Source organism: Pongo abelii, chromosome 18, assembly GCF_028885655.2.
Source record: "Pongo abelii isolate AG06213 chromosome 18, NHGRI_mPonAbe1-v2.0_pri, whole genome shotgun sequence".
NCBI classification, from domain to species: domain Eukaryota; kingdom Metazoa; phylum Chordata; class Mammalia; order Primates; family Hominidae; genus Pongo; species Pongo abelii.
Genome location: NC_072003.2, coordinates 60,816,967 through 60,889,055, shown reverse-complemented (window position 1 = coordinate 60,889,055; position 72,089 = coordinate 60,816,967). Strand labels below are relative to the sequence as shown.

Genomic DNA, 72,089 nt, shown 5'->3' with positions numbered 1-72,089 from the left:
TAAATATATCCTCCCCTGAGCTAAAACAGTAATTCAGCATGCGCTCACTGTGGAACTTAAGGTAACATTTTATTTCTGAGGTTAGAAATTATGTCTAATATATGCGATGTTTCTCTTTTGTAATGCTAATTAAAACAAAGACTGAAAGAGAAAACCAATTCAGGTTATTTATGCTGAACTACCTGCACTGCCCTTCATTTTCATCAAAACAAAATACCAAACTGACTTTTGTTTGCACAGAGGGCTACATATTTTTCTTCCGTTTTTAATGTAACATTTTAAAAGAGAAATATTTGAATGTGACATTAATTGAATGCTAATTGTAAGGTCTATTTTCTAGCTATTGTGTTGTTTGAGCTCCTTATATATTTTGGATATTAACTCCTTATTAGATACACAGTTTGCAAATGTCTTCTCCCATTTCATAGATTATATATTTGTTGTATTGATTGTTTCCTTTTCTCTATAGAAGCTTTTTAGTTTGATGTAATCACATCATCTACTTTTACTTTTGTTGCCTGAAATTTGGAGTCATATGCGAAAAATAAATCATTGTTCAGACCTATGCATGGCATATTCCTTCTATGTTTTCTTCTAGTAGTTTTAGAGTTTCAGGTTTATGTTTAAGTCCTTAATATATTTTGAGTTGATTTTTGCATATGGTGTGAGATAAAAGTCAAATTTAATCCTCCTGCTTGTGGGCATCCAGTTTTTCCAACACCATTTAATGAAGAGACTGTCCTTTCCACATTGTGTGTTGGTGGCATCTTTGTAATCTGATTAAAAAATGGGCAAAATACCTGAATAGATATTTCTCCAAAAAAGACATACAAATGGCCAACTATACAGCTTTAGGTATTTAATTAGATAACTGCAAGAAGCTGGTGGTTGTCACTTTCCCCAAACAATAAAAAGATAGGGAGTTGAAACAAACAAGTAAGCAAGCAAACAAAACCTGAAAATATTGTCAAGTTTAACACCTTATAGATATTTGTTCATCATAGTAATTTAGATATTCACTAACAAGTTAAATGATAAGCCTAAATGACTTCCTACTTTATGCTTATAATGAGAGCCTTACCTTCCTTAGCGTGTTGTAATAGAAACAGCCCTGGCTTGGGAGGACAAAGATGCTGGCCGTGGTACTTTCACTTGTTTTGTGACCTCAGGCAAATCAGTGAAACCTACTGAAACAAAACTGGCTAAGATTCTGTGTTTGAAATACCTCCTCTATATGCAAACTTAGTAATTATTAACATGTCATTGTCATCATCTTCTCATAAAGCATGGATGTGCAAATGATTTCCTCCTAGGTTGCTCCACAGAGTCTGACTTTAAACAGTGTCACAAAAGGAAGTACTAGGGCTTCTGACCACTCACATTAAAGAAGGCACCCATTTTCCTCCTGAGGAAGGGAGTAAAATAAAGCAGCTCTTCCTCCTGTCATTGTTGTGCAGGCAGAGGCAACAAGGAACAACTTCCACAGAGGGAAGCCTGAGTGCTCAGAAGAAGCAGCAAATAATGATTGCGCTCTACCTGCTGCAGAGTGAGGGGAAAATTGTTTCATAGCATTTTGATTAAAAAGATATTCTGCTTGAAGGCAACTTATACGTAGACATTTATTTTAGCTTTTGCTTATATTTGTTCAAACTAATCTCCCATGATACCTCAATGATTAGAATACAAAGTGGGGAAATCTATGGATTGGACCAGTGATATTCTGGGAACCTAAAGTATACCATGCACATTAAAACTCTGATAATTGATTTTCAGTTATCAGAGATATCCTAAATGGTTACCAGGTCAATAAGATCAATAGTGATAGAAGTATTAGAGGTCGTGGTGATAATGGTAGCTGTAAAATTAGTACTAGTAACTACTACTAGTAGTAGTAGCAGCTAACATCCATGGGGTAGCAGATACTTAAGTTGTACCAGGCACTAAATTGAGTATTTTACATGAATAATTTCATTTCTTTTTTATACTATATTGTATAAATACTGCCATGCCCATTTTATAGATATGGTAGATGAATCTTAAAGGTGTTACAAACTTTTCCAAGATTGCACAGCTAGTAAGACATGTAATCAATATCTGAACTTTCAAATGGGGTAGAGAAGATTTTCTCATTGCAAAGGGGGAAGGATAGTGGATCAGGAAGAGTGAGGCAAAAAGTGTAACCAATTCACCAAGTTCAACAGGTACTACAGAAATACCGCTTGAGTCAATTCTGAGAGAATAAAAATGAATTGGGTGACTTTCCCTCACCTAAGTTTAGGTATGCACTGTTCATGGTGTGGACAGGCTGGAGACAGCTAAAAAGAGTCAATATAAAGCACATTAAAAGCTAAGCAACCTAGCAGTCACTTGTACAGGAAAAATACCAATGTATTGGAGAAAGACAAGTGTTAGCACTTGGACTATTAAATGAGAGTACTGATTGGTCCAAAACAGAGATTATTCTCTTAGTAACAAATTACTTAATAGATATTTGTAGGTATCTTCCCACATTATAGCAATTCACCATTGTTTCTTAGCAGCTTCCTTCATCCTCTTGGGTGAGTACATTTTGCCATATTGTGTATTAAATCCCCACACCCAAGCTCCAGACACAATTTGTGGGTTCACCCCAGATGAAAATTAAATCTCTAACTAGAAATTTGGAGTTGTGGCTATGAGATATTTATCACAGTTTGGTTACTTGCCAACAGCAAAAACTCAGATGGTCTATTTGGGATTTTATTTCTTGTGGACTGAATAGCAGAGAGTCAGGCTGAAGACTGGGAAGCAAATGGGTTATTGCATGAAGAGAAGCATAGTAAGAGTTGGAGAAAATTCCATATGATTTCTAGTTTCTATTTTCTATCCTGTCTACATTCCTGACCCTAAATTTTGTACTTTAATAATAATAATGAATTTTTTTAAATAGCCAATTTTAGTTTCTGTAACTTGAAAAAAAACCTCGATTTAACACAATTGATTAAACCACAAGGTATCTTTTAATTTGTTATTATTATTATTTTGAGGAATAAGCTAAGGCTTTCCAAAAATACTTTCTCATTCTTCATAAGAGTGTAAGGTAGGGAACCCTGCCAAGTCTTATAATAGGCAGACACCTGGACTAGGTAAATTTTAAATAACTATGGCAGATTATATTCCGGAGCTTCACCAGATTAGTTTTATTCCGTTCAGTGTGCTACTTTACAAAAATATAGAATGTGCTATATTTCATATTATTAAATGTCTTACATCTTACTTTACTGAATATGAATACATTATGAATGTGCAATTTTAAAATTCAACTAAGAAGAAGAAAGAGCAGTTGACACAATCTATCACCTTACCCAAGTATAAAATTTTGTTTTAATTACACCAATTAGGAAATAGACTCTAAAAACTGTGCATAATTTTTAACAGGCTAGCAACATAACATTTTATGTTTCATAATAAGTTACAGACCTGTGAAATTCCCCACTGGTACTATTGCTAATTTATAAGCCTCATACTTATAAACTTATGTTAGCTTTTTTAAAAAAAGAAAACACGCACACACACACATACACACACACACACAATTGGCTTCCTTTGTATAATACATAGAGATTGGAGGATGAGTGTCCAATACAGACTCTGCCTGGTTGTAGTCACTCTGTAATGCAGTACAGTCCTGAAAACAGTCACTTGCTATTTGAGAATAATGTCATCTATGCTGTCGGTGTTTTTATTGATACATAATATTTTACATATTTATGGGGTACATGTGAGTGTTAAAGTCACAGAACGTGTAATGACCAAGTCAGGGCATTTGGAGTATCCGTCACTTTGAGTACCTATTATTTCTATATGTTAGAATCATTTTGAGTCCTGTCTTCTAGTTGTTTTGATATATACAAAATATTGTTGCTAAGCCTTAGTGTCCTATTCTTCTATCAAACATTAGAATTTATTACTTCTGTCTTACTGTATGCTTGTACCCATTAACCAGCTTCTCCTTATCACACCCCTCACAACTACCCATCCTTACCAGTCTCTGTTATCTATTGTTCTATTCTCTAAGTCCATGAGATTGCTTATTTTAGCTCCCAAATATGAGTGAGAGCATGTGGTATTTGTCTTTCAGTGTGATTGATATTTACTTAAATCCAGTAGTATTAGCAGTCTTGATTGTGCCACCATGTGTCTTTGATTCTGATCAACCATGCTTTTTGTTGAAACCATCATGTCACTACTGATGGAAATATGACCAATAAAGGTATCTAAATAATTAAAATTAAAACAGTAAAAATTAAACAAATATCTATTTATTTATCCATTATGTCAAAATGACAGCTAATATCCATAGCTATATCTCTACAGCATATTTATTTCAGCTGATTTTGATGGTATCTTTAAGATGGGCTGAAAATTATGTAGGTTATCAGAGACACACTGGAATTCACCTCAGGGCAGAGGTTCTCAATCCACTAGAGAGTCAATTTTGTCCCCCAAGGAATATGACAGTTTTTTTCAAGACACTTTTTGTTCTTGTAACCAGGGTGGAGGAATGCAACTGGCATATAGGGATGCTGCTGAGCATCCTGCATTGCACAGGATAGTCCCAAACAACAAAGACCTCTTCTGCCTTAAAACCTCAACAATTCTGAGGTTGCAGAAATTCTGCTATAGGGACACTTTATACACCCTAAATAGGTAGTTTCTGTTGTTTTGTCTGATGACTAAGATGCACGGTCCTTATCTTGCAACAGCTTACTGGAAAACACAAATAGGAAACTGCGTGGTGGTTTTAAATATCAGCAACTTGGAGACAAGGCCATTCCAAATTAAATATATTATTTTTTGACCAAGTTGCTTCTCTCACGGTCAGGTCTTTGTAATGCATCCCAGAATGAAAAGCAGCAGGATTATTTTTCTTAAAATTTAATGATAACTTGAAATAAAGTGAGAACAGTTAGTATTAATCTATAAATTATGTAATGGTTTTAATAGAATGTCATAGATTTGTCTCAAGGTACTTAACAGACTTTTGTTAATTAGATACTATGAGATCTCTTAGATGTAAGAAAAACAGAGAGTTGTACTCCAATTTCGCATATGGAAATTATGTGTCTCATGTGAGTAAATGGCCAGGACACTGAACTACTTCTGCAAATGGAGTAATTTAATTGTGTAACACTCGAAGTGTCATGGCCCCATGCAAGGAAGCACAATTTTCATTTGAGTCCTCGAGAAAAAACTGACTCTGCCCATTAAAGGGTGAAACTATAAAGCTTCCCAGGAGACAATGTGGCAGTAAATGCTGATTGAGATGGAAAAGGTGACATAGGGAGACAAATATTTCAGAACACAACATAGCTGCAGCACAGTGAGGCTCTTCCTGGCTTTTCAAGTAAAATGAGAAACTAGCATTTGACAAAGAATATTGGAAGGAAGCAAAGTTTCCATGGTAATCAATAGGTAATGACTATATCTAAAGGAAACTTTATGCTGATATTGGTCACTTCCTTGTTTATGCACACCACCTGGAAATAATTTTCAGCCTCTGCTAAAGCTCAGAAAATGCAAGAAAAGAATACCATAAAATACACAGGGAAAAGATATAAGCAAGTCTTTAAAAAAACAGATGAATGGGCCAATAAAAGACACAGTTATTCTCCTTATCCCCATGAGAATTGTTCTGATTCAAATTTTTGTCATCTCTTACCAAAATTCATGAACAATATGGCCCTAAATTGTCTATCACTTTTCAGGATCACCTCCTCCCCTCCACCTCTCTCTCTGTTACTCTCTCTCTCTCAAACACACATAGACACAAACACACACACACACACAGATACACACAAACACTCAAAATTTTATATTGAATGCATTTATGGAAAGATAGCAAAAAGAACCAAAAATTAATAACTGTTCCTATAAATTCACCATCCTAATAAAGTATGCATGTTCCTATTCTTCCAATTCTTTTTAAAGTCTCTATTTAACAATATGGATATCTTTTTTTTATTATTATTATACTTTAAGTTTTAGGGTACATGTGCACAATGTGCAGGTTAGTTACATATGTATACATGTGCCATGCTGGTGTGCTGCACCCATTAACTCGTCATTTAGCATTAGGTATATCTCCTAATGCTATCCCTCCCCCCTCCCCCCACCCCACAACAGTCCCCAGAGTGTGATGTTCCCTTTCCTGTGTCCATGTGTTCTCATTGTTCAATTCCCATCTATGAGTGAGAACATGCGGTGTTTGGTTTTTTGTCCTTGTGATAGTTTACTGAGAATGATGATTTCCAATTTCATCCATGTCCCTACAAAGGACATGAACTCATCATTTTTTATGGCTGCATAGTATTCCATGGTGTATATGTGCCACATTTTCTTAATCCAGTCTATCATTGTTGGACATTTGGTTGGTTTCAAGTCTTTGCTATTGTGAATAGTGCCGCAATAAACATACGTGTGCATGTGTCTTTATAGCAGCATGATTTATAGTCCTTTGGGTATATACCCAGTAATGGGATGGCTGAGTCAAATGGTATTTCTGGTTCTAGATCCCTGAGGAATTGCCACACTGACTTCCACAATGGTTGAACTAGTTTACAGTCCCACCAACAGTATAAAAGTGTTCCTATTTCTCCTCATCCTCTCCAGCACCTGTTGTTTCCTGACTTTTGAATGATTGCTATTCTAACTGGTGTGAGATGGTATTTCACTGTGGTTTCGATTTGCATTTCTCTGATGGCCAGTGATGATGAGCATTTCTTCATGTGTCTTTTGGCTGAATAAATGTCTTCTTTTGAGAAGTGTCTGTTCATATCCTTCGCCCAATTTTTGATGGGGTTGTTTGTTTTTTTCTTGCAAATTTGTTTGAGTTCGTTGTAGATTCTGGATAATAGCCCTTTGTCAGATGAGTAGGTTGCGAAATTTTCTCCCATTTTGTAGGTTGCCTGTTCACTCTGATGGTAGTTTCTTTTGCTGTGCAGAAGCTTTTTAGTTTAATTAGATCCCATTTGTCAATTTTGGCTTTTGTTGCCATTGCTTTTGGTGTTTTAGACATGAAGTCCTTGCCCATGCCTATGTCCTGAATGGTAATGCCTAGGTTTCTTCTAGGATTTTTATGGTTTTAGGTCTAACGCTTAAGTCTTTAATCCATCTTGAATTAATTTTTGTATAAGGTGTAAGGAAGGGATCCAGTTTCAGCTTTCTCCATATGGCTAGCCAGTTTTCCCAGCACCATTCATTATATAGGGAATCCTTTCGCCATTGCTTGTTTTTCTCAGGTTTGTCAAAGATCAGATAGTTGTAGATATGCGGCGTTATTTCTGAGGGCTCTGCTCTGTTCCATTGATCTATATCTCTGTTTTGGTACCAGTACCATGCTGTTTTGGTTACTGTAGCCTTGTAGTATAGTTTGAAGTCAGGTAGCGTGATGCCTCCAGCTTTGTTCTTTTGGCTTAGGATTGACTTGGCGATGTGGGCTCTTTTTTGGTTCCATATGAACTTTAAAGTAGTTTTTTCCAATTCTGTGAAGAAAGTCATTGGTAGCTTGATGGGGATGGCATTGAATCTGTAAATTACCTTGGGCAGTATGGCCATTTTCACGATATTGATTCTTCCTACCCATGAGCATGGAATGTTCTTCCATTTGTTTGTATCCTCTTTTATTTCATTGAGCAGTGGTTTATAGTTCTCCTTGAAGAGGTCCTTCACATCCCTTGTAAGTTGGATTCCTAAGTATTTTATTCTCTTTGAAGCAATTGTGAATTCATGATTTGGCTCTCTGTTTGTCTGTTATTGGTGTATAAGAATGCTTGTGATTTTTGTACATTGATTTTGTATCCTGAGACTTTGCTGAAGTTGCTTATCAGCTTAAGGAGATTTGGGGCTGAGACAATGCAGTTTTCTAGATATACAATCATGTCATCTGCAAACAGGGACAATTTGATTTCCTCTTTTCCTAATTGAATACCCTTTATTTCCTTCTCCTGCCTTATTGCCCTGGCCAGAACTTCCAACTGGCACAAGACAGGGCTGCCCTCTCTCACCACTCCTATTCAACATAGTGTTGGAAGTTTTTTTTTTTTTTTGAGATGGAGTCTCACTCTGTCGCCCAGGCTGGAGTGCAGTGGCACGATCTCTGCTTGCTGCAAGCTCCGCCTCCTGGGTTCACGCCATTCTCCTGCCTCAGCCTCTCCAGTAGCTGGGAATACAGGCGCCCACCACAGCGCATGGCTAATTGTTTGTATTTTTAGTAGAGATGGGGTTTCACCGTAGTTGGATATAATTTTTATTTCTAATTTATTTAATTCTAGTTTTATTAGAATTGCATTCTCTTATTATATAATAACATTTCTATTGGCTTTATGATCTCCATTATTATAGTTTTCATTGCTATATAATTTTCAATACAGTTAAATCTATCACAAATTAACTATGCTAAAGAATGTTCCAAGGAAATCTTGCTAATTGCATTTTCCCTTCATTTTTTTAGATGAAGATGTTCATTATAGTGTTACTTATTCTAGACCATTAGGATGTTTCTAAAGGTTCTCCAGTAGAACATCAGGATTGCTAGTCAACGTATGCAACTTATTATTCTCCTAGCTTCATAAACATAACCAAATTGCTCTCAAGAAGATGCTGTAGCGGTTAAGACAGTATACCGGTGATATATGAGGATATGTTTTAGAATATCTTCATGTGCCCTTAGAGTTTCCTTTACTGTTAATTTCATTAATAAAAATGATGCATTTTCACCTTGTGAAACTGGAGGGTTTTTGTAGTTGTTGTTCTTTTTTTTTAACTTTTAACTAAGTTCAGGGGTACATGTCAGTTTTGTTATATACATAAACTCTGTTTCACAATGGTTTGATGTACAGATTATTTTGTTCACCCAGGTAATAAGCATCGTACCTAACAGGTAGTTTTTTTATCCTCTCCCTCTTCTCACCTTTTACCCTCATGGAGGACACGGTGTCTGTTGTTTTCTTCTTTGTGTCCATTAGTTCCCACTTATAAATGAGAACATGTGGTATTTGATTTTCTGTTTCTGCACTACTTTGCTTAGGATAATGACCTCCAGCTCCATCCAGGTTGCTGCAAATGACATGATCTTGTTCTTTTGTAATGGCTACACAGTATTCCACAGTGTGTATGTACCACATTCTCTTTATCCAGTCTACCATTGATGGGCATCTAGGTTAATTCCATGTCTTTGCTATTGTGAATAGTGCTGCAATGAACATGTGAGTGCATGCATTATTATGGTAGAACAATTTATATTACTTTGGGTATATATATCCAATGATGAAATTGCTGATTTGAGTGGTAATTCTGCTTTGAGTTCTTTGAGAAATTGCCAGACTGCTTTCCACAATGGCAAAACTAATTTACATTCCCACCAGCAGTGTATAAGTGTTCCCTTTCCTCTGCAACCTCACCAGCATCTGTTATTTTCTGACTACTTAATAGTAGCCATTCTGACTGGTGTGAGATGGTATCTCATTGTGGTTTTGATTTCCGTTTCTCTAATGATTAGTGATGTTGAGCATTTTCTCATATGCTTGTTGGCCATGTGTATCTCTTCTTTTGAAAAGTGTCTGCTCTTGTCCTTTTCTTACTTTTTAGTGGGGTTGTTTGTTTGTTTCTGGTAAATTTGTTTAAGTTCCTTATAGATTCTGGATATTAGGCCTTTGTCATATACATAGTTTGCAAATATATTCTCCCATTTTGTAGGCTGTCTGTCTACTCTGTTGATAGTTTCTTTTGTTTTGCAGAAGCTCTTTAGTTTTAGTCCCATTTGTCAATTTTTATTTTTGTTGCACTCGATGTTTGCATCTTAATCATGAAATCTTTGCCAGGTCCTATGTCCAGAATGGTATTACCTAGGTTATATTCCTGGGTTTTTATAGTTTTAGGATTTACATTTACATCTTTAATTTGTCTTGAGTTGATGTTTGTATATGGTGTAAGGAAGTAAGGAACGGGTCCAGTTTCAATCTTCAGCATATGGCTAGCCAGTTATCCCAGCACTATTTACTGACTAACGACCCCTTTTCTCTTTGCTTGTATTTGTTGGCTTTGTCAAAGATCAGATGGGTGTGGGTATGCAGCTTTATTTCTAGACTCTCTATTCTTTTTTCATTGGTATATGCATCTGTTTCTGTACCAGTTCCATGCTGTTTTGGTTACTGTAGACTTGTGATATAGTTTGAGTTCAGGCGTTGTACATCCCCTGGCTTTGCCATTTTTGTTTAGAAATGTCTTGGCTATCTGGGCTTTTTTTGGTTCCATATGAATTTTTAAAAAGTTTTTTTGCTAATTCTGTAAAGAATGTTATTGGTAGTTTGGTAGAATAGCATTGAATCTGTAAATTGCATTGGGCGGTATGGCCATTTTAACAATAATGATGCTTCACATCCATGAGTACGTGATATTTTTCCATTTGTTCATGTTGTCTCTGATTTCTTTGAACAGTGTTTTGTAGTTCTCATTGTAGAGGTCGTTCACCTCCCTGGTTAGCTGTATTCCTAGGTATTTTATTCTTTTAACCTTTTTTAGTATTAATTTTTGTGGGTACATAACAGGTATAGTAGGTATATATGTTTATGAGGTACATGGAATGTTTGGATACAGGCATGCAATGCGTAATAGTCACAGCATGGAAAATGGGTACCCATCCCTTAGCATTTAGCCTTTGTTACAAACAATCCAGTTATACTCTTAGTTATTTTAAAATGTCCAATTAAATTAATATTGACTATAGTTAGCCTGTTGTGCTATCAAATACTAGATCTATTTTTTTGTACCCATTGACCTTTCCTACCTCTACCTCCCCAACCCCCGCCACTATCTTTTCCAGCCTCTGGTAACCATCATTCTACTCTCTATCTCCATAAGTTCAATTGTTTTGATTTTTAGATCCTACAACTAAGTGAAAACATGTGATTTTGTTTTTCTGTGCCTGGATTATTACATTGCAGTTTTGCATAGTGAGACTGATCCTTAAATTTATCTCAGAAAGGCACATCTTTGAGTATTTCAGTGTGTACTTTGCACAATGTTATTGTGCCTGATTATTCATCAATGCACAGCTGAGGATCAGTTTCGTTCAAGACTCAGTGCTAATCACAAACAGGGGGAAAAAAATGTGGTTTCTTTCACCTGATTGTAACTGTTAAGGAAAGCAAGTTTTGTGTTCAACTAACTATGATGAATGTGAAACATGATAAATGACAAAAGAGAGAGATTACACCAGTGAAAGTTCAATAATGGGGTAAAACAGGGAGGTCTCCAGGAAGTATGGCATTTTAGCTGGACTTTGAAGGACAATAATATGGGAAAAGAAGGGAGGACATGCAAGCAGAAAATTGAAGCAAATCTACAAAGACAGAAAACACAGAAAAATGACTTCTAATGGTAGAAGAAGCTGTGGGTATCCTAAAAAATTTGGTTTATTTATGTATTTATTTTTGAGTGGTTCAAAAACTTTCAGAAGATTTTCACACCCATCACCAACAACACCACCTTGTTTAAAAAAAAAATGTAGATTTAGAATGCTGAGTACAAGAAGGTGAAATTAGGAGTATGTGGTTCTGCTTTACCTTAGGAAAACTGGGAATTTACAAAGATAAGTATATATTTATCCAGTTTACAAATTAGCAGGAATAGGATTTTCTAACATACCCAGCATTTTGAGTTATAGTCTTAATTTACTGTAATATAAATTTTTGAAGGGATAGGTTGAAACTCACGTATTGGGAGAAATAATGTGTCTATGCATGATTATTGTATTTTTTATTTAAAAGTATTTTACTTTTTTTTCCCAACGTAGATCTTTGGAGATAGAACAGGAACCCATGTCCTGAGAAGCAAATATATGAAGACAAAATTAAAAACTAAGTTCAAATAATTAAATAACTTTTTAAATATTTTATAACTATTTAGTTGCAGAGCTGAAACATCTCTGGAAATTTGCCTCCTCATTCCATTTTTTCCTGTAACAAAGGGTAAAATTACTTGTAGTTTAGAAGTTGAGAATGTGGGGGATTAGTGCATTTAAAGTTCACTTTTATGCCACTTCCCCAACTTCCCTTTTTCTCAGATTTTTTTCTATTTTTAAGTTTTATTTTTAATTGACAAATAGTAATTATATATACTGATGAGGTATAATGTGATATTTCAATACACATATACATTGTGAAATGATCAACTCAGGCTAAATACTGTATCCATCACCCTAAATATTTCTCATTTCTTTGTGGTGAGAACATTTGAAATCTTCTCTTTAAGCTAATTTAACATATAGAGCACATATTTCTCCCAAGATGGCATCTTGGAGGCTTTCAGCATGCCTCAGCCACTTGGAAATAGCAAGGTAGTGCTTAAAAATCAACTCTGTGAGCCTTAATTCAAGAAAGAAAATGGGAATCCACTATAATCATGAAGGACATCCCAGATCCCAGGGAGCAGAATGCTGGCAAACAGCCACTGTGATGGCATCCATCTGATAAAAGTGAGTGAAGCTCCAGTGCTTAAAAGCACAGAGCCTCCCTCTGTGACTCACCTTTCCCCTGGGGATCAGAGCAATTCAGGCTGAGGAAGAACACTTTGTTTCTCCCAATCCCTGGAGCTAACTTGAGGAGAATCTTGGAGATGCATGGAAAGAAAGACACAGGAAAAAGCTGTGTCTCTTCCAGGCCCAGGACTGAGAGCAGGACACCATTTTCAATCCAGGTACATAAAAAGACAGCCATTCTTAGGTTACCCAGCAGAATGCCTGCACAGGCATTTTAGTCTCAGGCCGGAGATTGGAGTGCCTGCTCTAGAGTTTGGTAGAGGCCTCTACTGTCAGAGCTGTGGAAAGCACCTCAGCAGTTGGTGCTGGAATTGTGCTCTCCCCTATTGCAAGCCTGGGGCAGGAGGATAACTGCTACAGCTGCAGCTTTTCCTCAACAGCAAGACCTGCAACCACAACCAGCTTGGCAACCTGGAATTAATCTGCATGTGCCATTGCTGGGCGCCCCATTCTGCTTTGTTGAGACTGTGGGGCATCAGGGCCTGGTCCACTTCGTGCCTAGGCAGAAATCCAGGCAGTTGGAGCATCCACTTACCCAGACAAGCAGCCTGAGCTTCCCCACCCTTCCTGTGCAGAGATTCTGGTGCAGGGAGGCCCTCTCTGCTTCATGCGCAAGCAGATCATCAGGTATTCTCAGTACCTGCTTGTCTGATTCAGCAGCCTGAGTTGCCCCATGCCTCCTGTGCACAGATCTTATTGCACGAAGGACCCTCTCCACTCCACATTTAGGCACATCTCCTGGCATTTGGAGCATCCACTGCCCTCGATTAAGAATTTAGGCTGCTTCCAACTATATGCAGAGAGCTTGGGGCCGAGGAGATTTCTCAGCTCCACAATTAGGCACAGCTCTGAGTGCACTGTGGCCACTCACTGGATTCTCCCTCAGTTCTGATGTTTCTCCAGCCATCAAAGATCTGTAGGTAAATCTGCCTGGCTTGGCCCTGCACTTTGTAGTCTGAGGAGGGAGCTCAGACCACAGTGTATTCCATGTATCAGCCCATTGTCTGGGCCAACATAGAGCTTCTTCCAGTAAACAAGGATCAAGTATATATCCAGCCACACTGACTACAGGTGGCTCTCACCTATAAGTGCCATCTACTGGTTGTAGGTCAAACTGTATAGACCAATATAAAGCCTGCCAAAAGAAGTGCATAGGGCTATAGAAGAAAAGCCAAATGATGCTACTCAGCATTCTGTATACTCATACCACCTAGGGAGGGGAGATAAGGAAAAGGGAAAGGAAAAAAAATAATAATATTATAGAAAAAGAAAGAGGAAGAAAAATATCCTACCCACATGAAAATAATTAGAAAAATTAGAAGTATCAGCATCTTCACATGAGAAGAAATTAGTGCAAGAATTCTGACACCATGAAAAATGTGAATGTAGTGACACCCCCAAAGTATTGCACTAGCCCTCCAGCAATGGTGCCAGTTAACTAAAATGGAAACTCAAAAATGAGAGATAAAGCATTCAAACCATGGACTGCAATAAAGCTCAATGAGATCCAAGATGAGGTTGAAAATAAACATTTAAAAAAATGAAAATCAACATTACAAAAACTTCTAAATCAATCCAGAATATGACAGAAGAGATAAGCATCTTAAAATTAAATCAGAGCTTCTGGAGTTGAAAAACTCACTTAAAATTTTCAGAACACAATTGAAAGCTGTATCAATATATTGAACCAAGCAGAATAAAGAATTTCAGGTCTTGCAGACTGGTCTTTCTAACTAAACCAGTCAGAAAAAAATAAGGAAAAAAAAAAACAAAGTCTTCAAAAAATGTGGGATTACATAAAGTGATAAAACCTATAAATGATTAGCATTCCTGAGAGAGATAGGAAAAAGCAAACAACCTGGAAAACATATTTAGGGAAATAATTTAAGAAAACACTTCTAATATTGTTAGACATGTAGACATCCACATACAAGATATCTAGAAAGTATCTGCAAGATACTACATAAAATGAATATCACCAAGGCATATAGTCACCAGAATGTCCAAGGTCAATGCTGAATAAAAAGCCAGATGAGGTCCAAAGGGAACCCCATCAGGCTAACAGTGGACTTTTCATAAGAAATCTTATAAGCCAAGAGAGATTGGGGGCCTATTTTCAGCAATATTAAAGAAAAAATATTCTAACCAAGAATTTCAAACCACACCAAACTAAGCTTCAGAAGCAAAGGAGAAATAAATGCTTTTCAAAAGCAAACAAGTGCTAATGGAATTTGTTACCACCAGATGAGCCTTACAAGAGATACTTAAGGGATTTCTAAACATGGAAACTAAAGAACAATATATGCCACTACAAAAACACATATAGCCCACAGATCCTATAAAGCAACCATAGAATAGAAAATACAAAGCAACCAGCTAACAATTTCATAATTGGATCAAAATCTCACATATCAATATTAACCTTGAATATATATTATTTAAAAGCCCCACTTAAAAGGCACAGAGTGGCAAGTTGGATTAAAAAAGAAATCCATCAGTCTGCTGTTTCTGAGAGATCTACCTCTACACATAAAAACACACACAGGCTCCAAGCAAAGGGTTTGGAGAAGGGTCTATCATGCAAACAGAAAATTTAAAAAAGGACATGGGTCCACTATTCTCATATCAAGTCAAATAGACTTTAAACCAATAACAGTACAAAAGGACAAAGAAGGGCATTATACAATGAGAAAGGGTTTCAACAAGAATACTTAACTATCTTAAATATATACACATCCAACATTGGAGCACCCAGATTTATAAAACAAATACTTCTAGATCTACCAAAAGATTTAGACAACCACATAATAAGAATGAGGGACTTCAATACCCCATTGACAGCAGTAGACAATTTATCGAGGCAGCAAACTAACGAAGAAATTCTGGGCTTAAACTTGATACTTAAACCACTGGACCTAATAGACATCTACACAATACTCCACCAATCAGCCACAGAATATACAGTCTTCTCATCTGCACAGAGCATAAACCAAGACCAACCACATGCATGACCATAAAGCAAGTCTTAATAAATCCAAAATAAACACAAAATCATACGAATCATACTCTCACATCACAGTGGAATGAAAGTAGAAATCAATACCAAGAAGATCTCTCAAAGCCTAACAATTACAAGGAAGTTAAACTACATGCCCCTGAATGACTATTGCATAAAGAATAAAATTAAGGTGAAAATTTTAAAATTTTTCGAAACAAATGAAATTAGAGACACAATATACTAAAACCTCTGGCATCCAGTTAAAACAGTGTTAAGAAGTTTATAGTGCTAAATACCTACCTCAAAAAGCTAGGAAGATCTCCAATTAGCAATCTAACATTACATCTAAAAAGACTGGAAAAACAAGAACAAACTAACCCCAAAGCTAGCAGAGGAAAAAAAAATAACTAAAATCAGAATGAAACTGAATGAAATTGAGACCAAAACATTCATACAAAATATTAATGAAAATAAAAGTTGGTTCCTTGAAAGTATAAACAACATCACTAGAGTGCCACCTAGATTAACAAAGAAAAAAAGAGAGAAGTTTAAAATTAGCACAATCAGAAACAACAATGGTGACATTACAACCACTCTCACAAAAATATAGAAGACTCTCAGAGACAATTATGAAGACCTCTATGCACACATACTAGAAAATATAGAGGAAATGAATAAATTCCTGGTAACACAATCTCCTAAGATTGAGTCAGCAAGAAATTGAAACACTGAACATATTAATATTAAATTTTGAAATTAAATCAGTAATCAAAAACTTACCAACCAAAAAAGCCCCAGAACAGATGGACTCACAGTAAAATTCCGCCAGTTGTACAAAGAAGAGCTGGTACCAATTCTACTAAAACTCTTCCAAAGAATTGAGGAGTAGAGACTCCTTCCTAACTCATCCTACAAAACCAGCATCACTCTACTACTAAAACCTGGCAAAAACACAATGAAAAAAACAAACTACAGGCCAAAATTGCTGATGAATACGGGCACAAAAATCTTTAACGTAATACTAGCAAACCAAATTTAACGCCATATCAAAAAATTAATTCACCATGATCAAGTAGGCCTCATTCCTGGAATGCAAAGTTGATTGAACATATGTAAATCAATAAATGTGATTTACCACATAATCAGGATGTATACCAATAGATACAGAAAAAGCTTTCAATAAAATTCCACATCGCTTCATGATAAAACCATCAAGGAATTAGGCATCAAAGGAATATAACTCAAAATATTCAGAACCATCTATGATGATGTCATAGCCAGTGTCACACTGAATGAGCAAAAACTGGAAGCATTCCTCTTGATAACTGTAACAAGACAAGGATGCCCACTCTCACCACTCCTATTCAACGTAGCACTGGAAGCCTTAGCCAGAGCAATTAAACAAGATTTAAAAAGTAAAAGGCATCCAAATTTGAAGAAAGGAAATAAAACTATTTCTCTTTGAAGTTGCTATGAGTTTATACATCTGGAAAACCCCTTAGTCTCGCCCCAAAAGCTACTAGGTCTGATGAACAACATTTGCAAAGTTTCAGGATACAACTCAGTTTACAAAATAAGTAGCTTTTCTATACATAAAAAAAGTCCAAACAGAGAGCAAAATCAAGAACACAATATCATTTACAATAGCCACAAAAAATAAAATACCTAGGAATACACCAAATCTTCAAGGTGAAATAATATCTACAAAGAGAACTACAATCTCCTGAAGATATCATAGATGACAAAAACAAATGGAAAAACATTCTATGTTAATGGATTGTAAGAATCAATATCATTAAAATGGTTATACTGCTCAAGGCAATCTACAGATTCAATGTATTTCTTTAAAGCTACCGATGTCATTTTTCACTGAACTAGAAAAAACTATTCTAGAGTTCATATGGAATAAAAAAAGAGCCCAAATAACCAAAACAATCCTAAGCAAAAAGAACAAAGCTGGTAGCATCACATTAACTATAAGGCTTCAGTAACTAGAACTGCATGGTACTGGCACAAAAACAGACATATAGACCAATGAAACAGAATAGAAAACCCAGAAATAAAGGCATACTTCTATAGCGATCTGATCTTCAACAAAGTCAACACAACTAAGCAAAGGAGAAAGGACTCTCTATTTAATAAGTGTTGGAGATAGCTGGCTAGTCATATACAGAAGAATAAAACTGGACCCCTACTTTTTGCCATATATAAAAATTAACTGAAGATGTATTAAATATTTAAATATGAGACATTGAGATATAAGAATCTTGGACAAAAACCCAGGAAACACTATTCTGGACATTGGCCTTTGGAAAGAATTTATGACTAAGTCCTCAAAAGCAATTGCAACAAAAACAAAAATTGAAAAGTGGGACTTAATTATACTAAAAAGCTTCTGCACAGCAAAAGAAACTATCAGATTGGGTGCAGTGGCTCACGCCTGTAATCCCAACACTTTGGGAGGCTGAGGCAGGTGGATCACTTGACGCCAGGAGTTGGCGATCAGCCTGGCCAAAGTGGTGAAAAATACAAACATTAGCGAGGCATAGTGGTACACACCTGTAATCCCAGCTAGTTGAGAGGCTGAGGCATGAGAATCTCTTGAACCCGGGAGGTGGAGGTTACAGTAACCTAGATCACACCACTGCACTCCAGCCTGGGCAATAGAGTAAAACTATGTCTCAAAAAACAAAAAAAAGCAACAAAAAAGAGAAACTATCAGCAAAGTAAACAGACAACCTACAGAATGGGAGAAAATATTCACAAACTATGCATCGGACAAAGGTCTAATTTCCAGAATCTATAAGGAACTTAAACAATTGAACAAGAAAATACAAACAACCCATTAAAAAAATGGCCGAAAGACATGAACAGACACTTCTCGAAAGAAGACATACAAGTTTCAATAAACATGAAAAAATGTTCCACGCCAATAATCAGATAAATGCAAATGAAAACCACTATGAGATACCGTATCACAACAGTCAGAATGACTGTTACTCAAAAGTCAAAAAACAACAGTTGCTAGCAAGGCTGCAGAGAAAAGGGAATACCTATACACTGTCGGTAGGAATGTCAATTAGTTCAGCCAAGCAGTATGGAGATTTCTCAAATAACTTAAAACAGAACTACCGTCCATCTCAGTAATCTCATTATTGGGTATATGTCCAAATGAAAACACATTTTTCTACCAATAAGGCACATGTACTTGAATGTTCTTTGTAGTGCTATTCACAATAACAAAGACATTGAATAAATCTAGTTGCCCATCAATGGTGGATTGCATAGACAATGTGGTACATATACATCATACAATACTATGCAGTCATAAAAATGAAAATATCAGATTCTTTGCCCCAAAAGGATGGAGGTGAATACCCTTTTCCTAAGTTAATTAATGCCAGAAGATACTGCATAGTCTCACTTACAAGTGTGAGCTAAACATTGAGTACTTATGGACATAAAGGTGGGAACGATAGAAACTGAGGACTACTGAAGGTAGAAGGGAGAGAGCGAGGCAGGGACTAAAAACTATTGGATTCTATGCTCACTTCCTGGGTGGTGGGATCATTTGTATCCCAAACCTCAGCATCACGCAATATACCCAAGTAATAAACCTGTACAGGTACCCACTGAATCTAAAATAAAAGATGGAAAAAAGAAAATATACAACTCATCTTCCATGTCTTACATCTTCAATCCCTTTTCCTTGCCTCTCGTCCTATTCTTTTGTTGTTTGCCACTTCTCTGTTTTCTTCTCTTTCTTTTCTCCCTCTCCTCTCCTCCCCCTCCCTCCCCTCTCTTTCTCTTTCTCTGTTTCTCTCTCTTTCTTTCTTTCCTTCTTTCCTTCCTTCCTTTCTCTTTCTTCTTTCTTTCTCTTTCTTTTCTCTTTCTCTTTCTGTCTTTCTCTCCTTTCTTGCTTTCATTCTTCTTTTTTTCAGCAGTGTCAATAAATTTCCTTTCAAATTTTTATTCTTATTATTGCTGTACAAACACTTTACATGAAATCTACCCTCTTAAATTTTTAAGTGTACTAATACAGTATTCCGAACTATAGGCAAAATATTGTTTAGTAGATCTCTAGAACTTATTCATCATCCTTAGCTGAAACTTTATACTTATTGATTATGGATTCCACATTTGCTCCTCCCCTGTAATCCCTGACAATCACTATTCCATTCTCTAAGACTAAGGGTTTTACTCTTTTAGATATGTTGTATAAGTGAAATCACATGGTATTTTCCTTCTGTGACTGACTTATTTCACTTAGCATAATATCCACAAGATCTATCTACATTGTCACATAAATGAGAATTTCTTTCTTTTTAAAGGCTGAAAAAATATTCCATTGTATGTAAATATCACATTTTATTTATCCACTCCTCCATCGATGCACATGTAGGGAAAAAAAAATCTACAGTAGTTAAATCAGTATGGTACTAGCCTGTATATATACATCTGTTTTCTTAAATTGCATTTGACCTTTATTTCTCTTCTCTTTCCAGCCATCATGCTATGTGACAATTGATGATTAATGACCTTAAGAAAGATTTCCTATTGTATAATATCAGTCCCAAAACATACACTTCTTCAATTATAAGATTCCCTGAAACTGACATCTTTTTTATAGTTTAGATATGGAATATATTCTAGGTATTATTTTTTTAAACCAAATAACAGAATAAGGTAAAAGAGAAAAGAGAGCTAATATGTCACCAAAGAGAATAATGGATGCACAATTACTAATTCTAAGTGTTTCAAATATAATAAAGAAAAGTTGCTTCTTGACAATGTAATGATGCAGAGTAGAGTAAGTTTGGAAAATTATCATTTGAAAATGGAAAATTAGTGTTTTACAAAAAATATTGTATGATCCTGATTATTAATCAGCTCTAAGATGAATTCACAAGGTCTTTATCAGCCTGGGATATCCAAAAGTATATATTTTGTCGATCTTCAAAGAATTTTAGTTTTTACACTGATATCTGCCAGTACCTGGAACAGGACATAAAAGCTTCTTTGGTATTTAGTTTATGATTTTAGCTCTGATTCCCTCTCATTTCTTTTTAAAATTTTATCAAGGGAGAAGACAGCTATTCTGAATCCTTTAAAATATACATTGTTCAAAGAGTCTATAAGAATTCATTTGAAAATTTTGGTAGAAAGGCCATAATCTTTTTGCCACTTTTAAGAATGCTAGTGATAGGTGAGTAAGTGAATTGTACTTAGATTCACCCAAAGCAAAGACCAAGTAAGATGGTTTCATGTCAGACTGTGATAGGGAAGTGATTGATACTTCTGGACACACTCTAATAAGATAAGCACAGGGTCCTCTGGTGCCACATATGAGCTGGGTATACTAAGATTAAATGTTTAACACTGTAGGAACTGGAGTAGCTATACAGCTGTCATGTCCTTAAGGTCCAGATAGAGTGACCATCTTGCCCCCACTTTCTTGGGCCTTTTCTAGTTTAGCACTGAATGTTCCATATCCTACAAATACCCTCAGTTCTGGGTAAATCAAGACAGTTGGCTACATTATCTCCACACCAGATATAAAGTAAAGCATCATGTAGACTTGTAAAATGATGTGAAAATCAAAAGATTCCTTTATATGTACTCCAATTTGTATCTTTAATAAACAGCTTATATGAACATGTTTTGCAACTCTTATAATAACACAGTGTCACACAGGTTGTCATCTCCGTTTTATGAATGAGAGAATGTTGATGCTTATGGCCAAGGTGCCACAGTCGGTAAGGAGATCCAGATCTTAAACTTAAGAACCCTGGACCCCACGAAAAAAAATATATCTGCCTTCTTTGACAAGATATGTGGAAGTACAAGGGACACCAAGTCAACTGTATGAGCTCTTTTGTGAGAAAAAAGAAACAAACACACAAGCAAACAAAAAAACTGGCATTTTAGGTCTGGAACTTAAATGGAACATTCTGGGCATCTTGAAGTTTAAGGTTTCATTCCCTGATGATAAGGATGGGGAACAAGTGAGAGGTTTTAATCAGCAACACCACAAGCCCAATTACTCTTATTGTCCAAGCCTAAAATTTGAAGGAGAATAAAGACTCTCTAATACCAAAGATACCTGCCCATCCTGGGAAAGGCTATGAACATGACGGAGGAATAATGCATTGTGGAAAAGACAGAGAGAAACGAAAGTTTAGAAGGAAAAAAAAATATTGCATCATGGTTAAAAGCACAAAAATAACAAACAGAAATAGGTTCAAGTTCCTCTTAGGCCACTCAGTAAGTATGTGATATTGTGCATATTTTTGAATCATTTGAGTTTCAGTGTTTTTATTTTTGTATATATTCAAATTTGAAATTATGCATAATAATAATACCTGAGATGGCTTCTCTGAGGATTTATCAAAATGATTATAAAATATTTAGCTGAATGCCTGGCCTTTGGTAGTGCTCAATAATATTGAACAGTGGTTCTTCTTGTTGTGTTAAGATGGATGGAAAAGTTTTGCTTAAAATTCAATATAAACATTTATGTATAAATGTGTGTATAGAAGTACATATAAAAATTTTAAAGACTATAGAAATGTTATAAATATTTATAGGTGGACTATGCATTTTCTTTGTCTTTGAGAAAGAGCGAGAGTCATAGAAGCAAACGAACATTTCTTTTGAAGGAACAATATTTTTTAAACAGTTGAACACGCTAAACGATAGGAGATAGGAGGCCTGTGTTTGTGACAAAGCTTATGTGCTTCAGTGGTATTTTCTTTTGGAGGTAGTTCGTAAATACTTAGTGTGAGTTCAATTAATATTTATTTTAACTGAGAATTTATCTATTTATTCAGCTTTATGCAAAGTCAAGCAAAAAGGTGGTGTGATTTTTGATGGTTATCTGTTCATACGGCCCAAACGGACCTAATTTGCTTGGTCAGCCCTCAGATTTCAATGACTGCTGCTCCTGCTTCCCATTTGGCCATGCCCAAGTCAATTTCCCTTTGGAATCTCAATTTCCTGTCCCATAAACATGTAAGGATTAGACTAAATGGGTTTCACAGACTCAGCTATGCCACTTTGTTTTGTTTTTATATTTTTGTGTAGCAATGCATTTCAAATTTTCTCATTTATGCCATCCAAGAGAGGAGCAGGGAAGTGATTCTGGGGAGGAATGGAGGCAAAGAAAATAATAAAGGTCCCATAAATCATCAAAAACAGAATGCAATGCTAAAAGGCATTGTTATGCTCTGGACAACAGAATTGCATTTATGGAGGCAGGATTTGAACTTCTGCACTTTGCTGAAACATCAACTTCAAATCCCTAGTTCATAGAGATTCTTCCTATTCTACTTGAACATTGTAAAACCGTGTTAAGCCGCAAGGAAATGGGATTGACGCTGAGGGGCAGAGGTGCAGAGGTTCTACATATACAGAGAAATAAAGCTGATATGGCCAAGGTAGAAGATGGTGATGTGGGAAGGATTTAGTAAAATTTTGGACTTAAGTTATTTTCACAATGTCATGCAAGGTCAGCCTTTTGTTTCTTCAAGTCAAAGCACAACAGAGGCAGAAAATGGGGATGGAGAAGAAGGCAAAGAGTAAGAAGATTGAAGACCAAGGTTATCGGAGTAATGCCGATAGCACATTACGTTGGAGGTTTCTTGCTGTTCTATACATAATACTTTTATTTATTTGTTATTCCATTCATTTGACAAACACTTATTGAGCATGTTAAAGATACTGTGCTAAGCATTAAAGATACACATACCAGGAAATACCTTGAAAATCAATAGGAGAAGCAAAAAAAGCCAGCAAGTGTTACCATACTGACATGTTATGAAAAGCAAGAGTAATAAAGAATTTAGAATTTGGAAAAGAAAGGGGTATTGAAGTGAATAAAAGCTTTTGCCCTAAAGTTGTTTTGCGGTTTTAAGAGAGAAAATATCTGTGATATAGAAGTGGTGGAACCAGTAGTCAACCCAGGCCATTTGTTCCAGGATTTGTCTTCTCAGCCATTCTGCTGGGCTTCTTCATCTTCATCAGTGTCTGTCAGTTAGAGAATGGTGATAATAACAATAGCTAAAACGTATTGAAAACCAACAAGTATACTCACTCCGAATTATCAGATTTAGTCCTTATACCATTTATGATGTAGGCACCATTTTTAATTTACAAAAGAGAAAAATTGAGAAAGATTAAATAATTTGCCCAAGGGTCATGAACCTGGAAGTCACAAATCTAGGTTCTCAGAAAAGTTCTGATTAACTTTTGGAATTATGAGGTTTGTTTGTTTGTTTCTTTTTGAAACAGGGTCTCATTTGGTCACCCAGGCTGACATAGTGGCACAATCTGTCACAGCTCATTGCAGCCTCAACCTCCTGGGTTCAAGCGATCATCCCACCTCAGGCCCTAGCTGGGATTACAGGCACGTGACACCACGCCCAGCTAGGTTTTTTTTTTTTCTTTTCCTTTGGAGAGACAGGGTCTTGTCATGTTGCCTAAGTCTTGAAACTCCTGAGCTCAAGTGATCTGTCTGCTTCAACCTTCCAAAATGCTAGAATTACAGGCATAAGCCCCCCTGCACCTGACCAGTTAATTATGATTTTAATCATCAACTTATATTTTGCCACTGGCATGGCACATAAGCTATTCTTCCCTCCTAATCTGTGCCTTCTTCCCACATAGTAATTGTACGTTTAGTGAATATTTCAAATTTGAGAGCCAACATGTTTTATAGAAATTTTAATACAACTTGGCAGTATTTTATCCTATATATAGTCAATTAATCATGCTATTTTAATGAAAAGTACATTTTGTTCTGACTTTTTTTTCCAATAAAGCATTCCATGAATGGAAAATTCACAAATTATTGACATATGTAGTATGATTCCTTTAGCTTTGAATTAGGACCACAAGAAGGCTGACACAGTCGTTTGGAGAGGGGAGAGGAATAGGTAGGCTTTTATTGTGAATCCATAGTTAGAATATATGAATAAAGCAGTTTCACCTACCCTACTCCACCCATCACTCTATCCCCAACATCCACCCCAGATGCTCCTGAACATTTCTCAGTGAAGATTCTCCTTGTACTCATGGTGTAACGTTCCGTTTCTTCTTATCCACATACCTAAAAATGCTATAAGGGCAAGGGCTATATCTGATTTATTTGTAGCTGTATCTCCAACATTTACATAGAGTATGATACTCCTAAAATATGTTTTAAAACTAACCACATCTCACCTCCTTCACATCATCATTTCTCATCAGATATCTGTCTTTGTCCTTACCTTCCAATCATCTCTGTTCTGTAGAATCCAGAGTGAATTTTTAAAGCATAAAACAAATTGTGCCACCCTCTTAAAAGCCTCTAGTGACTTCCATTTGCACTTGGCATAAATCCACGCTCTGTAACTTGGCAGAGCATAGATCACCCCCCATTCTCTTCAACTTTATATCCTACATTGTTGCCTTTGTTTCACAATGGTCCAACCATGTTGAATCCTCAAATAGACCAAGCCCATCCTCATCACAGAACATTTGACCCCGATTATGGCCTTGCAATGTTTTCTTTTTCCTTGAATAATCCACAGGACCTGGTCCCACTTATCATCCAGAACTGGGAGTAAATTTCATCTCATGAGAGAGGTCTTCTCTGACAACCCTTTATAAAGTTATTCCTCTCTATCCCTTTGCTCATTTGCTCATTTGATCTTATTCATATCATACATATTATATTACCTAAGCAAATAAGATAATAATTTTTGATGAGTGGAATTTCATTTCACTAGAATATATGCTCTGAGAGCAGAAAATTTGACTATCTGCTAAGCACTGGGAATTCAAGGGTTAATAATGACTAGCAAATAGTAAATATTTCAGTCTTAGTAGAATTACTGAAGTATGAAGGTAAGTATATCCTAAAAGGTACGCCCATGTGTAGATTTATCAATGAAGAAAACCAGATGAATAATTTGTAATGAACACTGGGTAATGTTGGCTTCATTTGCCTAATATGTCTTATTGGGTGGATGGGCGTTACTACCTCTTTGTCCACTCAATGGGCAGGCTCTGTGTAGGCCTTTAATACCAATAAGGCTAATTATGTTTTTTTTTCTTAAAACTATAGATTTGGAGGGAGACACACAGTTGCAGAAAGCAATTAGAAATAAGTCTTTGATGGCTTTGAGAGCAGCAGAAACTCATAGACTAAGATTCCTTCAGCTAGCCAGTGTCTTCTTTCAGATGGCCTACCTGTTCAATGCATGTCTTCTACTTGTAAAAGTTCATCAGGGTTGGTTTCTATGATGAACAACTAAAGTATGTATGTGGGAGGGATAGGACACAAAGAGCTCAAAGTGAACAAGAGGCATTGAAGTACCAGGAAAGTTGAGTTGGAGGAGCAGGTGGATTGTTGAAATTTAATCAGTGGTGTTCCAATGATTCTAGTAGATGTTTAGACAGTTTGAGTGTGATCTGTGCTTTTGTGGGCAAATCAGTTATATTTAAGAAGGAGTAAGGGCTAGAGAGTGGGAGGCATGGCAGTGGCCTACAGTCAGTGTGCCAGATGTACTATACATTATTTTTAAAAGCAGCAAGAAAAAAAAAGATAATTAAAGAAAAAAGGAAATGTCTTTTTAAAGTTTTTTGTGACCTTATACCGTTTTGTGTCACTTTGACATTTAAAATTTTGCTTCTGAGCAAATTTCTCCCAAGGTATTCTATTTATATTTTAAACAGCCAAAGTATGCAAATATCTCTATTTTTGCATCTCTAATAATGTATGCTACACAATCCAACAAGATTTCTTGGGACCTTTTTGAAATTTCTTCTGTTTTCTTTCATATGTGTATGTTTTCCAAAAGTCTCTCCATAATTTGGGTCAATTGATTATTGACACTGAGTATCTCTCTTTCTCAGATGGGGAATTGTTATAAACACAGCCCTGTTAGAACAAATGCAATTTCATTACACTGGATAATTATACTTTTGGACATAATTGTGCCCATTGGGATCTCAGGAAAACCTAAAGTAAAGAAATATTAAAAGGCTATTAATCATCTTTTATTAATTGAAAAGATGATTTTTAATAGACAAAATTTCTATAATAAAAAAGTTTTCTTGTACTATATATCTATAAAACAATGATTTTCTTTCTCCCTTTGTTTTGCCCCCTTATATTCTTATTCAGTGTTTAATTACTGCCCGGTGTTTTAAGCCCATTAAAGCTTTAATATTGGCAGGCAGTTATAATTTATATGTATGCGTGTATGCATACACACACACAGAGACACACACACACACACACACACACACATGCCTTTCTCTGTAATTGTAACAGGAGAGATTATTGACCTTCAACATCAGTCATAACTAACAAGTCTGCAGCATCCCTACATCCACCACGGGAAAGCTATGGTCATGAGGCTAAATAGTATTTTGGGGGAAAAATAAAGAGTAGTCGATAAGCCAATTCTCTCTCCACTGAGTTTATCTCCAAATAAACTCGGAGTCTTAAATTTTTATCTTATCTTATTCTTATTACTTATTAACATTAGTAAGAGTAGGTATAATATATTTTTAAATAATAACCAATATTTATTGCAGTCAGATAATGCGAGGCACTGTCTGAGTGATTTACATGCAATAACTTTTTGAATCCTCACAATTATGTGCAACAGACATTACTATTTTCCTCATTTTATAGATACAAAAACTGAAGCGGAAAAAAGAAAAGCAATCTGCAAAGGTTATGAGAGTACTGATGCCCCAGGTGGTACTTAGAACTGAGGTAGTCTAACCTCAAAGCCTGCTTAATTACTATGTATCACTGCCTTTATTAAATAAATAGCTAATTTATTATTATTATTTCAATAGTTTTGGGGGAATGGGTGGTATCTGGTTACATAAATAAGTTCTTTAATGGTGATTTCTGATAATTGGCCACAATGATGAGTGTATTATACTTACGTGACTGACAAGCGGATGAAACCTGGGAAGCAAGTTAGTACACCCTACTTAATCATGCTGTTTCAAATCTCAAGCTGACTTTCTGCACACAGCAACTTCTAGTGGTTCTCACGAACAGAACAGTAATCCTGAATGTTATAAATAGGTTGTTTGGTCAAAATATTGACAACCTAATTGAAAAATATATATCCTACTGTTTCGCTGGTTGCTAGCCAGTGAAATGAGACAGAAACCCCAAGGAATCACAGAGGGCTTCATATGACCTGCCACTTTGACTTATGTAACTGCATTACCCCTGCGAATGAAAGACCTCGTTTATTTTTAGTTTCTTATTTTTTCCCATCAACTTGGTCTGTGAGGCAACTGTAAACAACAAATGTTGAGAGGACAAAAAAAAGTTGTTAAAAACTTTCTGGGTTTAAGTCTTCATCTGTGTTCTCTTAAAGACACAGGGAACAGAATCCCTAATGCATCTTTACTCCATACTAGATCCTCACAATAGAGCAGTGCAGATTTCTATAGATGGAAATAAAGTATATCAACTGCTGGGGAACAAAATTGAGATTGCTTAATGAGGTCAGAGTTTGGGAAGTGTCCTTTACACTATCCTGATTGATTAATGATTAATCATCTACATTTATGTACATTACAAAAGTAGAATCTGTTGACTATTTTGCTTTGTGATCATAAGACATGTATATTGAGCATTATTTTGAGCCAGGTACTTGGTGAAATTCAAACCTGAAAAAAGTGATAGAAATTAATATTCAGTGAATACCTATAAAACCTTGGTACTCAAAGTGGAGTTTATGGGTGAGCAGCATAGACCCATTACTTAATTTCACTAAGCGGTAGTTTTCTCTTATTAATTGAGGATAAATCATATTGACTTTATAGTCTTTCACTGAAACAAATATAAAAACACAATATCTCTAGTACATCACATAATTCAACTCTTGTCAATTTTTAACTCATGCCTAACTAACCCTAAGACTTTATTTACCACACCACACTGTATCTTAAATTAATAATTTCGAAGTCATTTGGGGAATGGCTTTCAATTTTGTCTCCAAACTGCTTGCACTTATTATCTTGTAGTAAAGACAACTAAAATATTTATTCTTCTGTTTTTAAATTAATGGTCCCTCAGTTTTTAGAGGAAAATAATGTGCTTAATTAAAATAAGCAAAATAAAATAAAGACAAATAAAGCACTACATTTTAAGGAGTTTCCCTGGAAGTCTCATCTGGCAACTCCTGTGTGCGTTATCCTGTCCAGAACATAGTTATATGCTCCTGCCTAATTGAATGAGGGAGTAGAGATGGAAAGCCTCAGATAGAATATTTGGTAAGTACCTTTGCCATACTAAAACATAAGTTCCCAATTTTTTTAGTAAATAAAAAAAAATTATTGTGTATATCTTACTGCAATGAAAAAAGAGCATAACTAAAATAAAAAATGCATGAAGTATTGAAACGTGAGATCTTCTGAGTAGAAATTGTGTTTCCTAAGAGAAATAGGTATTTTTTAAAAAGAGAAATTTTTCTGAAAAGAATATCATTCACCCTGTCCCTTCATCCTATATAAAATGTGGATGTAATACTTGGCAACACATCATCCTTCTGTTTTATCTTGAGCCAACTAGAGTGAGGAAAATTTCAAATATCTTGCAGAAATGCTGATCCTGACATCACTGGGTTGCAGAACTAACAATAGCTGCTAGCACTGCAGAATGCATGTTGTAAAAGCTATAGGCTCCTATTTAAGCTACCAGTTCCTTGAAGTTAAAAACCATTTCTAATGCCTAATGGATACTTAATCAATAGGGCTGCATTTTATCCCAAAGAATTTCTTTCAGAAACAAGTTCCAGTCTGTATGATACACATGTTGTTTGTTTAATCTTTTCTTTTCTTTGAGGCCTCACAGTGAAAGTGGCTATCACTCTCCCTGTTGATTATTTCAAAAAGCCCAGATAAGTAAAACAATTGATTAATTGTCCATTGCAACCTAAAGAGTTAAACAGAGGGCATCTTCAAAGTATCAGAGGAGACCATTAAATTGGTTGCCCAATCTTAGAGCCTGATGCAAGCAAGGTCTATGTGAGTGAGCGTCAAGTCCAGCAGTTCCCAAACCTAGTTACCCATTGGGTATCCTAAGGAGAGAGTGAGAGGGGTGTGTGGTGGAACACTGATTCTCTGGTTTTTCTCTAAAGCAACAGAATCTGTGATGAAAAGAGATGGGTGGAAGGAAGTCTGATAGAATAAGATATACATTTATTTTTATCTAAATCCTTTCAGCTGGGTCTATGGTTTCCAAGGTTAGTTCATGATGGAGGGACTAAGGCCCATGTAAGGGAACTGACCATCTTTGAGGTCATCAAGATTGAACCAACTAATGACAGAATCAACTGTATAATCCTGGCCGGGCGCGGTGGCTCACGCCTGTAATCCCAGCACTTTGGGAGGCCGAGGCGGGCGGATCACGAGGTCAGGAGATGAGACCATCCTGGCGAACACGGTGAAACCCCGTCTCTACTAAAAATACAAAAAATTAGCCGGGCGTGGTGGTGAGTGCCTGTAGTCCCAGCTACTCGGGAGGTTGAGGCAGGAGAATGGCGTGAATCCGGGAGGTGCAGCTTGCAGTGAGCCGAGACCGCACCACTGCACTCCAGCCTGGACTGCAGAGCGAGACTCCGTCTCAAAACAAACAAACAAAAAACATTATAATCCTGTCTCCAGGATACCCATCTCAAATTCATTCGAGGGATGACCTCCCTCGTGAGTCTTTTGGGGATTTTCTTTTTTTCTGGTTCCTTATCTTTGAGACAATTGAAAACTGAATATTTGAAAACCCTTGCATACCTCCTACCATCATTTTATATGCACCAACTGAGACCCATGCTTCTATCCACCCATAAATAGAAACAATGGGGAGGGGGAAAATGGTAAGAACCACTATGTGAAGTGCAAGCATCGTTAATTTGTTTTTAGGTGAGAAAACTAAGGCTCAGCTAGTTCCAAAAAATTCACAAAGCTCGAAAACAACACAGCTAGGATTAGACATATTCTGAATGCCTTCAACATCTGTGTGCTTCATCAATGTCGTGTAGCTACTAATGAAGTACAAGGCTTGCTGTACACACAGTGAAGAAATAAAGGATTATTAAAGCTGGTATATGAAATCCAAAACAGCCCTGATATACTTTATTGGAGATTTCTGAAAACTAACTGACTCCTAAGTGTCAAAGCTAGATTTTCAAACCAGTTTTGTCCAAATATAAATCCTGCACTGTTTTCCTTAAAATAATATTTGCACTGAGCTTGCTAAAAACTAGAAAAAGCAGGACCCCCCATGTTGCTGCTGTTTTCAGGGTCTCTAATTCAGTTTCTCTCCCCAGTTCTTCCCTCAGCTATATCCCACAAGCCTCCCAACTACATGGAATTCATGTCAAATGCAGAAAGATGAGAAAAAACAACATTCCTTAGAGTACTGATTTTATATTCTTTCCAAATAAAAATGGTCAAATGTAAATTTCTGTACAGAATAAGTGTGCCGGGGCAGAAACAAGACAGGACTATCAATTAAGTGAAATGCATTCCTAAGCCTCATTCTGCCTGTGTTATACAATAGTCGGTCCCCTCCAATCCTATATGGAATCACAGAATTATTAGATGGATAAATCTTGGTTTCCCAACACTCAAGGAGAAATACAGATTTGGGTTCTCTTAGAGGGGATGTGACTTATCCAAGTGACTCAAGAGCACCTCTTACTCTGGCTTTGAATAATAAAACAGCTCCTCACTGGAGTTTCTGTTTCTGTGCTTGCTCTCATAAAACTCTTTTCACATTAGCAAGAGATCAAAGAAGTCTATCAAATTAGACCATTTTCCTTAAAACTTCCGTTGCTTTTAAAAATTATTTTTAAAATGCAATCCAGCCTCCTTGCATATCCTACAATATAGGACAATTTTGACCTTGATGCCTTCATTGACCTCACCTCTACTACCTCCCTTGCTTCCTTACGCTCCAGCACTGACATCTCTTACTCAACACACCCACCTGGTCCTATCCCAGAGCCCTTCACTTTCTGTTCTTGCATCCAGGAAAGTTCTTCTGGATCTCTTCATGACTTTATCTTCAAACTCAGGTCTCTGTTCCCAAGTTCCTGCCTCAGAGAGGCTCTCCCTACCCACCCCTTATTCCTCTTCTTTTCGGAATTCTGGTAAATTATATATAACATAGCATTTGCCATCTCACCCATCTTTAAGCACACAGTTTAGCAGTTTAAGTATATTCACATTCTTGTGCAACAGATCTCCAGGACTGTTTCATCTTACAAAACTGAAACTCTAGACCCATTAAACAGCACTCCCCAATTCTCTCTCTTCCCATCTTCTGGCAACCACCATTTAATCACTTTCTGTTTCTGTGAGTTGACTGCTCTGGAAACCTCCAGAAATCTGTAGGTGAAGTCATACAGTATTTTTCTTCCAGTGACTGCCTTATTTCACTTAGCACAATGTCTTTAAGGTTCACTCATGTTGTAGAGGTGTCAAAACATCCTTCTTTTTTAAAGGCTGAATAATATTCTATGGTATGTGTATACCGCATCATTTTACCCATTCATTCATTTTGACAGACATGTGAGTTGCTTCCACCTTTTGCCTACTGTGAATGATGCTGCTGTGAACGTGGTTGTGCAAATGTCTATTTGAGATCCTGCTTTCACGTCTTTTGGATATGTAGCAGGAAGTGGAATTGCTAAATCATGTGGTAATATTATTTTTAATTTTTTGAGGAATTGCCATGATGTTTTCCATAGAAGCAGTGCCATTTTACATTCCCACCAACAGTGCACTAGGGTTCCAGTTTCTCCACATCTCCATAACACTTGTTATTTTCTGGGGTTTTTGTTGTTGTTGTTGTTTGTTACAGTAGCCATTCCAATGATAATGGAATCTATTCAGATGTGACATATCAAAGTGGTTTAGATCTGCATTTCCCTGATGGTTAGTGATGCTGAGCAACTTTTCATGTTTTTTGACGATTTGCATATCTTCCTTGGAGAAATGTCTATTCAAGTCCTTTGCCTATGTTTAAATTGAGTTATATGTTTTGTTTTGTTGTTGAGTTGTGGGAGTTCTTTATGTATTCTGGTTATCAACCTTTTGTCAAGTATTTGAATTGGAAATATTTTCTTTTATTCTGTAGGTTGCCTTTTTACTGCATTGACTGTATCTTTTGATGACCAGAAGATTTAAGTTTGATGTTGTTCATTTTTTTCTGTTTTAACTTTTGTTGCTCATGTTTTTGGTACCACCTTTAAGGAATCATTGCAAATTTAATGTCATCAAGTTTTCCCACATTATTTCTTCTAAGACTTTTATAGTTTTAGGTCCTGCATTTAAATCTTTGATCCATTTTTGGCTTAATTTATTTTGTGGTGTATGGTAAGGGTCCAACTTTACTCTTTGGCCTACGGATATACAGTTTTCCCGAGAGTTTGTTTAAAAGACTGTCCTTTCCCAACTTGATTGTCTTGACACACTTACTAAAAATTATTTGACCACATATGTGAGGATTTACTTCTGGGATCTGTATTCTATTTTGTTGGTTTATTAGTCTGTTTCTTCATTTTTTAAAAAATCCTATTATTTTGAGTAACTTCTTTACAGTAATTATGATTGTTATTTTTAGTCGGAAAACTATTTTTTCTGATTGCTTCAGAAAATATACCCATAGTTAAAAAATAAAAAAGAAATACAAGTCATCTCTAAATTCAACTACCAATAACTGTAACTAATATTATTTTCTGGTCATTTCTTTACTTTTGTTTACTTTTTTACATAGTTTTATCCAATTGAAGTTTATTATAACATTAGATTATTAATATTATAATCTTAATATGTGTTTAGATATATAATATATCCTATCTATATATCTATATATAGTATAATCTTTATATATATATGTGTGTGTGTATGTGCATATGTGTGTACATGAGTGTGTGTAAATATATATGTGTGTATATATGTGTGTGGGTAAATATATGGGGGGGAGGAAGAGAGAAAGAGGGAGAGTATTCCTAATCTGAAAATCCAAAATCAAAATCTGAAATATTTTGAGCTCTGACACAAAACTGAAAGGAAATGATTAAATGATCATTAGAGCATTTCAGATTTTGGATTTTGGGATTAGGGATCCTGAACTGACAAGTACCATGCAGCTATTTTGAAATTTATTAAAATTCAAAACTTGAAACACTTTCTGTCCAAAGTATTTCAGATAAGGGATACTCAACACACACACACATGCACACACACACACACAGCACAACACACACCCACAGCACAACACACACACAGAGAGCTTATAACTACACTACAGCATTTTAGTATGACATATCAAATATGTTATCTTAAGCTCTATTTTACATTTTCATTTCTCATGCCGTTCAGTATTTTCACATAACTGAGTTTTTAAATATAGTTTTCTTAAATTCTATGTCTAATTTTGTAAGGGTTATTTACGGTGTTATAACTATTATAATTATTGATGTAATAAACACCATTGTACATACATGTTGATTAAAATATCTGATGTTCACCTCAGGATAAATTTGCTGGTAACAGAATTAGAATTACTAGGTCAAGATATATAAACATTTGGTAGGCATTTGATTCATGTTTCCCACAGATTTGGAGAAGTGCTGTACCAATTTACACTCCCACTAACAGGACATAAAATAAATACTTCCACTTTAAAGACACAGTAGTAAGAGCGTTATGTGCAAAACTGAAAAAATAAAAATAAACAGTTGCTAATTTGAGAGCTGACTTAATGTCCTTCTATTTTATTCTGACTCACTGGAATATTTGCCTTTTGCTTTCTGTAAACTGGCTTTATTACCTGTGATAATGGGGCAAATGTGGTGCTAAGAGACTTCTCAAAAGCTGGAACATCAGTTCTGTCCTGTGCTTTGTTGTAATTAATAGACACAGCTTCTAAAGAAAACGCTGGGTTTCTGCTGCATCATGTCCTGGAGACAGTAATGACTGAAACTCTCTCAATGGAGGGTGTGATCCATCCTCTTGGAACAGACAAAGCTAAAGAGAGACTGATTCTGAGGCAATTTTGAGAACTTCAAGAACACCTGGGAATTACTGACGATTTTTCTTCAGCAATTTAGCATTTTGGCTTTTGTATTTGTAGCACACTTTCAAATGTTGTTCTAAAATTTCCTATGGCATTATAAAAGGAATTAAAAACCAACTGCAGACAAGTCAGTGATATTACAATATAACATATCTCACAATGTCTATAATAATAATTTCTGGCTCTTTGACTACTCTCGGTTGTCATAATGCCTTGTGCAGCAGCTGGTTGTCAGCCAAGACAATAAAACCTCTATTCATTCACTCATCTAGACTCCAAAACTACCAGTTGATTTCCCATAGACTTTATTCTTAGCCAACCTAAGCCTCAGTTTTTTTCATCTGTGCAATAGGGGAAACAATACATTCTGTACTGGAAAAAGTGTCCAGAGTGTGATGGATACTTTTACCTTTGTTATCTCCCAAATGTGTCAATTTTGTTCCTTTCATTTTCCAGTCATTGTGTGCTCTGACTAAACATAGATTATGTTAAGTTCAAATTATAAAGAGCTTTGGATTTTATAAACTGTGGTGTTCTCTAATATTTGGAGACCTCAGTATATACAGTAATATTAGTGAAATAAAACTTTAGATTTTCTTTCCCTCAGGCTTGGAGTAAAAAATTCATGAAGAAGCATTAGAGGATTAGCAGGACAGAGAGGTCACTCATGGTTCTCTTGTCCCAATCAACTCCTCTTGTCCCTCTTCTTTTTAAGAGCTGAAGTTATTCCCTAGTTGTATTGTTTTATTATCATTATAAGATCTGCCTTCTATAAAACCACAGACCAGACTGATTTAATCTATTGTTGGTCTAGAACTTCACTTTGACCAAGTCATATAATTCATAAGAAAAAGATAGATAAGGAAAATACAGGAAAATGACAATGCATCCCCCAATACTGGCCATGGTCATAGCCTTCAGTGTTTTTAATTTCCCTATTGAATCAAATGTTTTACTTTCTTTAGTAGCTGCCTTTTTGCCCTACTTTTGTCCAGATCTCTTCTTCAAGTTTCTCACCCATCCACCTCTTTTCTCTGACCACAATTAATTATTTAAAGCTTATTCTTCTTTGCAATAATTTTCATTCTCCTTCTGAGAATATTGTTTCATTTTTTCATGCAAAACATTCTAGTTCTTTCTTGATTTATTTTTGTATCATTATCCACCATTTGCTGCCAGTGAAACAAAAGATTTTTTTGGCAGTAAACATTCATGGGAAAGGGAATAGAAATAAAAGATGATTTGCAAAATGGAGAGAAGGACAATGGTTGGTGGTGGTAGTGGTGCTACAAGTTGTGGTGGTGGCCAGGAAATTAAAATGATTATCTAACTGTAAAATATGTCTAAAGAATTCAAATATAAAAAAAGTATTTAAAGTTGGTAGTTTTGGGAGCAGCAATAAACAAAAATGTAAAAGACCTTGAGCCAATTGCTTATAATCTATGTAGATCTTACATAAGATAGACATAGTACTGTAATAGAGGAAGTCTTGTATTAGGTCTGAGATAATTTGGTTTCTAAGCTCACTTCCACCCCTCACAGGTTGTATACACTTGAACAAACCATGTTTATCTATATGGACCTCTATTTCTCTATCTATAAATATGAATATGGAATTGTGTTGATAAATCTCAAATTGAGTTCCCTGAAGTCACAAGAAGTGCTTCAATAAAATGGGTCACCACTTTTTTCTGGGGTTGTGGGGAGGGGCATAGTTCTATGTAAAATCCTATAAACTGTACAACTCTTCAATAAAAGCAGCAATAATCTTTAAATTAACTACTACACTAGATATCTTTCTAACTCTGAGTCTATGGTCCTGCGTTTTCCATACTAAACCTCATCACAGCTAGCAGCTGATGTTCATAATAGCCCTAGGAAGTAGGGAAAATAATTTCTGCTTAGTTACGTTTTGTTTTGTTTTTTAACTACTAACATGTATTTCATGTTACTAATATCTGCATAACTCACGTCAGCTAGAGTCTTCTCACCCTTTTCAGAGGGTCAGATCATGAGAACGTCTACTAAATCCCCTCTTTTAATCCTTGCATAAAATCAAAGCCCTACAGTAGGTATGTTTTAGCAAACATATTTGGGGAAGACAATAAGGATGGTTAGCGAGCTCCTTTTCTGGATTATTCTGCTTCCACACTAGCCTCTGTGCGTGCTGTCTCTATTCTGAAAAGTATCAAATGAATTCCATTTCCCAGATCCCTTAAAATGTCCCTTTTGCAGAAAGCATTGTGTAGTGTAATAGCTATTATGGAATATGGCAGAATGGACTTCTACTATGATTTTTAGAAATAGAACATAATAGGAAATTGGATTATATCACAACAAAACAACTTCAACATGAACAAGGATTTGGCCTTAAAAATAAAATTTGATTACAACAACATGAAAGCATTTAAACTATCTTCAGTTGTAATCGCCTACCTTCAAATCACCTCAAGATGTTTACCCTCTTTTCTCGTTTCTCTTCTACCCTCACTCCTGCATGAATCGACAGGGAGTTACTGGAGTCCTCTTAATAAAAAACAATAATTCACTTCTGCACACTTTCTGCTATAATTGGCTCCAGGCCTACCTTCATACATTCCAAATCCAGTAGCATAAAATAGTTTTTCATTTCACAAGATCCACCTTCCTAGAAAACAAACTGACTGAAAATAATCACGTTGTCTTTATTTTATGTATTTTTATCCTAAGCTCTTTGGCGAAGGCCCATATATGATGATATCCATAATCACATGAATTATATGATTATTATTTCATATGGGTCATGCTTCCAGTATATAGAATTTTGTACTATTCATTATTTAAACATTTTGTTTCAAGTAGTTTTCCAAAGGTGTTTTGCCCTTCCATGCCCCAATGTTTCTTTTAATAACTCTCTTCCCTGGTCTCAAATGATTCACTATTTTAAGTGGGCATTCAAGCACTGTGTCAAATCCATTTGTAAAATCTTTATTAAGTTTAACAGCAAAATCTCATAAGTTTGCCTTGGTTGATCTATCAATTTAAGGCTCATTAAGATAAGGAATGACAAAGCTGGAAGCAAATGCCTCTCTTTTCTTTGAAAATACTTACAAAACCAAGTAATCAGCTGTTTTCTCATTGTATGCGGCTTTGGAAATGTCAGGCTAGTTTGAACTGTCAAACATCAAAAATACTGCTGAAACCGCAATGGAAACAACGACTATCTTGGGAAAATGCAGTAAACTATAGGACCCAAGAGGCTGATTTTCCCAAAGGAAGAGAGGTACATTTTAAAAGGGCAAAGTTAGAGAACCAACTCCCTCCGCGTGAGGTCTACAGAAGGTTTCTCAGTTGGGAAGCTGCATGATGAGGAACACGCCTCCCCTCCCCGACCCCCAAGGGGATCCCTATTTCCACTCTATTCTGCCACCTTCTGCCAATTGTTTTTTTCCCTGAAAAACCTCAGGAAGTCTCTCTTTGTTTTTCCCCTAAATCTTGTTTCCCTTGTGTGAAGAGTTGCCCTGACATAGTACAAAGAAGATGGACACCTCAGTGAAACAGGATCTTCTGAAGGTTGGATGCCGTTCTACTTAAGGAACCTCAGAATAATTACCCAGATGTTTTAAGAGTCTTAGAATCTTTCTGACAGCAAAGCCTGAGTAAAGGACTTAGTTCCCACTGTGGATGGAGCTCAGTCCTACAGATGGCTTCTGAAGTAGCATGTAGAAAGCATCACTTTGAAGGATAAGAGATAGGAGACATTTGTTTATCATTTCCATTCTCCATTGGTAGAAGCTGGCCACTAGGTATGTCAATTCCCTTACATGTTTGTGCTGTTCAATAAATCAGCTAAGCAAGCTCCTGAGCATTTACAAAAATATCTGAAGTAGAAAATCTGAGAGATATGGCAGAAATTTCAGATGCAGCACTCTTGGAATGCATGGGAACTGCCTGCCCTGGCTGCAGCTGAAACCAAATGTTGATCTGCGAGATTTGGTATAGGTCACTAAGTGTGGGTACTACAGAATATCTTAATATTATACTCGTTGTAAAGATGAAGAGAAAACCTATATCACTATAAGAATTATAAATGTTTGTTGTCAAATGTTTCACACAATGAAATGGAGGTTGCTCAGTAACAAAAACCTGTTAATGTGCTAAGGTAGAAATTTTGAGCATGACATCTAAATTCCTCTGCTGGCTAACATCAGTTGCTTTTCATCCCCTTATCTCTTGCTAGTCTCTTTAATATCATCTTTGTTCTAGCCAAATTAATCCATTAAAAGCCCAGGGTCTTTCTCCTTGACAATATTCATGGGTCAAGTCTCTTTCTAATCTAAAAGCTCTGGAAATCATGGAACCCGTGTGAGGGGAAGACAGAGTGGACAGTTACAAATAGCTTTATTTCATAAAGTGATACTCAGAATTTCTGTCTATTCTATAATCTCATTTTTGTTCCAAAGACTTAGAAATCTCATTCTGTTAACATCAAACTATTTGCATAGTACCCATCAAGGTTATCAATATGCTAATGGTTGAGAAGCTGAATGATTATTTTTCAATCTCTGCTTATAAGAATAGTTAGCTGAATTTGATGCAGTTCGTTACACCTATTTCTTTAAATGTTCCAGTCTTCACTTCATTTTCTATCAGTCTTTTTATTTCTATCTTACTACTCTGTTTTCTTTTAGATCTCTCTCCCTTGCCTTAAATATTAGTGTTACCTGGGTTTTTACCCTTGGCTTTCCGATCTTTGCTGGAAGTCATTTCGTAGATAAAAAGGGAAAGATAATCTGGCCAGCAGAATATTAGCAGATTTTATTTTAAACCGCCACATGCTCACAACAATGCATCGAGTGCTCAAACTTGTCATCTACAAGCTGAATTAACTGAGAAGTATGTTTTATTTCACTGATACACGTTTCTAGAGACAATGAAATATATCACTAAATAATCCAGATTTTCTGTTTCTCATGAAACATTAGACAACTTGGCAAAACTAGGACACCACCCCTGCATACAACTGGCTGTGTCTGAGTGACAGCCTTCTATGGTTAGACTAGCGAGCTCCTAAAATACCACACATATTCACTTTTCCACCCACTTATGCTTTCCTCCTGTTCCTTGCCACCCTCTCCAAACTTTAAATGGGATGGTAAAGAGTAGAAAGCAAGACAACCTTCTGTGAAATATATCTTCAGTCCATTATCCTATCTATCATTTTTTTCACTGTCAAAGTTGAGGCTGTTAATTAGTCCTTCTTCTTAAAGTTATGAATATCTTTAGATGCCTTGACTTCATATTTTCTTCCTCATTTTCCATGTAACAATGAAAATGCTTCTTCTTAATCATCTTCCCTTGCTTCTACCCTTCTTCAACATCCTTAAATGTCGACAGTTTTGTTTCCATTTTTCATGAAATCCTTTCTCTTACTCTGTGTCTCTCTTTCTCATTTGTAGCTAACATTTGAAGAGAAAGCATGGGTGAATGTAGCTGTGGATTTGGCTAATAAATGATGTGTCCTAATATTTTTTGTGCTAAGAAATAAAATCTTTGGAAATCACTTTACTCTTTTGAGCCTTTGCAAATGTGGAACTTATGCATTGTACTAGATTGTCAGGAAGGGCAATTTTGGATATATAGTTCTAATTATTCTGTCTTAATAACTGGCAGAGGCGAAGTTCTCAATGTAAGAAGGTCTTCCAAGTAAAGTCTAACCAAATTTATTGTTCACTTTATTGTGCTTCTGACAACCATCTGTAACTTTACAGTTAAGTTCCTAATAGACATCTTTTAGAGTAAATTGACAGTTCAGTTAATTTTGAAAAATACTTACACTCTAGGAAATATGACTGGGCTGATATGCTTTTTCAAAAATTTCTTTTCCCCCATGTATGCTTGAGGGAAATTATCTTAGAAGTGAAATACAGGTCTCCAAGGAATCAGAGCCAAATCCTAAATGTTGAACTGTAGCAAGCGTTTTTTAGCAGAGCTAACAACTGCCTGTTTCTTCTTGGCTGCCCCAAGGGGTCAATCTCAATATCTGTGCCTGGATCCAACAACACTGACCCTCCCTGCCTTTCAACTGTCATTTTAGAATACTCTAATGCTTCTGAGAGGACGGCAGTAGAAATGGCCCTCCGGAGGTTAACATAATGCTTACAACATACTTGATACAATATTGAACACCAATAAAAAACCAGGTACATGTACATTTACTGTTTATTCATCTGCACCCCCATCAATACCTATGAGGTTTGTATCTTTAGTCTTGTTGTAGCCAATGACTGTTTAGGTCTGCTGGCAAGTTGCATAACTTTGGTTTCCAGAGTTTAATGATATTTGCCCCGCAGTGTTTGTGAGGACCCAGTGCACGTATTGGCCCAGGTTTAAAGACATACATCAACTGTGGAAACTGGGTAACTTATCTAAGTTATTTGGGGCTTAGGTTCTTCAGGAGACAAAATTAAGCATTTGGAAAAGATGATTTTTCATTCTACTCTGGTCTTTCTTTTAGCATTCTATGATTTTAGCATATTATTTCAGGAGGTTCTCTCCCGGCATGTAAGGAAGATTCATGCCTGCATTCCCTATTAATCCTGAAGTTCTGTGATTTATTCCCTCAAGTTTTATGAAGTAATTACTTGCAAGAACTCTTTCTTGTATGAACTGTAATAAAAGTGACTTAAGAAAAACGGTTAGTCTTTGCATAAAATTAAGCAGAAATTAAATTAAAAGGCAGGACATCTGTTCATTTCACATCAAGCCTTTGAGCATGTTCCCAGGGAGCTGCAGATATTGTAATGATAAGAAAAATATGGAAAAATTTGATTTCAATAATCCACCTTTTCTGTCTTCATGCCACAGATCTACCCATTCTCTATTTTCTGCATGCTCTGAGCCAAAACTTTGCCAACTGGGACGCAGGATGTTCCATTGGCTGATGAATCAATTGGTTCAAGAGGCATTTTTTCTCTCCCTCAAAAGAGACTTATCCAAGAAAATAGAGAGACATGGGTGTCTATGTAATATAAATATAATAAAAACTATTTGATTATTAAGAATTATCCAGCCTGGCCAACATGGTGAAACCCTGTCTCTACTAAAAATACAAAAATTAGCTGGGCATGGTGGCTCGCGCCTGTAATCCCAGCAACTCAGGAGGCTGAGGCATAAGGATCACTTGAACCCAAGAGGCAGAGGTTGCAGTGAGCCAAGATCGCGCCACTGCACTCCCTGGGTGACAGAGTGAGACCCTGTCTAAAAAAAAAAAAAAAAAAAAGACAAGGAAAAAAAGAATTGTAAGGATTTGGTATTATCATTTATATTCATTATTTTAGTAAATCCTGAGAAGAAACCAGAACATACTGAAACAAAGTCAGAGGGTTGGCTTGAACAGTGGGGTAGATCTTTATAGAAGGGTATCAAAAGACTGTGTAAGAAATATGAGGCAAGAGAATCTAAGGCTTATTAATTACCCATTATACAGCAAGTGACGTACCAGGTGTCTTTGACTTAAGTTTTCTATCTAAGTCTTTGACATTCTTATATGAGGTGTAGTATTATGTATCCCTCTTTTATCTATTAGAAATATAAAATTTAGAGAAGTTAGTTAATTAGCTCAAGATCACATACTAACGTAGCTCAAATGGGGTTAAGAGGCTAGGCTTGGTGACTCACACCTATAATTCCAGCATTTTGTGAGGCTGAGGCAGGAGGATTGCTTGAGGCCAAGAGTTCAAGACCAGCCTGGGCAACATAGGAAGACCTCATTTTTACAAAAAAAGGAAAAAACAAAAACTTAGCTAGAAATGGTGGCACACTTGTGGTATCAGCTGCTCCAGAGGCTGGGGTGGGAGGATTGCTTGAGCCCAGGAGTTTGAGGTGCAGTGAGCTGCGATTGCACCACTGCATTCCAGCCTGGGTGACAGAAAGAGACCCTGTCTCTAAAATAGAAGAAAAATAAATAAAATAAAAGGGATTAAGAGGTGATAATTAACTATATCTCTTGCCTTTTCAGCTTCAAAAACAATAGATAATACACATAGAAAGCACACTGTTTTCCATGGGGTTGGGAATGAATGAATATTCCTTCATGGGGACATGAGGACATTAGGAGAGTTATCTTTAATAAGCTGGATACAGAAACACTTGCCCTCATGTCCACACTGTATAATTTCTAAGATAGACAAAAAAGGGATAGTGATTGGAGAATATTCTTGAAACTGATGTAATTTGGAAGGAAGTGAAGATAGATGAGAAACTGCCATTATATTTTAAATAAGTAACTTGATGTGACATAATTATAAAGCAGTTTAGTTTTCTTATAGCTTTCTTTGTCAGACTATTTTCCTCTGGGTCAGGAAACCAATCACAGAGAAGGAGGCAGTGTTTCTGAAGAGAACATAAGCCAATTTTACAGATTAACAAAGATTTAATAATTTCATTCCCTTCCACCAACGTACTCTGAAAAATAAAGATGAGTACACCAGGGAACTAAAATGGCAAAGAGAAAACAAGAAAGAAAAGAAAGAAAGAAAGAAAGAGAAAGAAAGAAAGAAAGAAAGAAAGAAAGAAAGAAAGGAAGGAAGGAAGAAAGAAAGAAAGAAAGAGAAAGAAAGAAAAAAGAAAGAAAGAGAAAGAAAGAAAGAGAAAGAAAGAAAGGAAGAGGGAGAGACAGAGAGATAGAGAGACAGACAGAGAGAGAGAGAGAAGAATGGCTTCAGGAAAGAGAAGTTTTCTTGCTAAGAACCCCGAGAATTCAGGTAATGAGTTGGCAATGGACACTGCTAAAGGATTAATAAAAAAGCATCTGCTGGGGACAGGTGGCAGCCCAGCAGAAAGGGAAATAAAGGCTTTTGGTGTCAGAAAAATAAAATGTAACTGAAAACATTCTTTATTTCTCTCTTTCGTTTTTTAAAAACAACTTGGTGTATGTGAATTATAATCCTCCCATTTTCTGCAAGAATTGGAAGTATGCAAGGCTTTAACATCCATGAGTTATCCTCATATAAAATTTTGTTAACAAAAGAGATGTAATCATAAGCATAGATACATAACCTGATTCTATAGATAGCAGGCATTCCTAAAAGTTTGGGGAGGAGAAATGTCACCTTAAATAGAGATTTGCAGAAAACATGACCAGAAGAAATTGAACAAAATGTGCTGGGAGAAGTTTCACCTCATCGGTGAACTATGAGATGAGGTGAACTATGAGAAATTTCCTTTAAAGAAACACACTGTCCATTGAGACTCTAATGTCAACAGTATTTCTGCCATTCACCAGCACGGAGGTGAGCTCTTTCTGTTCTCCTCATAGTTCCACTGGCTTCATCGTTGCCAAAGGGAAGTGCCCATTAGGATCTTCTCATTCCCTTTTCCTCATAATATCCTCTTCAAGTAAAATTTTTATTAGAAATTTAGCAATTATATTACTTTAATTATTAGTTTATTTATTTATTTTTAATTATTTTAATTATTTTATTATTTTAATGTTTTTTATGAGGTGTAAAGATGATAAATGGATATATAAGTGAATAAATGGAAACCATTAGAACTGTAAAGATAGGGGGTTCTCTGTATAGTGGCATTGACAATGTAAATTTTAAATTTTTACATTAGCATCTATGCACTGAGAGATAGGGGGTTCTATTGCCACAGGCCATGCTGTTATGAAAAATCCCACAGATGCTGAGCTCTGTGAGTAGCAGTCTTGGACTCCAGCTCCATTGAAGTTGCAGCAAAAGGAATTGATTTCATTCATTTTGTGGCTGCATAGTATTTTGCAGCATATATATGCCACATTTTCTCAATGTGCTCACGTCCCCCTGAAAGAATATTCACTCCCTCAACCCCATTGAAGACAATGTAATTTCTATGCCTACTCTCTATTGTTTCTGAAGCTGAAAGGCAAATGTAAAACCAAAACCAAATGGAAAACAATGGCAGTCCTGGGATTAAGTGAGAGCTACCTTGAGGTGGTTAAGTGATAGCTATCTTGAGGGTCTTGTAGCTTTGGTAAATTTTGGTTTGCTGATGTTTGCCCTACCTTTTAATGTTGGCCCAAGATAAATGTGTCCAAGCTCCTAAGTAACTCTGGGAGATCCCAGGAGCACTTTCCAATGTGCTTTCTGTTTACTTTTCTCTTCTATTTTTCATTACCCTCTTGTATCTGACTATAACAATGGACAGGAAAAGATAACCAAACAGACTTATGACAGCAAAAGATAACCAAACAGACTTATTTACAGTTCTATTGGGGCATCTGCACTTGTGGCATTGTTGCTGCTTCCACCCGAAGTTCTCTCACAGGCACTGGGGGTCTTGCATGTGGTCAAGACACCCTTAGATTCAAGAACAAATCTGTGGGAGTGGCAGACCTTCATAGATAAAATTGAAAGACCTTTGATTTAGTTAAGCTGTTAGGTCTAAGAAGTTATACTTTTGAGAGCCCATTAACAGATTGTAAAAGAAGAGGTTCCCCAAGTTTGTCACAGAGCATCTTAAGGCCTTGATATCCAGAGCAACATGATTACTCGTTCTGTGTGAGAGCAGTGTGGCATCTAAAAACCAAGGCTACCTATTTTAAGTTAACCTTGGCTTATTTGGTTTCTATTTATAATATTTATATTATTTTGGATTCAAGGGGTACATGTTTGTGACTTGGCTATATTGCATACTGGTGGGGATTGAGCTTCTAGTGTACTCTTTACTCAAACAGTGAACATTGTACCCAGTGGGTAATTTTTGAACCCTCTACCGTCCCCCCTTTGAATGTCCCTAGTGTCTATTGTTTCCATCTTTATGTCCATGTGTACCCATTTATTAGCTCGCACTTAGAAGTGAGAACATGTGGTATTTGGTTTCCTGTTTCTGAGTTAGTTACCTTAGGTTAAGAGACTCCAGCTCCATCGAAGTTGCAGAAAAGAAGATGATTTCATTCTTTTTCTGGGTGCACAGTATTTCACAATGTATATATACCACTTTTCTTTATCCATTCAACTGTTGATGGACACTCAGGTTGGGTCCACGTCTTTGCAATTCTAAATAACGCTGTGATAAACATGTAAGTACAGGTTTCTTTTTTATATAATGCTTTCTTTTCCTTTGGGATTGCTGGGTTGAATGTTTGTTTTTTTATTTACTTAAGAAATCTCTATACTGTTTTCCATAGAGGTTGAACTAATTTACATTCCCACTAACAATGAACAAGTTTTCCCTTTTTTCCACATCCATGCCAACATCTGTTGTTTTTTGACTTTTTAGTAATAGCCATTCTAAGTGGTGTGAGATGATATTTCATTACAGTTTTAATTTGCATTTCTGATGAATATTGATGAACATCTTTTCATGTGTTTGTTTGCTACTTGTATTTCGTCTTTTGAGAAATGTCTGTTCATGTTCTTTGCCCAGTTTTTAATGGGGTTGTTTGTTTCTTTGCTTAGAATAATGAGTTCAGTCTCTGGAAGCAACTTGATCCATTATGTAAATTAAAACGTGGGCAGGTCTATCATACCTCTGTCTCATTCAGGTTTATAAAATATTCAAAAATATCTAAGCACTGTGACAGCTCAAACAATCCATTTTTCCAGATTCTCTCTCAAGAGATATGGTATAAATAAATGGAGGAAGAGATACATGGTGGTTAGTAACGGAGATTCTATAGTAGATAGATATCAGTGTTTCCACCATTATCTATGGAGAGAACACCTGGATATGGGCTCAAATATACCTACCTGCTTGACCAACATGAAGATGAAAATGCTCACATATCTATAGCAACACCAAATGGTGACATCTCTGAGATAATGCCCTTTGTTCTGAGCTATTCTCTAGTGACTATTTACAACCCTACTCTATCTACAAACACACACACGCACACCAGATATAGATGATTATAATGACCAGGAAAATAGCAATTAGCATTTTAATTAGAAACATAAGTACCAAACAGATTATAAAATACATATTTGGTTTAATACATGTTTGCATATACATATATTCATATACTCTATAAAGAAATTTTAAAACATGTTATAACTATTGTTTATACACATATTCACCAAGAAAGGGAGACATAATGAGGGTAAGAGAGAGTGAGAGTGAGAGACAGAAACTTGAAAGTATAGAAAGTCACAGAAAAGCAAAAAATATATCGTCATGCTATCCAGAGATAAGCAATACAAATTGTTGGTTTATATTATTTGTGCTCACATAGACTTATAACTTCTTGCTTTTATTTCCAATTTGTAACATATTAGAAGCATTTCCTATCTTAAAAGTTTCTTCCAAAATATAATATAAAGAAACTATTGAAAATCTTGCTACAGAATAAGATATTTAACTAGTTTCATATTGACAAACTTGTACCAGAAAATAAATTTGTTTATTTGGGTTTGATAATTGCAAATTTTGAAGATTGGCTGTTAAACTATTTCTAGTCCTACTATGCTGAAGAACAGATTTTTGATGGTAGCACTGGAATGCACCCCCTACAGAAGATCCCAGGAGCAACCTGTCAACCACCCTCTGTTTTCCTTTTACTTTTGAAACCACTGTATTGATTAACTAATTCAAAACATAATTTTTGTCAGCCAGTTATGTGCTAAGTGATCTTCTAGGTATAAAGGATGCAACGACAAATAACACAGACTTTGGAGTCTCTACCTTCTTGGAACTTGTACATTAGTGAGAGGATTGGCTTTTATAAGAAGCAAAACAGTTTGAGTTAACCAGAGAGAATGCAGACCTACATGGAAATCCACGCATTGAAATGTGTAAACATGACAGTTTCTCCATGTGGAAGCCATTTTGTGTTTTCTTGATAAACTAGGAAGCAAATCATTAGCTGATAACAAAGATTAGAGAAATCAGACTCACTTTGAATCACTTGGCTTCTTTCTTCCAGTCCTCTTATTTTGTTCAAGCTCTTTCAAGCCAGTCTGAGTGGGATGCACACCAGGCCATACGTGTCCTATTCTTGCTGGAGTTATGAGAGATATGAGTTCCTCAACAGCTTGCAAGCCGCGCACAGATTTGCTCAGGAAAAGTTGATGGGACTTACACTGCAGTCAACTGTGACACTTTTAACATGAACTCATATCTTTTTTTCCAACCAGAATTACCTAATCCTTTTAAAATGTTCTTCACAGAAGCAATCAGATCTAGAATTCGTATCTTTAGAAAAGCAAGATCCTCTCTCTTTCTTTTCTTTTCTCAAAGCAAACCAGGCACCTAAGAAGCATTCTTGCAATAGCCAGCCCGCTAAGCCATATAAAACTGAACGATTATTACTCGTGTCTTTGTATGTATTTTAACCTTTAAATGGTGATACTATCATTTTAATTAAAGATGACATTTCTTCAGCATTCAATTCAAAAAGAGACTGCAAGGTCCCATTCTACAATAGAAACTAAATCCTTAGTCCAAAAGTAAAACAAAGTGTATGCATGAAGGTAGGCAGGGTTGGGGAGGTTTCAAAATTTGATGGTGGGAGATTGGTGGTATTGGCGGGCATAAAAATGAGATACCTCCAGAGCTATGAAAGTTATACTAGCAAAACTTCCTTTATGATGCAAAAAATAAGACATAGAAAAAGCTAAAATTTCAAAGCTATGTGAGGAGTAACACGTACCAGGCAGAGAATCTTGGTCTGCTTTTTCTTTTTCAAATGTCTGTGCAATATGAGTAACTTAATATGCCCACTTTACAGACACCATGTGTAGATGCTGAGATCCTCCATCCACACAATCACGCAATATTGGAAAATTAAATCATATCGTATCATATATTTATACATATTATATATGATGGGTTTCACAATGTTAGCACTATTACATTTAGAGCTGGATGATTATTTTTTGTGGGAGGCTATCCTGTGTATCATAGTAAGTTTAGCTGCATCCCTGGCCTCTACATACAGGATGTCAGTAGCACCATCCTCCAAACTGTATCTAACAAAAATGTCTTCAGACATTGGCAAATCTCCTATGTCCTGGTGCCTGGTGCCTGGTGCCTACTTCTGTAGTACCAAGAGTATTTCATAGAAATAGTAAGAGCCAGACCCTTCCCGACTTTGCAATAAAATGCATGTGTGACAACATACAAAGCCATACTAGCAAAATCCTTCCCCTTTTACCCTCGTTCATTTTACTTACTGTGTGGCCCATCTTCTATGGACACATTTTTGAGTTCATTGGCTCTACTGAGGAAAGCAACTGATGTATCTCAGTCCTCTTTAAAAAAAATCCTAAGATTAAAGTGGATCTATCATATATAGATGTCACACATTGCTTAATGAACCTAGGCTCTAAAATTGTACAGTACATTTCCTGTGGTATCTGAATGCTATTGTATTTGAGTAATTTAGTGTTTTTTCATAGATTGCCCTTAGCAAAAGGGTGGGTTGAAATTGAACATTCCAGTGTGTTTGGCAATTCTATTAACATAGATAAGTTTTGTTTGTTTGTTTGTTTTTGGTTTATGTTTTTTTGAGACAGGATCTTGCTCTGTTGCCCAGGCTCCAATGCAGTGAAACCATCAGTGCTCATTACAGCCTCAACCTCCTGTGCTCAAGCGATCCTCCAACCTCAGCCTCACTGTTCCTGAGAAGCTGCGACTGCAGGTGCACACCACCAAGCTCAAATAATTTTTTTGTATTTTTAGTAGAGACAGGGTTTTGCCATGTTGTCCACAATGGTCTGGAACTCCTGGGCTCAAATGATCCTCCTACCTTGGCCTCCCAAAATGTTGGAATTACAGGCATGAGCCAGCACGCCTGGCCGACAAGGGGAAGTTTTGGAATTGGTGTATTATATCATGTACCAATCTTCTGGCTGATTATTTAATGTAAATCTCTCCCTCAAAGATTCACTAGCTATTGGACACAGTGTTGCCTTAGGGCCCACAGGCAGGGCCTGTATGTGGAGCATTGTGTCTTCATGCTTTAAAGTAATTTCTTGAAAAAATTTTAAAATCCCCTCTGTTGCATGGGAGCCTCCAGGCTTAACAGTGAAACCACCATTAATCTGATTAATTAATTCAAAATATAATGGGTGGATTGCCTTGAGGCTGAACCAGAACCCATATTGAGTCCAGTGCTCAGGGTCTCATATACTTCAGAGAGGGCGCTATCTGAGTATGTAATGCAACTGAATACAGACATCTTCAAGTATTTGCCTCTATTTCTCCTATGACTCTTTTGTGGAATACAAATATTAGCTAGACAGGACAATTATTGACCTAAAAACGTGTTAACAGATGTATGCAATCATGAACATGTATTAGCTGATAAATAAACCAGTTGTTCTTTATCTAAGGGACATTGTAAGTTTCAAGGAGTTTTTGATGCTCCCTATACTAATTTGTGTATGTGTCCCTATGCCACTTATTCTTGGGAAAGTGTCAATAATTTTCCTCAGATTCTGAATGAATAACACAATTTCCATAATAGCCTTAGGAAAAAAAATTGGATTTGGGAAATGTGGGCCCACCTTGAGCATCTATATACACTTACATGCTGCCCTTATAAAGGTATTTATCTTCCATGAATTTTTGGTGGCTGCCAAATTTCTCTGCAAAAGTTTTTAAGTTTTGTGGATAATTTTGAATCACATGAAAGCTCTGCATGTTCAAAGAAAGTCAAGACAGTTTAGGGTTGCAATGATATATTTTTTTATCTTGTTTAAACCTAAAAAAATATTAGTCTGACCTCTCCTTCAGAAACATCTCTGGTCTCCTTGTCTGTTTCTGAAAATATCTCACTTTGCTATAGGTGGCCTTATAGAAAGCAAGAGATTCCCTGGCATATCTTTTTGTAATCTATTGCATTTTGTGCATCATTTTTGCTATACATATGAAAGATCTTACTAGGTCAGTTAATGTTTGCTTTCTTAGACATTGAATGTTAACACATCATTAAGGAAGGTTAAATTAAAGTTTTCTATTCCAGGCCCGGTTCAGTGGCTCACTCCTGTAATCCAGCACTTTGGGAGGCCGAGGCAGGTGGATCGCCTGAGGTCAGGAGTTGGGGAACAGCCTGGCCAACATGGTGAAATCCCATCTCTACTAAAAATACAAAAAATTAGCTGAGCGTGGTGGGGCACACCTGTAATCCTAGCTACTCGGGAGGCTGAGGCAGGAGAATCGCTTGAACCCAGGAGGTGGAAGTTGCAGTGAGCTGAGATTGCACCATTGCACTCCAGCATGGGGGACAAGAGTGAAACTCTGTCTAAAAAAAAAAAAAAGAAAGTTTTCTATTCCAGACATTTTGTGGCAATTGAGTATTTCTACTACTGAATCCATGATTTTTTTTCAGTATATTTGTAAAAGATATGGCTTATAGAGAATTTATAAGATACATTTCATATTCCATTAGTGTTACATTACTAAATCTAAGATTTTATTAACCCATTTTTAATAAAGCAGAATTCTCCTTCTAATCCTATAGACTACCTGTGGTCTTACATTATTTGTAATACATTATAGTTAAGGTAGAAACCTGATTTTAAAAATGTGAATCTGAATAGAAAACTAATGTTTATAAAACATTAACAACAGGACAAACAAAATTCTGATTTGTACTTAATAGTAATTCTGTGCTGGAGGTACATGCAATCCCATTTTAAAGGTGATAAAACTAAAGTTCAGAGAAACACCCAAATGGTTAATTCTAAGTATAGAAACAAAACCCCAATCAGTATGTCACCAAAGCGCATACTCTTTCCTAGGATATTTTAAAATATTTCAAAAGGGAGAAGAAAATAATAAAAAGGGTCTTGTTGGGGAAATAAAGGTCAGGAACCACAGGACTATCTGGCTGTGGTCTTCCAAACCCATGGAGTTTATTAAATAATAATTGACTACAAATTTATTATTAATCAAAGGCATATATAGCCCACAAGTCATAACCCTTTTGTTTCCATGAGTAAACCAAAGTTACCAGGCTGAGTTCAAATAAGACCATGCATATTAACAAAAATAGGAGGATGCTTTGGCTTGGTCAGAAATTTCCCCATTACATCTATGATTTTTAAGAGATATTTGAAATTTATGTTTTAAAATAGACCAAAATCTCACATTGTTATTTTTGTACACTTTTTAGACATTCAAGAATTTAATTTAAAACCAATACTTGGTTTGTTTTCCACTTATTTGACTAAATGCTTTTTATTTTCACTAAATACCACAAGACAAATTAAAGGCAGAGGTAGGATTAGAACCTGTGTCTCTTGTCCTTCAGACTAGTATTCTCATGATTACTTTCTCCTTTTCATAAACCAAGTACTAACCAACATTAAATTTATTTTATTCCTTTTGTCTCACTTTTATTATATATATATGAATGTACGTATTTTCACAATAAGTCACAATAAGTGTAAAATCTAAGGGAAGAAGACAGAGTGATAAAGAAAAGAGGAAACTAGCAAAACAACTCTTAGATATTTGTTTTGACCCATTTTGTTTAAGACACTTTAAGTTAGATATTCTTCTCTAATGAATTCAGAGAAGGTTCTTTACTAATCACAGAAAGTTATGGAGGAATAAAATAGAAAGGAAGAGAGGGTGAGAGACTTACTGGCTTATACAACACAACAGCTAAGAAACAGTTTACTGCTGACATAGCTGGATCCCAGTTCTCCTATACCACTTTCAGAGTTCTGCACCTCCATCTGTTTCCTGATGCTGCTTTCTTCTGTGCAGACTTTACTCTCAAACAGGACTTACTCATGCATTTTGAAAGATAACAAAAGTAGTATCAGGTTTAAGTGAGTCACAAAAATTGCCATGCACGATTTACTAGCTTGAGTACTTTGAAATGACTGTGATGAGTAGTAATGTTTAAACTAATAGTTGTGGAAAGAGAGGGTACTGTGTTGATTCAAGCCAAGTCACTGATTTATATCTGCAACCAGGAAACCAGGTGATACTGTGATTTGCAGTCTCTCTCTCTCTTTCTCTCTCTCTCTCTCTCTCTCTCTCTCTATATATATATATATATATATGCATGGAGAAGAGGTAATTCATTAAAGTTGGGGAAACAGGGCAAATACCTTTCCCTTACAATGTTCCATAGTAAAAACCATTGAGATTACATAGGCCCATTTGACAAAAATCTCCACCATAATAGTGGCTTTCTATAGTTACCCGTATTTTATGTAAGGTTAACACTGCCTGCTAAATGTGAAGGCTGCATATTTTATATTCTTAAGCATTTGGAACTTATCTTGCATGTCTTTCTCTCCTCTCCTCTCCTCTCCTCTCCTCTCCTCTCCTCTCCTCCCGTCTCCCCTCCCCTCCCTTCCACTGCCCTCCTCTTCTCTTTTCTTTTCTTTTCCTTTCTTTTCTTTTCTTTTCTTTTTCTTTTCTTTTCTTTCTGTGTTGCTCAGGCTGGAGTGCAGTGGTGTGATCTCAGCTCACTGCAACCTCCACCTCCCGGGTTCAAGCAATTATCCTGCTTCAGCCTCCCAGGTAGCTGGGAAATACAGGTGCACGCTATCACGCCCATCTAATTTTTGTATTTTTAGTAGAGACGGAGTTTCGCTATGTTGGCCAGGATGGTCTCCAACTCTTGACCTCAGTTGATCTGCCCACCTTGACCTCCCAAAGTGCTGGGATTATAGGCGTGAGCCACCTTGCCGAGCCCCTTTTTTTGATGCAGTAAATGGAAAATTGTTTGGACCTGTTCTTTCAGGTAGTAATGATCACACTGATGATACCCATAATATCATTCCACAAGAGCAGCCTCTATAAGTCCTGTGTTTACTTTCCAGATTTTCCTTTTCTTATTATAATGTGTAGCTTAAGGCATGGAAAATCCACTTGTCTAGGTCAAAATCAATCTTCTCCATATGGTTTCTGCAGTACTTGCTTCAAATTCTCTTCAATTAATAGGTAATAAGTAGAGTATAACTCCCTATCCCTAAATCCCTGTAAGAGAAGGGGGTAATAATTTGCATTTTAACAAGTACAGCTTTGTACTAAGCATCTGGAATGAAAGATAATAAAACCCAGATGATTAATGTACAGATTGCCTTTCCTCAACTTTTCACCATGTCATTACGTTTACTCACCTGCATCCATTCATCTCTGTGTCCCCAAGCATCCAGAGAACACCAGGCTCTTATAGCAGTTCAGTAAGATGTAGTTTCTTCCCTTAAGGAAAGAGAGACCAATAAGAAAATCAATTATTATAATGCAAAATATTAAGTGTTTGGATGGAAGAAGTAGAACAAGGGAGAAGGACCTAATCAAGCCACAGGAAGAGCCACACAGTTTTTACAGAAGATACTGGGAGGCCCCCCACCATGAACCTCTTGTACTCCCACACATCTTTCTGCAAACGTCAAAATTACAAGGTCTTGATGGTTCTTTCACTCAGGCCACTTCTCAGGATAGTTTACACAGTTGGAAATTCTGAAAATGATAAAATATATTGGAGAAATATACTATGAGATTCTACAAGGGACCTAGTCTTATTCTATACAGTTAACATGCTTTATATGTTTATTAAATGTGGAAAAAATTGACTTTAAAGGTAACATCCAACAATACAAAAATATATGAACTGTGGGAAAGTGAATGATACTTCTCTGAATATAACTTTTGGAAGCATATTAATGTTTTTCACACTCAACAATAGCGGTTTCTTGAAAAAAATAATTACACTGGGTAAACACCCTAAATCCATTATGAAAGAATCAAATCATGTTTCAACTGAATGACAAACAACCTTGTTGAAGAAAGACAAAAAGTAACTTTTGAACATAATATTTACAGAAATGTAAACAAAGATTGAACTCTACTTCATGGGTTTGCTTTTCAGAGTGGTATAGGTTACTGCCATGGTTTGAATGATTGTGTCCCTGCAAAAATTCATGTTGAAACCTAATCTCCATTGTGGCGATATTAAGAGGTGGGGCCCTTAGGGAAGTCTGTAAGTCATGAACACTCTGCTGTCACAAGCGGAATTAATGTCCTTGTAGAAGAGGGTTCAGAGAGCTGCCTGGCTCTTACACTCACATCTTCTGCTAAGTGAGGATGCAGCATTTATCCCTATTGCCTGCCTGCCCTTCCACCATGTGAGAATGCCGCAAGAGGCACCATCTGTACAGCAAAGACAGAGCTTTCACCAGACACAGAATCTGCCAGCACCTGGATCTTGGACTTCCCAGCCTCTGGAACTGTGATAAATAAATCCTGTTATTTATAAATTACCCAATCTATGGCATGTTGTTATAGCAGCTCAAAGGGAATAAGGTACCAATTCTGACACTACTTTATGTATATTCTAAAATTAAACAAATTAGTAAGTACATCATAGATGTCTGCAACTTTCAAATTATTCAGTATAAAAATCATAATTATGTGTATGCGTGTGTGTATTATATGTGCATGAGTGTGTGTATTCAGAATAAAAATTATAATTGTGTGTGTGCATGCATATGTGTATTAGAAGTGCAAATACAAATTTATTTAAAAAGAATAATTTTCTTGGTTAAAATGAAAGGAATACACTCCCTCCCTCTCTTTTCTTATGAGTATTTACTTAGGAAAATGTGTAAGTTTCTTCTTTGTCTCTTTGAAATGTACATAAATCTTTTTAAAGGTAAATACACCTCTTGCCAACTTTATGATCTAGGAATATTTTTCTCAAGGATCTGGAAAGCAGTTTTAAAAAATGTAATCATCAAGAAAGATAGTGTTTTTATCTCCTAATTTCTGTGGTAGAGTAGGAACCTAACTTTCGTGGTCCCTTCCCTCCCAGTTGTAAAATCATCTCTTATATGGGAAGTTTATTTTTTCTTTGGGTAAACCTAATTAGTTAACACAGATAGTCACCCTAATTACTAAGTGAATTTAGGATGAACTATATGCAACAATCAGTGCTGTCAAGCTCTTGTTTGAAGACTAGGTATTGTTTACCTTGAGAACAAGTAAGCAATGAATTGTGTCTGCTTGGGTACATAAAAGGGTGGGATTTCTTTCAGTCTAGGCAGTCTTTTAGTAGTTTGCTGGGATGCACAGCATATTCTAGTTAAACACTTATTCAACAATACAGTTGTTTTCTTTCTTTTAAGGAAAAATGTGGAGGATTATCTATGTTACGGGTCCCTCTCTGTGGCACACCTTACTGTGTGTGCAGATTCCATCTGACCATTCACATCCACCTATGGGAATTGGAGCTTGAGTAATCAGTATGAACAGACCACCGTTAGGAAGATTGTTTTATTGGACGAAACCAGATTGCATCAATTGGTGTTATTAATACATATGTTAAAAAAGGGTTGTGAGAAAGCAGGTGCAATGAGTGAGATAAAACCTCTCTTAGTAAAGCAGAAACAATGAGAGAGAGAGAGAGAGAATGAGAAAGTTAGATTTTCTTGACCTACATCATGTTCCAGTGTAAACTTGGAATGGTACTGTGTCAGTTACTAGACACTACACCTGCAATCAGCACTTGGTTCTAGTAGAGACTGTTATCTGTGATGCGTTCTGTATGATGAATCAAGCACACTTGGTTAGGCAGAACAATAAGATCAAGTTGTTATAACACTGCGAATCACATCAGATAACCTTATTTTATCTTTCTTATTTTATTTTATTGTACTTTAAGTTCTGTGATACATGTGCTGAACGTGCAGGTTTGTTACACAGGTATACATGTGCCATGGTGGTTTGCTGCACCTATCAACCCATCATCTAGGGTTTTTGCTGTTGTTGTTGTTTTTCGTTTTTGTTTTTTTTGTTTGTTTGTTTTTTGAGATGGAGTCTCACTCTGTCGCCAGGCGACAGAGTGCAGTGGCACGATCTCAGCTCATTGCAACCTCTGATTCCCTGGTTCAAGCAATTCTCCTGCCTCAGCCTCCCGAGTAGCTGGGATTACAGGCATCTGCCACCACTCCCAGCTAATTTTTGTATTTTTAGTAGAGACGGGGTATCACCATGTTGGCTAGGATGGTCTCGATCTCCTGACCTCAGCCTCCCAAAGTGCCCGGATTACCGGCGTGAGCCACTGCACCCGGCCCCGTCATCTAGGTTTTAAGCCCCACATGCATTAGATATTTGTCATAATGCTCTCCCTCCCCTTTCTCCCCACCCCACAACAAACCGCAGTGTGTGATGTTCCCCTCCCTGTGTCCATGTGTTCTCATTGTTCAACTCCCACTTATGAGTGAGAACGTGCAGTGTTTATTTTTCTGTTCCTGTGTTAGTTTGCTGAGGATGATGGTTTCCAGCTTCATCCATGTCTCTGCAAAAGGACATAAACACATTCTTTTTTTAAAGGCTGGATAGTATTCCATGGTGTATATGTACCACATTTTCTTTTTCTTTATCCAGTCTATCACTGATGGGTATTTTTGGTTGGTTCCAAGTCTTTGCTATTGTAAATAGTGCTGCAATAAACATAACCTTATTTTAAATTTTGGCTTCAGCTGTATGCAGTTACCTCATGCAGTCCTGACATGTAAGCACATTACAGAAGAGAAAACAATATGAAAAGTAAGTAACTGAATGAAGTCCAGCATATCTTGTACTGCGCTTGCTCCATAAATAATATTAATATTTTATTATGTAGCTAATTAGTACAATAAAGCAGAAAATGATACTGATGATTATATAATTATGTATCTAAGAAACAGTACAGACACTAGCAAAATATTGCTAAACCGTTTAAGGTTTCCACAAGATGGTGATACAAAAAATACGCATGTTTTAGATTAGGAAGCAAACTCAGAAATGCTAAGTGACTTGTCTAAGATTATATACAAATGATGGATGAAGTTGGATTTAAATTCGAATCTGTTTCAGTAAAAGACAATGTCTTAATGGCATTTCATATATCCATATTGGACTCTGTCACCATTTATGTGGCACGGGGGTTTATGTGTTCTATGCATCCTGGATGGAGTCCCTCCTCCTTTTCAAGAGGTTAACCAGAATAGTCATGATGTATTTGATTGTCATACATAATTGTCCTTTTATTAAAGTAGAATTTTGCTCTTTAAATAAGATGAATGTACTTTCTAATCTCACAAATATATCTATGAAAGACACTCACAGATAGCCGTGACATCTGTTATTAATTTGTAATGTTAGGTCTTAGAAGGTTTTAGAATGCATGAAGCTTGATGAGAGGTGTTTATATGAGGAAGCTGAGAATAAGTAGAATTGACCCTGGGTATCCACGAGAAATTGGATCCAGGACTCCTGCAGATATCAAAACCTATGGATCCTCAAGTCCCTTATATAAAATGGCGTATTATTTGCATATCATATATACATATCTTCCTGAGTACTTTAAATCATCTCTAAATTATTTATAAATACCTAATGGAATGTAAATGCTTTGTAAGTAGTTCTTATACTTTATTTTTCTTTGTATTATTTTTATTGTTATAGCTATTTTTATTTTTTTTTAATGTTTTTGGTCTGCATTTGGTTGATCCAATGGATGTGGAACTCACAGATAGCACAAGCTAGCTGTAGTTCATTTTTAAAAAATTACATTTAGAATCTAATATTTAATAAATAATTGATATATACCAGTCCCCAATAAAGTGTTGTACCCATTTTATCTCACAATATTTTTAAAATACCTTCTGACTGGGTTATTTTAACATTATAACAACTATTTTACATGTAATGCCAGCATTATACTATTACTAGTAGAAGCCAAATGTTATGTTCAGTAATCACATGTGTGTACACACTTATGTACACACACATACATGCTGATAAACATGAGAGTGCAGAAGAATATAGCATTCTGCTTTTTAACATAGATTTGAGATATATCATGAGAAGTAAAGAGGATGGGAATTGTCTATCTAATATTCAACTGATCCTTATGTTCTCCGAAGACATGGGAAATTTGACATATACTTTGGGCCACTCTCCATGGCCTCCATCAATGATTGATTGTGAACAGAACTACATCTCTTTGAAACAAGATTTTGGTCCTCCACTTTCCACATCAGAATAATTTTTCTTCTATTTTTTCGATTCATCTTAGTTCCACTAAGTGCAACACTGGTCGAATGGGCAGAATGTGTTAATAAAGAATTGATTCTTCTTATAATGCCTATCAGTGATAGACTTGATAAAGAAAATGTGGTACATATGCACCAAGGAATACTAAGCAGCCATAAAAAAGAATGAGATCGTGTCCTTCTTAGGGACATGGGTGGAGTTACAGGCCATTATCCTTAACAAACTAACCCTGGAACAGAAAAGCAAATACTGCAGGTTCTCACTAATAAGTGGGAACTCAAAGCTGGGGACACATGGACACTTAGAGGGAAACAACACATGCTGGGGCCTATCAGAGCATGAAGGTTTGGAGAAGGGAGTGAATCAGGAAAAATAATAAATCAGTACTAGGCTTAATACCTGGGTGATTAAATAATCTGTACAACAAACCCCCATGACACGTTTACTTATGTAACAAACTTGCACATGTACCCCTGAACTTAAAATAGAAGTTTTTTAACTATTTGATCAAAAAAAGAAAGAATTGATAAGATACTTGTTGAAACTTCAACAAAACAAATCTGGATCTTTCTAATCGGGGTCATAATCACAGTTGTGCTGAGAAAGGTCACTAACAATACAACTCAAAGATAAGAACAACACTTTTTTTTCATTTGTATTACTCTAGCTTGTTATGTGTAACCCTGAAAATCGAGTGTGGATGATCTGGGTGGGGGTGGAAATTGTTGTCTTCCTGAATGCATGTAAGGAATATTAAATTTTATGTATTTACATGTCTTGCTCCATGTGTTGGATCTCATCCATTCAGCTCTCCAGTTCCAGAAACACTCTTCACTCCTCTTTTCCTTGTTGTATGCCCCTGAAGGCTAACTTCAGTGCAGTGCATCACTGGGTCCTCCCATGCTCTAGATTGTGGTTGAGTTAGATCAATGGGAGCTGTGGGAACAAATTCCGTACGAAAATGGAGGGTAATAGGAGAGTGGAGTTTTGTATTTATTTCCCAGATGGCTTTTCTGCTATAATACCTTAATTTGGCTATTTCCTTCTGCTGATGGCCATAACTTGAATGACCGTCTCCAATCTGCTTCTCTCAGCATTCTGATAATTATTGCCTCTGCCCGCTCCATCAAGCCTAGAGGAGATAGTATCTTTCCAATGTTACATGCTCTAAAGTGTGGTACCATCCCTTTTTTTTTTTTTAAATGCTACTTGGAGCCTTTAAAAATAGCCTCTTCTTATGTTCTTCTTAAGTTATCTAATTTGAGTGTGCCATCTTTTTATATCAACACCATGCCTGATAGACTCAAACTCATTGACACAAATACAAAATCCAAAAGTCCTTCTTGGGGAGATTGCAGTCTAATGATGGTGTAACTGCGAATGAATTTAATTTCCTGCTCTTTCTGCAGCAATTAGCCCAGTGCCAACCAGGCACCAATTACATGTTAAATACATACGGAATAAGTAAATGAATCATGAATGAGTAAATGGATTAATAAATTAATAAATAAATAAATTAATAAATAAATCATCATCTATATATTCCACTTCTATTAACGAAGGCACTGTTCTGCTGATATTTCTTGTAATTTATAAACCCAACTGCCTGTAAAATATAGGTCCTAGAAAATGTGCCTCCTAATCTATGGTGTTTTTACTATTTTTCCTTCCTAGTGGTTAAGGAACACATCCTTTTCATTGAGGCTTCTGAATAATTTGCTTTATTGTCTTCAGATACTTGTTGCAGATGAAAATCTTTCAATGTAATTAAAATTAGGTCGCTCAATTACTGCTATAAACTTCCAACTGGATAATAAAAGTTTTTTCTTTTTTTGATATTTGCATATTCTAGCAAGTAAAATTTGTTGTTGATGCTAGACTAATTATTTGTTATTATTAATATTCTTATAGTTGGTTACATGAATATGATTTTAGTATTGGTTTATAGGTCAAATTGAGATACAAAGTTATGTTATGATACTTCCTTAGGAATAAAATGTTCTAACATATGGGTCTATGTACAAATATAACTCTGAAATAATACATACAGTCATTTAAATACAATAAGCTATTAGGGTAAGAAAACTGCTGTGAGGCTCTACAATATAGCAGTTAAAGTGGGGAAGATCTGAATTTAGTATCTCCGCATGTGGCTACTTATATTTGTGTGACTTAATATCTCCTCACCCCAGATTTCATATGCATAAAATGGGAATAGCAACAGCTGCTCCTAAGTTATTGTTGTAAAGGCTAAATGAGTGAAGTCACTCAGCTAACATTTATTGAAAAGTTTCCTAGTCATAAACACTGTATCATCATTAGTATTGTTGGCATTTTTGTCATTGTTTAAAATAACAATGTCTAATGCCCTTCTTTAAATTTTTACTTTTCTTGACATTTGAAATCTGTAATTTTAATGTATTGTTCTAAATCTGTGAAAAAAGTCTGTACTAGTCTTATCTTATCCATTGAATGGGGTGGGAACCCAGTATATTCAACAAAAATGCAATAAGTTCTTTTTTCTTTTATTTATTTATTTATTTATTTATTTTTAGAAAAAATCTTGCTCTGTCACCCAGGCTGGGATTATAGGTGCCTGCAACCACACCTGGCTAATTTTTGTATTTTTAGTAGAGATGGAGTTTTACCATGTTGGCCAGACTGCCCTTGAACTCCTGACCTCAAGCGATCTGGCTGCCTTGGCTTCCCAAGGCTCTAGGATGACAGACATGAGCCACTGTGCCCAGCAAACAAGAAGTTCTTAATTGAAAAAAAAAGGATCTGGTGAGAGCATTATAGTTAGTATCCTCAGCATTAAACACAGTGCTTGGAATGTGGAGTGTGTATAGTGTTTCAAACTATCAGAAATATGGTTTATATATTAATTAATTAATTAATTAATTAAATATCACTGTATAATAATTGTTTGTTGTGTAATGTACCTTTTGTAAATTTTGTTTTGAATATTATAAACATAATCTTGCAATTCAGAAATATTTAATTTTAACATTTTAATTATTATATAAGAAGAAAGACAATTACCCTTCATATTCTCATCCTATTTTTCACTATTAAATCTTCTAAGTTACGGTCAGGTGCGGTGGCTCACACGTGTAATCCCAGCACTTTGGGAGGCCGAGGTGGGCAGATCACGAGGTCAGGAGATCGAGACCATCCTGGCTAACACGGTGAAACCCCGTCTCCACTAAAAATACAAAAAATTCTCCGGGCGTGGTGTTGGGCACCTGTAGTCTCAGCTACTCGGGAGCCTGAGGCAGAAGAATGGCATGAGCCCAGGAGGTGGAGCTTGCAGTGAGCTGAGATAGCGCCACTGCACTCCAGCCTGGGCGACAGAGAGAGACTGCCTCAAAAAACAAAAAACAAAACAAAAAAAAACTTCTAAGTTATATAAAACCTACCTACTGTGATTATTCTGAGAGTTATACAAACAGAGGAAGAATCTGAGGTTCAAAGACATTGGATGACTTGTACATGATAAGATACCTAGTAAATGGAACCAGACATTTAGTCCAAATAATTTAATTTATCAGGGTGCTTTTTTAGACATCATTCTATACAAGTTTTTTTTTTTTAGGTTTTATATGTATGAAATCATCTTTATTTGTCAGTGCATCTAGATATATATTATTTTTATAGGCCATTTAGTGCACTATTGTTTAATGTACCATATTTTGTTTAAATAGTAGAAAACTTAAAAACAAACTAAATGTTCATCAATAGATAAAATTACAACAATGTTGCAAAAAGTATTCATATATATTTAGTGTCACAGATGAACAAATATGTCTATAAAATAGACATGTTTCTGCAGTATTGCTAATATAAATGTTGTGTGCATTTAAAACTTGGCAAATACTCCTCAACTGCTCTCTGAAAAGGTTGTGTAAAGATGTATTATCAGCAATGATATATTAGTACTTATATTTCAGCTTGTCTGCTTTAATAGTAGGTATTAAATTATCATTTTCTAACGTGTTAGTTGGTCTTATTTGTATTCATAAATTTATTTAAAAATCCCATTGAAATACTGATTTAGTAATTTCATCAATATGGTATGGTTCGCAACAGAAAAAAAGTCTTGTTATTTATCAAGAAAAATAAAATTTGAGGACTATTTTCAAATAAAAAAATTTGGAACTATTTCTTAGGAAGAAAATCTTTGAGAGCTTCCACTGACCTGTTTACAGTCTGTAATTTTTCTCACTAGTAGAGCAAGAAGCAAGCAAATATCACTTAAACACCTCTTTTCAAATAAAATAGCATAAAGCGGAAACAAATAAAGTTCCCTTTCAGGCAGGTGCAAGCTGTCCGCCCAGAATATGACCTTTCTTCTGAACTTTCTTCTCATGCTATCTCAGAGGGTAACATATGAAAGAATAAGGATTCTGAACAAGAGTGGCGGGGAGCAGGGGTCAGATGCACACATCTAAGCCAGAAAGATACCAGACAGCCTCTTTACAACTAGAAAATGCCAGCTTCTAGCCATACATTTAAATTGCAATTATGAAAAAAAAAACCTGGAAGCCACATTGATATCTAACTATGTCACAAAACCCCCTTACGCTTTATGCCAAAGATGTACCTTATGAAGTGTGGGGACAATTTATAAGTGAAGAGAGCAGTTGCCACACATTGATTTGCTGAGGAGTTGATCTGACTATATTGACACTTTGAATTATCTAAGATTGCCTGCTTAATTACATTATCTACCTAGCTTTGAAAAAGAGGAAAAAATGCATCTAATAAAATAGAATATCACCATCTGCTACAACCAGTTATGTTTCCTTTATAATTTATTTTAAACTTCTCCAAATTTGGAAAGAAAAACATACAGATGTGCTTTAGGGTTATTTTGTTTGTTTGTTTGTTTTCCTTTGGCAGGGATGTAGAAAAATAAACAATTTCTGGTTGAGTGTAATGCTGCAAGACACTCGTCGTCAAACCAAGTAACATGTAAAAATGAAGACGGAAATCTGAGTTTTGTGCACCGGCTCTGGAGTAGGAAATCGAAAAATCAAAATTGGACACCTGTTGTGGGCTAATACTAGAGGAGTAGAAGCCAAAATGCCCTTTTATGTTGGACTGACTTTGACAGGTCTTGAATCTCACTTTGCCCTTCAACTCTCTTCGTGTCAGATTGAAACAATTTCAAGAACTGAAGTGTGGTAAGTAGCTGGGTCAAAGTCAAGAACAAGGGCCAAAATCAAGCACAGAGGGAAAGTCCTACATTTTTCCACTTTATGAAACCAAACCACCAATGAGGCAAATGATCATAAGACAAGTTTAGAGCAACAGACCCGCCTCACTGATCTGACATCCAGCACAGCTTCTTCAGCTTTAACATCTCTGATAAAACTGAAATCAGAGATTAAACTATTGTCAGATCCCAGCCACTTGGTATAAATACCTTGTCTGCTGGGTTTCCATCTCCTTTGTACTCTTCTTTTGCCTTCCCACGTGGTCTGACACACTGTTATAAAAGGCAGGAGTCCAAAGAGAGAAAAAGACACACATTGAAGCAATAAAAATATTGATGCTATTTTACTGTTTTTGAAGTTACTATAAAGACATACATTGAAGCAATAAAAATATTGATGCTATTTTACTGTTTTTGTCAGGCACTGTGCTAAGTAGCTAACTATGACGATATGTTAAATCCCAGATAATCGCTCTTTTTAAAATCCAGCCCCAAATACCTATTGACTGTGTATCCATGGGCCAAATTCAGTTCTCTTTTTCTACAAAATGGAATTGTAAGTCTATTCCATTGGAAATCATTGTGTGAACCTTAAAAGGTAATAATGCTACAAAAAGTTGATATAGAAGGAGCGTCCAATGTTCTAGGCAATGAGCTAAACTCTAAATTGGTGTTTTTAATTGTAATAATTACTCAGTGAGACAGATGTTATCATCTGTCTTATTTTATAAGAAATAGAAGTTCAAGGAGTTTCAAGTTACAATGAAAATAAATGATTAGGCCGGGCGTGGTGGCTCACGCCTGTAATCCCAGCCCTTTGGGAGGCCGAGGCAGGTGGATCACGAGCTCAGGAGATCAAGACCATCTTGGCTAACACGGTGAAGCCCCGTCTCTACTAAAAATACAAAATATTGGCCAGGCGTGGTGGTGGGAACCTGTAGTGCCAGCTACTCGGGAGGCTGAGGCAGGAGAATGGCATGTACCCGGGAGGTGGAGCTTGCAGTGAGCCAAGATTGCGCCACTGCACTCCAGCCTGGGCGACGGAATGAGACTCCATCTCATAAAAAAAAAAAAAAAAAAAGATTAAGATGGCAAGGAAACCCAACCCAAACATTAATCTGAAAACTGCAACCCTAATCCTGGACAATATGTTTATCAGCTCAACTTTCAGGATATTTCATTGACTGTGCAAACAATAATTATATGCATCTTTGGGATGGTAGTCCCTGGCCAATGTCTTGTTATTGCCATTGGACACGAAGAGATGGAGAAAATATCATGCTCATTCTCAAAAACACTTTTCTTAAATTTTCTTTTTGCAAGTTTCAAAATATTGAATGTTTTCCATATTATCACTGATTATATTAATAGATATGTGGAAACAGAGTATTAATAGATATATGGAAACAATGTAATGGCTTCATGTAGTATTAATGTACTAATGGATGTGCCAAGCTATTATTGTCATTCAAGTTGATAGAGTATTTTGTCTTTAATGGCTTTGAGTGTTCATCTCCTTGAGAAGATTTAAAATCTATGCTGGTATTTTAATATAAGCCCTTCCTGTTGACTTGATATTTCACAATTAAAGGGAAACAGCTCTGTGACTAATGTGTTTAAAAGATGGTGATCACTGTTTTGTTGAATATAATAAGTCACAAGTTTAAGGCATCTGTGTTTGCTGACTTGAGTTGTCAAAGTCAATTAGTATTTAATTAGACAGCATGTCTTGATCTGTGATTTGGAAATGCCTTAACTATGTTGGAGGAGTTGAGGAACTATAATTGTTGAAATTAATAGTCTATTTTTACTTTTTAGGTGAAACAAGTATTGCAGAAGTTTTGGAAGAATAGAGAGGGACAAACACAGAAGCAGAGAAAGACAAAGACAAAAAGAGAGAAATCATTACTAAATTGGTTCAATGTGGTGTCATTTCGCAGTATCTATCAGCTACTCCTACAAGTATAAGAATGTTTCCCTAAGGCTATCCTCTATCAAAATATGCACATGGATTTATTTTGTTTGTGTTGACTCTATCATCCATATTGCATATTAATAATTATAAATATATATTGGATAAATTTAATGTAATATTAACCATAATAAATTGATGAATATATTATCTCCCTTTCTCTCCACCTCTGTCTCTCTCTGCCTCTTTTTCTCTCTCTCTCTCTCAATTGAGTCCTGTCTTCAGGAAGAAATTATCTCTATTTCAGAAGGAAAAATCTGCGCTTGAGCTTGTTTTATGAACAAAAATTTCTTTAAAAAATTTATACAAGCACCGTCTATGTTGTTTTAGAATATTGATATAAAATATTTATACACAGCTTGAAACAATGTTTGGATAAACTAGATCCAAGTTTGATACAAATAAACTATACAAAGTATCCAAAAAATGAAAGCCAGAACATGTTGGAAATAAGTCTCTCTAAACCATCTATAACTTGCTGTAAAACAATTTTCTATTATAGTTAACTTTCAATAATTATCTCATGAAACTAGCAAGTTTATAAAGTATTGTGGGCTGAATATCTAATAGACACATAACTATTAACATTATCTTTAGCATGTAACATGTTTTTTAAGGGTAGTAGTTATAAAATATTTTTCCTAACTGGTAGCAGATGTTAAAAATAGTGTTATTATCATCACAGATGCTTAAAACACTCTCCATGAACCGTAGAAGCACCTACCTCTTTTAGCATTGCCAGTTCAGATCTATCTGCACTGTTGATCATTGTGATATTCGTTCCAACAATTTAAGCTTAACCAAAATATTTTAAGGTATAGCACTGTGTCCAAATCAAATTTTAGGGAATCTCAGTTTGGGGATGCTATAACAAAAATACCATACATTGGGTCACTTAAACGACAGACATTTATTTCTCACAGTTCTGGATGTTGGATCATTCAAAACTAAGATATTGGTAGATTCAGTTCTTTGTTAGAGTCAGCTTCTTGGCTTATAGATGGCCAAGTTCTCGCTGGATCCTCACATGGGAGAAAGGAAGCTCTGGTATTTCTCCATCTTCTTTTAAGAGTACTAATCTCATCATGGGGGCTTCACCTTCATCGTCTCATCTGAGCCTAATTATCTCCCAAAGGCTCCATCTCCTAATACCATCGCACTGGCATTTAGGACTTCAACATATGGATTTCGAAGGGACACATTTAATTCATCAACAGAAGTATTAATATTTGGTACTTCCTTGTATTCTTGTATTCAATAGGTGTGTGATTTGCAACAATGGGGAATGGAGGAGTTTAATATATTAAATGACACACAACAGTTGAGTCTCTGGACTCAGGACTTTGTTCAAAGTAGCAAGTAATCAGACTTCCCATTGGGGTTGAGGAAGAGAACTTCTGTGTCTTTGTCTGATAGAGACAGACATTTGGCAAGGGCTTCATATTATCAGGAACAGTTTCAAAAGTAGATGGCCATACTAGACATCTGGTCTAATAATTGGAAATTCTTGGGTGTCATGATATGGCAAGTCATTCAATTATCAATATCTGATTGTTGAATGACACTTAGTTAGGTTCTAGGGACACAGAGATAGATACTTAAAAGTATGCTTATGGAGACCTAAAACTCTGGTTGAGGAAATAAATGAGAAAACCAACAATTTGTAAACACTGCTGTCACCAAGTTAATACTAAATTAAGAGCAAACACTCTAAAAGTATGCTGTAGATTCTAAAGAAAATAAGTTTTTACTATCTTCATGCTTACTTGCCTTGACCATGAGCAATGAAAGAGTAAGGAAAGATAATCTATACTAGATCAACAGAGAGTATTTAATATTCAATCATCTCTACAAAGGAATTAGAAAGGTGGAAAGGATAAAATGAATCAATGAGACAACCAAGAGATTAATACCAACAGGAAGCCACTATTATCTTTACAGCTTGTGGGGACAAAAAGAAAAGGTGAAGTGACCAGAGTTGAGTAGCAGAAGACATTTGGCATCAATGGGACAATGGATAAAGGGGCTGGTCTGTAGGCAACTGAAGGATTGCAGCCACCTCTGAAGGATATTCTACTCAGTATAGAGGAAGAGAGGAGCTATGCAGGCTTTTCGCCTTGCCTGACACTCCAAACTCCTGCCAGTGCCTTCCACTGTGCAGAACTCATTGGAAATCAATTGACAAGGGAATCTAGAAAATGTAGTTCTCAAGGAACCCTCTCCCAACACCACAGACACAAAGTGCAAGACAAGTATCAGAGAGCAAATATAAAAAATGACTATGACTTGTGCAAGTAAATTATTTTAGATTCTGAATTATGCTAAAAGTCATCCAATGGCTTTTCATGATATTTACACTAAAATATAAACCCCTTACCTTGACTAAAAACAATTCTATGCATTTCAAGTTGCATATATTTCCCCAGTATATTCTCGGTACTCTTCCCTACACTTACTGGGCTTCAGACTTTATTCTCTTGTTAACTGATTTTGCTCAAGACCTATTAGCTCTTCCTTCCTCCTGGAATGGAATTTTCCCTAACACTGCTTGGTTGATGTCTTCTTGTCATTAAGATCTTGGTTTAAATTATATCCCCTATAGAATTCTTCTTGGGCCACCTGGTCTAGAATAGGCCCCTATTCACTCAGTCACTCTTTGTCACTTCAACATATTTCAATTATATGAATAGCTCTTTTACCATTTGACAGCAAATACCTAATTATAAAGTGATATTTAAAAAATGTAAAAACAAGAAAGTCTGTCTGTTCCTAATAAAATATAAATTCCAAGCAGGCAGGGACCTCGATTTTCTTAGTATGAAAAGAATGTCTCTCCCATAGTTGCTCCTTAAAATCTATTTTTAAATAACTGAAAGAATCAGTGCAGCTATGAGAAATATCAACCTTGCTTTGTAGATGAAGAAATTGATGTACAGAGAATTTAAATACAATGAAATATGCAGACTTGTATAGTAGGTACTTTTTAAATGCAGATCCAAAAATAAAGAATTATGCAGTCAGAGGAAATTTTATTCTCTCTTCATGCCAAGGAAAAAGAGAAAAATAGATACATATGTATAAATCTGTCATGCTTTCCAGAGGGATTGTGGAGAAACACATCTTTAAGGGTTTGAAAAAATCCCTCAATAAAAATATATTATATAAGAGTACTTCAGAGGAGGATTCTATTATTGAATTATAGATTTATTAATCAGAGACACTTATTTGATTCATCTTATTGTTAAGATTTACTAGAATCATGCTGATCATTATGATTTATTCATGATAGGGATTTATTTATTTATGTTGGGTATTTACATTGTAAGTGGATGTGCAGCATGATGCATGGGTACTTCTGAATATTTACCAACTGCCAGGTTGAAAAAGTTCTCGTAGTTCTTTGGATATGGAATCCCATTATTTTACATTGCCACTTTTTTATCTTTGGCTTTCCTTCTTTCACAAGTCTCCTCAGTGTTTTACACAGAAAAGATCTGTATTCTTTTGATTTTTGAGTGAAAGTGCATATTCTTTTCATTTGACAAGAAATATTTATACTTTCCTATTAGAGATTACAGGTAGCATGACAGAACACTGCTGTTAAAAATTAGGACTCTGCAAGATTGCACCACTGCACTGCAGCCTGGGTGACAGAGCGAGACCCTGTGTCAAAGAAAAAAAAAAAAGAGGTAGGCTGTGGCGTCAGATGAACTGAGTTAGAAATCTAGCTTTTAGCCTTCTTAGAATTACAGCTTTGGGAACTGTACATAGTCTTTCTAAGTTTAATTCTCTCATCTCTGCTTTTGTCTTAGTGCTGATGTGAGGATTAACCAAGAAAAAGGTATTTAAAACTCTTCAGAGAACCTGTCACTTAACAACAAAAACCATAACAGCAACAACAAAAATAACTATACTATCTTGCTTTTTAATTTTGCTAAAAAACACATATCTACCCGCCTAACAAATTTTTAAGTGTACATTAGAGTATGCATTAGAGTATTGTTTTATTAAGTGCAAGGCTATACAGAATACCCCCAGAACATTTTCATCCTTCATGACTGAATCTTTCTGTATTTTGAACAGCAACCCCCCATTTTTTCCTCCCCTCAACCGCTGGCAACCAACACTATGCTTTCTGTTTCTATGAGTCTGACTACTTTAGATACTTTATGTAAATGAAATTACACAGTATTTGTCCTTCTGTGACTACTTGTCTCACTTAGCCTAATGTCCTCAAGATACATCCATGCTGTGACATCTAACAGGATTTCCTTCATTATACAGGCTGAATGATATCTTATTTCTTCTTAATCTATCTAAAAGTTTGTCAATTTTGTTGATTTTGAAAACAACTTAGCTTCTTTGATATGTTCTATTGTTTTTCTGTTCTCTATTTTGTTTATGTCTACTCTAATTTTATTTCCTTCTTTCTGCTAACTTTGGGCTTAAGTTGTTCTTTGCTTATTTTTTTTGGAATGCAACGTAATTTCTTTTTCAAAAAAATTATACTTTAAGTTCTGGGGTACATATGCAGAATATGGAGGTTTGTTATATAGGTATACACGTGCCATGGTGGTTTGCTGCACCCATCAACCGGTCACCTACATTAGGTTTTTCTCCTAATGCTGTCCTTCTCATAGCCCCCCATCCCCCGACAGGCCCCGTTGTGTGATTTCCCCTCCCTGTGTCCGTGTGTTCTCATTGTTCAGCTCCCACTTATGAGTGAGAACATGCGATGTTCAGTTTTCTGTTCTTGTGTTAATTTGCTGAGAATGATGGTTTCCAGATTCGTCCATGTCCCTGCAAATGACACGAAATCATCTTTTTTTATGGCTGCAGAGTATTCCATGATATATAGGTGCCACATTTTCTTTATCCAGTCTATCACTGATGGGCATTTGAGTGGGGTTCCAAGTCTTTGCCATTGTTAATAATGCTGCAATAAACATACATGTGGATGTGTCTTTATAGTAGAATGATTTATAATCCTTTGGGTATATTCCCAGTAATGGGATTGCTGGGTCAAATGGCATTTCTGGTTATAGATCCTTGAGGAATCACCACACTGTCTTCCACAATAGTTGAACTAATTTATACACCCACCAAGAGTGTAAAAGCATTCCTATTTCTCCACATCCTCTCCAGCATCTGTTATTTCCTGACTTTTTAATGATCATAGTTCTAACCGGCGTGAGATGGTATTGTGGTTTTCATTTGCATTTCTCTAATGACAAGTGATGATGAGGTTTTTATCATACATTTGTGTTCTAGTTCCTTGAGATGTAAAGTTTGGTTATTTCAGTTTTTCAAAAATATAAGTAAAAATTTTCTCACTGTAAACTTCCCCCTCAGTTATAATTTTGCCTTATGCCTGAAGTTTTAATATGTTGTGTGTTTATTTTCATTGGTCTCAAGATAGTTTCTAATTTCTAAACTCTCTTTTCATTTCTATTACTGATTGGCTGTTCAAGAGTGCATTGTTTAATTTCAGATTTCCTTCTGTCATTAATTTCTATTTTCATGCCATTGCATTGGAAAAATATAAAGGTTGTGATTTCAACCTTCTTAAATTTCTTAAGATTTGTTGTGTGACCTAACATGCAAAGACTATTCAATGTGCACTTGAGAAGAAAGTGTATTCTGCTGCTGTTGGGTAGAATGTTCTATATTTGTCTGTTAGGTCTATTTGGTCTAGAATGTTGTCCAAAGATTCTATTTCCTTATTATTTATCTTCTTTTTTGATGCTCTATCTTGCATTTTATTTAGTCTTCATTTGAATTTTTTTTTACACTGAGCCATGAAAATTTTTGTGGAGATAAGCAATACTGTCTGATGACTAACCCAAGGAGCTTTCTACAGATTGGGAATGATGACTCCCTGCCACTAGCAAGAAGGACTACAATGTCCCATATTTTTCCCCACTTCACCTAAGTGAGAGAGGTCGTACCTGAATGCAACTTTGCATGGGATAGCAAAGGATTTCAAATGTTAGTAGCTGCTCATTTCCTATGCTTCCCTACAGGGCTAACATCTATTCTCAGACTGATAGATACCTAAGCTAAAAGTATTTCTTGTTGAATAATGTTTTTCTCACTGTTCATTCATAATAAAAAAGACCAGCAATTGGGCATAATTCTCTGCTAGATCCCAGCCCAACAGTCCTTCCAGCAGCAGCCTGATAGGTCTGATTCTCTAAGAATAGAGAGAATGTAGGGACACTGCCCCTTCTATTCCATTGCCAATGAGTCCCA

The 72,089-nt window shown here is 36.0% G+C and overlaps 1 long non-coding RNA gene across 1 annotated transcript; it reads left to right on the top strand.

Moving 5' to 3' along the window:
• Positions 1 to 40,764: 40,764 nt before the first annotated feature.
• Positions 40,765 to 65,838, top strand: LOC129050962 (uncharacterized). The gene is made up of 3 exons (XR_008514902.1): positions 40,765 to 40,859; positions 63,550 to 63,833; positions 65,684 to 65,838. It is a non-coding gene; the product is annotated as an uncharacterized LOC129050962 (long non-coding RNA).
• Positions 65,839 to 72,089: the final 6,251 nt, after the last annotated feature.